Below are 72089 nucleotides of genomic sequence, written 5' to 3'. Positions count from 1 at the left end.
ATTAAGAAAAAATAGAATTGAAACAAAAGGAAGTACATAAAGTTAACATTTTTGGGGGCGGAAGTAGATGAACTGGCGGGTTGGAAGCCCACATAATTTTCTCTGGCCGCCACTAGCTCCTGGTTATAAAGGGGAACTTATTCCATAAATGGATGGATCATGATCCCCTTCTCTTCCCTATCAAGCTCTTCATCCACCTCATTAGTATCCCTAAGGTCGACCTCCTCCACCAACTTTCCATTCATAGTAGCTTTGAAGTAGCAAAGTTCACCAAGGTTAAATTATGTGTATAAGAAACAAACTTTGGATTTTTCCTTTTCAAAAGCTTGATCTCCAAAGAAACGCAAGCACATACGAGTTTCATCAAGCACTATTTGTAGCATCTCCACAGTTGAAGCATAAGTTTTAGATGCTTCCTTAAGGCTACCCACATTAGCCTCAATCTAAATTATCTTCTTACTTTGGTTTTTATAATTTTCCTCCAAGGTCTTCTTTTTCTCCAGAATATTCTCTTTAACCAGCTCCACCTTTTCCAAAACAGACTCACCATTTTTGTAATACCCCTCCACGGTAATTATCCTCTCATTAGATAATGCCAATATGGCTTTATCTAGGTCGTAAGTTTCCTTAGTTTTATAAAGCTCAAACTTCAACACATCCTCCTTATTTTTCGAAAAATTTGAATCTTTAAACACCCCCTATTCCCAACATGGTTCTCCTTATCAAACAAGTCTTAAGTAAATGGATCACTTCTATGGACCCATCTTCTTCGCCCATTCAACATCGCTAGAAGCATTAAGGTGGTCGTAGATGAAATCCAATCCATTAAAACTCTTCTCCCAAGAATGGAATTCTTCTTGACTGCCCACCCACCTTATGAAGAGCTACTAACACTAAGGGATTAAAATTAACTAATCTAGGGAATGAGTAATAACATGGAATAATAATTTAATTTTCTAGGTCAAATAAGAAGTACAAGGGAAAGTTCAAAATTAATCTCATTCTTAACATCTTTTAATTATTAATTTTACAAATTTTTATTTTTGTCATTCAATCATTCAAACAAAATCACAAAACTTTTTGTTAAACCATTTCAATATTAAATTCAATTTTAAAATCAATCCTTGTGTTCGATATTTAGGGGTACTCACAATGGTATTACTTGCAATGATGTTGTCAGATCCCTATTAGGTGCAAGTGTGGATCATATGTTACAATACCATAATTTTTTTTCAAAGTTTGAAATGTTTTAAACATCACGTATTTAAAGTCAAAATGAACAAAAACACAAATGAGAGTACGTCAAACATATAATAAATGAAAGATGGGGAATGGGATAATTAGGGTTTTGTTAATTGAATGGGAAAATCTTAAAATATAAAGTGGCAAGTTGTTAATTGAAAGAGAGGGAATATGAAAAAATAACATGGGAAAGTTAGGAAAAAAGACCAGGGGAGTGGAATTTTATGATATAGTTTATTTAATTTAGAAAATAGATTTAATTTGCGAGTGTAATGGTAATGCCACTAAAATAATTTTACAAAACCATCTGATAGAAGCACATCAGTTTATCATGTAGAACTAAATGGTAAACATATTTTAAAAATAAACCTCATACTACATTCTAATTGAAAGTTTACAAAGATGATGCATATCATTTTTTCTCTTTTAAGTCCCAAACTTTTTAATGTCTTTTATGAAAAGAATAAAAAAAACTCTATTTTCATATCGATTTGGGACGAATTTACATAACCTACAAAATTACCTCTACTAAACTTGAATATTTTTTTATAGTAAACACAATTGGAACATCCCTCTTTATATATTTAATAGGACACCTTACTTTATATATATATATATATATATATATATATATATATATATATATATATATATATATATATATATATATATAAAAAGTAAGGTGTTCTATTAAATCTATAATATAAAAAAAATGATGTCCTGAAAAAGATGATTTTACCCCATGTCCTTATGCCAACACCTATTCAATTTTGATAAGTTATTGTCTTTTTTTAATTTTAAGTTAGATTTTATTATTAATAAATTATGGTAATGGTTTTATCTAAGGGTTAAATTTCTTTTCTCTCATTTTTTCTCCTCTCATTTTCTTCACGTTCATTCTCTCTTTTCTCCAACATTTTTTCTTTCTCTCTTCTTTCTCATTGTTCTTTGTTTCTTTCTTATTTTCTTCTTCAAATTCAATCATTTTTTCATTGATTCATATATCATCTTTTTATCTTCATCAATTTTTTACAAAATTTGTTTCATAATCAAGGTGACCAAGAGGAAAGAGGAGTCACCCTTAATCAACTCAATGACAAAAACTCTCCTTGGAGAAGAACAAAGAAGTAGATCATGACTGAATTAAATCCTTCTTTACCGAATTACATAAAACCATCGTACCCAATAATTAAAAAGAATTCGATTCAAGATGATGAAGCAACAACGTTTGCAAAGTTCAAGGAAATGCTAGCTACTCTCCAGGTAAGTATTTTGTTCCATGAAATTTTAGAACTAATGCCTAAGTTTGCTAAGGTTATGAAGACATTACTAAAGGGGACGAAAGAGAAAGTGGTCAAGGAACATGTAAACATGACTGAAAAAGATGATGTCGTAATACCTCAATCCTTGCCACCAAAATTAAAAGACCCAGGTAAGTTTATTATTTCTTGTAATATCAATAGAATGAATATTATGCATGCTCTATGTGATCTTGGATCTAGCATAAATGTCATTCCACTAAAAATGGTTAAAGAATTGAAAGTGGGAGAGATCACACCGAGTAACATGACTCGCACTCTAGCTGACTCATTTGTTACTCAATCAGTTAGTATTTTACGTGATGTGTTAGTACATGTCGACAGATTAGTGTTTCCCATAGATTTTGTAGTGCTTGGTACAAAAGGAGATTCAGGAGGATTTGTTATTCTTTGACGACAATTCTTGGCAACCGGGAAAGCAAAGATTGATGTAGAAACCGGTGAACTTATCTTGAAGTTCAATAAAGAGAATGTGGGTTTCAAGGTGTATGACTAGACACCATATGTGGAGAATTTGAATACTTTCTACCATATGGAGGAAAAAGGTAGGAAAGGAGACAAAGGAATAAGAAGAAGTAAAGTCACTGGCGTGAGGGTATCTCTTGCACTTGATGTGTTTTAAGCATGGGACGTCAAGCTAATGACGAAAAAGAAGCGCTGGATGGGAGGCAACCTATCAAGTATAATCAGTTTTTGTTTCGCAGAATTTAATTTATTTTTATTCAAGACCATCCAAAAGAGGAATTAGTTCCTCAAGCATAACCTTCTGTGGTGATCTATGTTTGCTTTAATAAACAAGTTGGTAGTTGTGTTTTTTTTCAAGATTTGCAAGTTTAGTACTTTAGCATTGAACAAATGATCCAAAATAAACTTGATCATTACAATAGCAAATAGAAACTTTAAGGCGAAGGATGAAAAAAGAATCAACGAACTTGTAATCGACCTTCAGATACCTCATCTAGTAAGGTTTGAGCCAAATAACTTCCACTATCCACTTTTCTTTCTTTTAGAGTGTATTCATGCATTATTGTTTTATCTGGTTTGATCTATTTTTTATTAAGTTTATCTGGTTTGATCGACACACATTGAGGCAGTTTTTTGTTTATAACTTTGAGCCTTTTTAAACCACCTTGTCGTAATAGGTATATCCATTGCTAACCACTTTGAGCTTTAGTCTTTCTTTCGACGACGTAGCCTAAAATTCTTAGCCATATAACTTGAAAGATCTTTTCTTTCCACCCTCTCTTTGGAGTTAGGTAGAAGTATAGTTCCTAAAGTGTATGAAAAATATTAAGTTTGGGGTTGCTCTTGAAGGTGAGTAAAGTTTTAAGTTTGGGGTTGGGGTACTAGAGAATATTGGCCAAAATTTTCAAAATTTATGGGAAAAAAAGAAGGGGAAAGACACTTCTTCAAAAAAAAAGAGAAAGAAAAGAATGATAGTATAAGAAGGAAAAAATCTCTAATACCGTCAAGAAGGAACAAAGAGGTATGATGATAGAAGGAGACCTAGGCACCTAACTCCAAAGATTTAAACCTACTTTCCTAAAAATATCCTACCCAAACATAAGCAAAGTTACAACCTGAAAAGACCTATAATATGTGTGTGTTGTGATTTTTGTGATGAACTCTATTACAACATGACCAAGATAAGCATAATTGATTTTGCATGTTGATTGATAGATCACCTTATCCATTTAGTGAGTTAAAGTGAGTTGAGAGACATGTTGAGTACTCGTCAATGTTGAAGACGTTTTCTGAATTCACCGGATAGAAGTTGGAAGCTAGAACAATGGTCAGGTAAAAGAAATATTTAATTTGGTGATGTTCGATTGTTATTATGTGACTTGCTGTCTATTGAAATATGCAGCTGCATGCGAGTTACTTGAGCACAAACAACAATTCAAGTTTGGGGTTGTGATGACAGTTCGTCATTGCATAAATTTAGTCGAGAATTGGATAAAAATAAATGAAAGATGGGTCAAAATGAAGAAGAACGACCAAAGAATAAGGAACAAATAGCTAAGTGTGAAGATTGTGGACTTAGTGAAAATTTGAGTGAAAAGGGAGAAAAAAAGAGTACAGCTTCGAAAATAATCACATGCACCATCGTGCAGCATCGCGCATGTGATAGGGCCATAAAAGCTGCATATCGCGCGTGATGGTCCCTTTTTATGGGATTTTCTGACGCAATCTGGTCCATTCTAAAGCAAATAAAAGGGAATTTTCTACACTTTCACAAGGGTCACGATTTGGAGAGAGCAAAGCACGATTTTTACAACACCAGTGGTGATTTTTAGGGTATTTAAAGCCATTGGAGATCATTACTTCAAGGGAATTCATATGTTATTTTCATTTATCAATTGTGGTATTGTTATTTGAATTATGAGTAGCTAAACTCCTCTAGGTAATGTTGTGTTATGATGAACCTATTTCAATATTGTTGGATTCTATATTGATTTGACTTTGTATGAACCTTTTGATATATAATGTCATTCAATTGCGTATTGTTCTTAATGCTTTTTATGTGAGATACTCTTTTAATATGATTTTGGGTACACAAGAAATATTGACCATTAGTCTATGTGTTGGACGTAGGGAAATTATTGTACTTACGCTGGTTGAATAGGAATAGGAGACCCCGAGTAATGGCATAAGTAATTAACGTTCTATACATTGCCTAACTCTGTTTACACTAGCGGACTAGGGATAAAAAGCTATGAGTAGTGGTTAGTGAGTTATTTCGTGAGGGATCGGCTATAATGGTTTTGTTAATTCGTCGTGGGGTTATAGTGAAAAGATCATTCATACAAGGCATCAAACATCAACAATAGAGGAATATGGGATTCTAAAACACAATTTGGCCGCTTTCGTGATTGTATTTTATCACTTATTTACATTTCGCACTAAAACTCGCCCCCTACTAGTTTTTATACATTACACACATTTTGTCTTGCTTGAAGACAGTTTCTATGAATTCGATCTTTTTATTACTACGAAATTCTTGGTACACTTGCCGATAAGTCATTACTGACAGTTTCTTAATCAACTAGTTAAGGCATAAAACCATTTTTAGAGGTTTTTTTAGTTAAAAGTTTTTTTAAAATGTTTTAAGTATGTTTGTGGGTTGTCTTAGTATCTTAGAAGTTACTCTCCTACTTTCACAAGAATCTGGTACCCGGAGAGACACGACCATGCAAGCTTTCACACTTCTTATCTTTCACAAATCTGAGAATTTCAAGTTTCTTTGCCACATATGTCGGTCATATAAGCACATTAGTGGAATTCTGAATCTTTTACTTGATGAATCTTGAGATGTATTCAGTTTGGTCACCATCATCAGAGTTGTAAATTTGTTACCCCAACTTCAACAATCAATAATGTTGTCATCATCAAAAAAACTTCAGATGGTTGTTAGTAGGATCATCAACTTCATACCTACAAGCACATAGATACATATTCTCCCTTTTTTATGGCAACACATCTCTCATAGAGGTTGTGAAAGAGAACTAGGTAGATAAAATTTTGGAGTGGTTAAACAACCCCTCATATGAATAGAGAGTATACTCTACTCCCCTGAGAGTATACTTTACTCCTCTGAGAGTATACTTCTCCCCTTTTGGCATAATTAAAAAGAAGGGAAAAACAAACATAACACATAGATCATAAAATATCATATAGAGAAAAGGAAGAAGAAGGATGGAAAGAAGCACATATGCATACTAATCCATGCATGATTTATTTAATATTCCTAGTTCAGTTCTTATGAAAAATAAGTTATTTTTAGGAAGTGGTTTTGTAGAAATGACTGTGAGTGATGATGTCACAAATTCAAGTATGCATTCCTATTTTTTAACTCGATCACTAATAAATTGGTGTCTAACCTCAATGTGTTTAGCCTGAAGTAACGAGTTTTTAGTGAGGTTTATAGTGCTAGTGTGTTGCATCTTATCGAGATAGGTCCAAGATTAACACTGTAATCACTGAGTTGTTGTTTCATCTAGATAATCTAGGAGCAACAACTACATGTAATAACATATTTTACCTCAGATGTGGATAGTGCCACAAATAATCAATTATTTGTGCCCAATTTGGAAAGTTTGGATATAATGTATTTACCAGTCATTAAGGTATTATCATAATCAATTATGTAATTGATTTGACTCATCTAATCGATTAACTTCATGCTCTAATTGATTTTGAGGAGATGCTGAATTTCACTATGGGCTCAATGGTATCCATTAAGGCTCAATGATATTTCTTATGAAAAAAATGAAGAAACGAGTTATAACTTTGTTTTAAAGAAGGCAAAAGAGCAAGACTTTCCCCCTCGGTTGGAACCTTCTAATCAAGTAGAAATCCTATTTATTTTAATTTAAAATAAAAAATAAAAGGTATGTAACATTTTTTTTAATTGATCCATTTGTTTCCGTCGATTGAATATTGGTTGAACCTCCCAACCGGAGGAAAATCTTATTTATTTTAAATTTAAAAAAAAACTAAGTGCCCATTGCTTCGTTTCTAAAATGATTCAGTGTCTCAATTCGGGCAACCATACCTTCCATAATCCACATAACCACAACGACTCAACTACCGCTGGACCTTCACACTAGTCACCATTGCATCATGTCAGCACTCAAAGACCCCAAACACCTCAGGAAAATCGTGGGAGACCTCAAAGACAGACTAACGCACCTGAATGTGGAATATGGGGCATTTCAATCGGACGGGTCATTGGTATTTAATTTGAAATTTTTTGGTATTTTGGTATTTAATTTGAAGGGGGTTATTTTTGTATTTAATTTGAAAATTTGATTATTTTAGTATTTAAATTTAAAAAGGTGATTATTTTAAAAAAAAATCTCATTTTTTCACCTAGACTGCAAGTTTTAGTCAACAGAAAATGTAATTTATTTTTAATTTAAGAAAAAAATTATTGGTATTGGGTGTCAAACTCATGATCGATGCAACTTTTTCTCTTCAATTGGTAGTTTCAACATAAGCAAAAATTTTTTAATTTTTAATTTAAAAATAATTCAAAAACAGGATGCAAAATTTTAAAATCACATTGATCTTTTGTTCAATCATGATAAAAACTTTATTATATAATGTATTATTTGTTATATAGCATACTAAAAATTATATTATTCTGTTTAGTGTATAAACATAACGAACCAAGGATTAAAAAAATTATCCTATATTATCGATCATCAAATAGACCAAATACACAAAATTATCTTGTATTATTTTATTTGGGTAATGCTAACTTGTGCCCCAAAGGCACATGTTAAGAAACCCACAAATAAAAAATTTATTTTGGAAAAAGAAATAAAATTATTAATGATAAGTTTTTAATAAATTCAATATATATTTTTCAAAAATTTGTTTCTATATTCATCTCTTAACTTGTGCCCTTGGAACACAAGTTAGCATTACCCATTTTATTTTAGTATTGTTATATTCAATATTTATTATTTTGAAAATCAGACAGATCCTTAATGTACTAACAAAAGCTATTGTTATAGTAACATGTATTTTAAGAGACGGAGTATTAATGTTTTGTCAATTAAAAAAGTAATTTTTATCATTCTTTTTTACAAACAAAAAGCAATAAATCAACATAAATAATCAATGTCGAAGCCTATTGGCTTAAAAACAAATATATGCTGCATATACATCAATCAGTATAAAAGTAATTCTATAAAAATAAAAATAAAAACTAAAAATGAATAAGTGAAAGTGTTCCCAAATTCAAATCCACATTTATGCAATTGGATATTCTTTGAATCTATCAAAATTTGGCTGTATTACTCAGAATTGGCAAACATATATAATAAAATATGAAATATCTAATGAATGGAAAAATATTGAGACTTAGTTCTCATGTTACTCATTCATGAAATATATACAAGGGTTAGTTACTTGCATGTCAAGTAATTGAAAATAACTAATATTCTTAAAAAGTGGGAGAATAATCTAACTATCATAACAAAACAAAAAAAAGTAACTTTAACAAAATGATATTTAATACCCTCCCTTAAGTGGGAGCTCCCTTAAGTGGGAGCGTAGTAGTTTGACGTGTTCAGTTTGGATAGAATCAAGGAAAAAGATTGAGGATCGAGGGGCTTAGTGAGAATGTCTGGAAGTTGTGCAGAGTTAGGAATTCACAATCATTGAAATAGCTTAACAATGAGTTTTTCTCTCATGACATGAGAATCAGTTTTGTCCTTTCATAAAATATGGCATTGACAACGATATGACGAGCTGATTGGTTGTCACAATATAAAAGAACATGAGTAGTGAATGGAACATTGAAATCATTTAACAGATATGTCAACCATTGGTGTTCATAAATAACAGATGTGAGTGCTATGTATTCAACTTTAGATGAAGAGCGAGAAATCCTGTTTTTCTTTTTGGATTTCCAAGAGATAATGGAGTTCCTAGAAATATGCAGAACACCTACTATCAATGCATGAGGCCCATTCTGAATTACTGAAAGCCTCGAGGTGAAGGTTGGGAGTGGAGGAGAAGAACAATCCTTGAGATGGAGATTGTTTGATGTACCGAAGCACTTGATAAGAAGCTTGCAGGTGAATGATTGTTGGTGATGACATGAACTGATTGAGTTGCTGCACAGAAAAACTAAGATATGGTCGAGTGGTGTATAAATAAACTAAACTTCCAATGAGTTTCTTGTAGGTAGTAGGATCAGTGGAAGAGGATTCATCAGAAGTTGAATATTTATGAGATTTTATCATAGGTGTAAGAGCGGGTTTTCCCCTGAGGAGATTGGTGTCGTGAAGGAGTTCTAGAGCATATTTTCTTTGACAAATGGAAATTCTAAGTGAGTATCGAATCACCTTAATGCCTAAGAAAAATTGAAGATCTATAAGGTTTTTGATCTTGAATGTAACTTCAAGTTCATATTTCAACTTTTGTTTTTCTTCCAAGTCATTTCTAGAGAGAATCAAGTCATCAACATAGATAAGTAAAATAGTGTGATTGGGATCATTGATTTTAGTGAAGAGAGAATGGTTTGAACTAGATTGCTTGTACAGTAAGAAATCAAGGAAGGTAGATAACTTTGAAAACCTTTGTATACTGCCTAGTCTCAAGCCATACAATAATTTATGCAACTTGCAAACATGATCAGGGATAGGTGAAGTGAGGCCTGGAGGTGGTTTCATGTATACCTCCACCTCAAGGTCACCATGGAGGAACACATTAATCACATAAAGTTGAATGAGGTGTCAATGTTTTGAAGCAGCAATTGCTAAGAGAATTCCGACAATAATCATTTGTGAAACTTGATAGAAAGTGTCTATGTAATCAATTCCTTCCGTTTGTGTGTACCCCTTTGCATCCAATCAGGATTTGTATCTCTCTATAGAGCCATCATCATATCGTTTTATTTTGTACACCCATTTGCATCCTATTGCTCTCTTGCTTGGAGGTAAATGAGTCATGATCCAAGTGTTGTTAGCCCACAAGGCTTGTAATTCAGTGAGCATAGCTTGGTTCCAGCATTCATGTTGGGAGGCTTTTTTGAACGTAGTTGGTTCACTTTGAGATGTAATGGAGAGGAGGATGTAGTGATTTGAGGTAGGGGCAAGTGGGAGTTATTGAGATAAGGTTGAATGGGATAAGGTGTATGAATGTGTTTTGTATAAGTAGAAGAGATGAGGTTGTTAAAAACAAAATCTTCGAATCTCTTGGGTCTGTGTATGACTCTATTTGAGATTTTTGAAGTGATTAGGGGAGTGGAATTTTTGACATTTGACAAAGGATGATCATTGGTAGGTTGAGAAAAAAGTTAGATAGGTGTCATGGGTTGATGAGGTGTAGGAGTGATAGCTTGATGGGTAGTGTTTGTAGGGATTTATCATATATCAGAATTTATGACCTGAGGTTGAGTAGCCAGTGGATTTGTGAGTGGCTCAATTGAGTAATGAGGTGTGCCAAGGAAAGGGAGCTCATAATCATGGATTTTGGTAGGGGTGACAGAAGTAGTGTCATTGTGTGAAGTGAGAGGAAATAAGTCGTCATAAAATGAGATATTCCTAGATAAAAATATTTCTTTGGTGTGGATATGCATAACAATGTAGCCTTTATGCCTTGTTTGTAACCAAGTAAAACACCTTTTATGGCACGAGGATCAAGCTTTTCGCGGCCTTGGAGAATGGTTGGGGAAAAAAAGAGACATCCAAATACTTTGATGTTGTCATAAGTGGGAGGTGAACCATGGAGAAACTCTAAAGGAGAGTTGGAGCTGATGACAGGATATGGTAGTCTGTTGATGAGGAAAATTGCATGGTTGATGGCAAAGTTCCAAAAAGTCTTTGGTAAGTTGCATTGGAACATGAGATCCCTTATAACATTGAGAATGTGTCCATGTTTCCTTTTTGCAACAATATTTTTTCAAGGAGTCTCGATGCAAGTCCTTTGGTGAATGATGCCTTTCTCTTTGAAATAATTATCCATCAAGAATTCTTTGCCATTGCCAGTTCTAACTTGTTTGACATTCTAGCCAAAATGTGTGAGAGCCAAGCTAATGAATTGCATAATCAGAGCCTAGTCTCTGATTTGTTTTTCATTAGGAAGGCTCATGTGTGCCTGGTGTAGTCATCTACAATTGTCAAGAAATAAGAATGGCCATGGACAGATGAAGGTGTGGATGGACCCCAAACGTCTATGTGATTTAGTTTAAAAGAAGAGACAGTTTTAATTGTGCTTAATGGAAAATATAGTTTTGTTTGTTTTTCATAATGGCAACAATCATAGATAGCATTAGAATGATCAGAAATATCAGGAAATATTTGCTTTGTATATATTGATAAAATTGTGAGAAGGATGTCCAAGTCTATGGTGCCAAAGGCTAAACTTATGAGAGACATTATAATTACAAGATTTGAAAGTTACATAAATGTTTTGAGGAATAGAAACACAATAATCTTGTCTAAGTATATACAAGTTATTCTAAACTCTAGCAAGTCTAATCATCCTCAGTGAAGGTTGTTCCTGAATAGTGGAAGAGCAATGATCAAATATAACATTTCATATGTTATGAGAGGACAATTGACATGTAAAAATCAGGTTACAATTGAATTTAGGAACAAAAAGAACATTATACAATGTTAAATTTTCATTCAATTTGACAGTTCCAGATTTGGTAGAGATAATGTGGGACCATTAAGCAATTTTATGACAATAGGTTTAATAGAGTGATGAGGGTAAAAAAGATGGAATGAATGGTAAATGTGATATGTTGCACATGTGTCAATGATCCAGTCCTTACCTAAAGAACTTCTAGTATTATAAATATTAAGATAGTGCAAACCTGAGGAATATGTATGATTGATGTGTGAGTCAGATTTTCTCGATTCTTCACTTTTGCTCAGCACGGCTGCAAGCTTATTGTACATGTCAAGTGTGATTTCAACCTTGGTGTCTTGATCATTGGTTTGTATATGTTGGTCCTGATCTTCAGCAGAAATTTCCACATTGTTGGAGGAGCTAACTTTGTCCTTGAATCTGAATCTTGGTGGAAATTCATGTTTGAAATAGCATGCATCAAGTGTGTGACCTGTCTTGCCACATAAGGAACATACCTTGAAATTAGAGACGCCTCGGCCTTGAAAGTTGGGTCTACCACGACCTTTACCTTGTTTTTTGTTGGAATTTTCCATTGGCTTGTTGATTGTTGGTTTGGTAAAGAGGATCTTGGCAGGTTCAATGATGATGGTGGAGCCCAATTGTCTTTCTTGTTGCAAGACTGGGGAGAAAACCTTTGTGACAACGGGAAGAGGCTCAACCATGAGGATATTGCATTTCACTGTGAAATTCTCATTCAAACCTTTCGAGAAGCATATAACATATTTCATGTATCTTTTCTTTTTAACTGTGACACTTGCGCCACAAGTGCAACTGGGAAGAGGTAGCAGAGCTTTCAAATCTTCCCGTAGAGTTTTTAATTCATTGAAGTAGGCAATCGCAGTTTTGTCACCTTATTGAATTGAATGGATTTGTTTCAGTAAATCAGAGAGGCGAAAGTGATCACCTTTTGAGAAACGATTGGAAAGGTCTGTCCAAAGTTGTGTTGCATTGTCCATGTAGATTTTTCTTTGGGAAATGTCGGGGGATAATGATGCAGAAAGCCATGCAAGAACGATGTTATTGCAACGTTCTTAGGTGTCAAATAAAGGATCATCTTCACTCAGTGCGATGATATTTCCATTAATGAATTTGATCTTATTGCGGCTTAAAAGAGCTTGTTTCATGGATCGACTCTAAGATTCGTTATTGTTGTCTGAAAGTGACGGAGAAACAAGGACAAGGAGACTAAGATGCCTTAGTAGGTTTATAATAATCGTAAGTGTTTAGACTTGCCCACGGCGGTGAGAAGCCTATATGATTTTAGGAGTCGTGCTCACCTGAGGTGAGAGACTCTGAAGATGAATAGAGTGGTTAAATATAAGCTTCTGAGGGGGTGATAGATGTGAGTTAAGTGTGATGGCTTTAGAGGGTGTAATGATCTGTATGAATTAAGATTTGGCTAAGCGTTATGCTTAGGGTGTAATGAATTGTTCCTTCTCCCTTTGGGGGAGAGATATTCATAGAGGCCTTTTGGACCTAGGGTTTAGAGTTGGTGGGAGGTTATGCCCTAACTCTGTGACAAAGAAAAAATTAATCTTCCTAAAATCATGGAGGAAATTGTTTCCCCTTTGATTGGATCTTTGGATTAGATATCTTAACTTAAGTCCAATATGGAGTCATTTCCTCTCGCTAGGCTAGTAGATGTTATCCCGTGGCGACCATTTTTGAACTAATACGTTAGCCTATGGGCTACCAGATACTAGCCTTGAGGGACTCACCTCCTTCTTTAGACTAACAAGTGTTAGCCCGTAGACAACCACTCTTGGGCTAGCATGTGCTAACCCGTGGGCGACCAGGTATTAGCCTTGTTCTTTGGGTTCAAGCCCTTTTTCGATACCCTTTGTTAGAGTCCGACAAAATATAACACTACAATGATTGTTTATTTTTACTTGATAAGTTTTGGAACTCGTTCAAAATGAAATATGATGAATCTATAACACTTGATTAACTATATGGAATAGAAGGTGGAAATAGAAAGTGTGGTATATCCCAAATTTGTTTTCTTAGATGAAGATGAAGAAGACAATAGATGTAGTTTTGTCATAGAGAAGCAATAACGTTTTCTCTTTCGAGAATGATGAATGGTACGGATTGTTTGTTAAACAAATTGTCGTGGCTATGCTGGAAGTTTTAAAAGCAAAACAGTATTGCTTCATTAGTAATCTGTAGGTGTAATTGTTAAAGATTTATATTTAAAATTTTAAAGCTTATCTTTTAACAAGAGTATGGATTGCTTTGTTAAACAAGATGGCTATGATTTAACACTCTTGCTATGGATTGTTTTAGTAATCTGTTGTGTACACTTTTAAAACTCTACTAGTAATCTGTAGGTGTAGTTGTTAAAAAAAATTATTAAAGATTTTAAAGTTTATTTTTTTCATGAAACTTTTCTAGATTTAATTCAATTTTTTTGAATTTGACATGAATGTTGATGTAGTTATATACAAAAATATTATGGGTTGATTATTACATTAGACTATCTATCAATTTCCAATGATTAAAATTTTAAAAAAATAATAATAAAATTTATGGAGAATACTCAATAATATTGTCTCAAGCAAACTTTCATTTTATCAAGTCTTTCATGAAATGAAGAAAAAAATTATTCACATCAAAATAAGATGAGATAGATAGGTATATATCGTTGACACAAAATGAATGAACTCTAAATGAATTTCAACAAGTTTAAAAAATATGTAATATCAAATCAAAGAATCTCTTCTTTTCCTCCAGTCTCCAAAACTCTTGACACATTCCACCACCTACTTTCAAAACCTAAATGAAACCAAAAGAACAATGGAACAAACCTAAAAGAACTTAATAATTGAGTTCTCATGGCGAGTTCTTGTTGATCTGGTAACGGTACATAACCCTCTTCTTCTTGTTCGACGAGTTGTTAACTGTGAGAATAACCTTTCCTGCCTCATTGTTCTTGAATGTGTTCCTAATAGCTCCTTCTTGTGAACCTATCTTCTTCACTTTCGAAACAATGACTGTGTAAGAGCCTTCATCATTGGGAACAAATTCCTCTTTGTAACTTACCTCCCAACCCAAAACAGCTATGTCCCAGCACAGGGTGTTTCCAGCTTCCAATGCAGGTATCTCTATAGTTGCGGTCGATCCAGCCTTGAGAATCAGTTCAGAAACAGTTGCATCTTGGCCGAAGAATTCGGAATCATTTTCCCTCTTGAAACCGCCGTAGTTAACTGGGATCTCCTCGATTGGAATGTACCTTTTTGTGATGCAGAAAGTAAATAAGGTTATTAACATGTTGGGGTTGAAGTAGCCATTATTGAAGTTAAGGTTAATGGATTTTGAAGACTTACTTGATCAATGTTTCGGTGACCTTGGCGGGACGCGCCACCACGAATTTGCTCTTCGTTCTTTGAGTTAAGAATGGAGATAAAAGTGCATTGAGTGCATAATACCAGAATGGAACATTGATGAAAATCTACAATGAAGCAAACACAACAACATAAGCACCTTAAGCTTTGGGAACATATATCAAATACTAAGCATACCGACACTACTCAAACACGATAATGACATAAATACGGATCATCAGACACCAAGACATTGACATAAACACAGACATCAAGACATTGACATAAACACAGACATCAAACACCAGACATTGACATAGACAAAGACATCAGCCAAGAGACATTCACATAAACACAGACACATCAGACAAGAGACATTCACATAAACACAGACATCAGACACCAGACACGAAACATTGACATAAACACATACATCGGTGAGGTCATTATAAACATAGACAATGCTTAGAAAAAAGGGAAATTAAACAATGATGTGCAAAAAAACTTACATTTTTGGCCACCATTTCAGGGTAATTGTCCTGCAAAATTGAAACAATTTGATTTGTAGCAATTCTTATCTCTTTCTTGGAAGGACCGGGACAATTCTTAAGGTCATTGATTTGAAGCAAAGAAGAAACACCGCCTGGTTTCAAATCCAGCTTCTGAATCCACTTCTCAGTAACATAACACCTCCATCTCAAAAACTCTCTTCTCTTCTCTTCACTCCCAAAGCTCTTCTGATAAATCTCTTCACCTGCAAAAACTCCATAGATGTTGTAACACACAGAATGTCCTTCACGATCAACACCATTCATGTAAGCAGCAGACTCCAAATCAGAACCAAAATCTTCATCCAAAATAGAATCAATCTTCATCTCTTTCCTCCATTTGAGTGTCCTCTTCAACATCTCAAAAGCCTCATTCACCTTAAAATCTCTAGCCCTCAAAAACTTCAACAAAACCACATCAATTCCTTCATCTCCTTTGCTTGGCAAAAGTGACACACCCCACAAAGATAAATCTTTCTCCTCCTCCACTTCAACCCCTTTCTCATTCTCCCCCTCAACATTCTCTTCTTCCTTCACAACTTTCTCACCTTCTTCACCACCTTCTGGTAAAGCTTCAACCTTTTTAGTCTCTTCTTCTTCTTTTTTCTCAAAAAGAGTGTTCCCTAAAATCGCTTCCTCAACCTTAGACTTGAACTCAACCAAAGCCTTTTTCTCAAACTCTTTAAGATCTGAAAGAAAGTTGCTTTCTTCTTTATAAGAAGAGCATTTCTCAACTGCCTTTGCGGGTTTTGATTCATCCAATGTTTCCTTTGCTTCAACATCAAGAACATTACCTTCTTCAACAACAACCTCAACTTTCTGGGTGGTTTCTTCTTGAGCCATAGTTTCAGCAGTCATGTTTTTCTACTCACTGAAAACACAGCAAAAACAACAAAATAAGACCAAAAAATAAAACTTGTGACAAACCCAGAAACTTAAAAGTGAAAACAAACAAAAACAATAGAAAAAAAACACAAACAAAATTTATGACAGACAAACCTTTGAGGATTAGTAGTGTTGTTTGCGTTGTGTCGTGTGTTATGAAATGTGGTGTGGCTTGCGAAGGTTTATAATGTTGTTTGAAAGGAAAAAAGTGGGACCCAGAAACGGTCATATAACTGGATCCACCGATGAGGAGAGGAGAGCCGTTGGAGATTCTTTTTTACGAGGTTTTTGCTGTTCTGTATGACAGCATAATAGCATATTGTGGCGTGAAACAATGAATTTGGGTCCACCTGTATTACATTGTTTTCATAATCTTCTCTTATTTGTTTAATTTTTGGTTAAAAAATATGTATAATTTTAATTTATGCTTATTTTTAATCTAATTTATTCATTCTAAAATTTAAAAAATTATGAAATCTTATAAATACTACTAAATTAGTTTGGACCAGCACAAATCATATTGTTCAAAAAAAATTAAAATGTAATAATTTAATTGTAAATTCTTTGGTACATATGAATTTAAGTTGAGTATCCATATTAGTGTAATTTTTTTAAATTTTAATTTAATTTTAAATAAAATAAAAAATTATGTGGTATTGAATTATAATATTTGATTCATTGAGAGTACCGGTTTTTAATTAAATTCAAAGGTATTGGAGAATTTACTTAATTTAATTATAATAACTTAATTAAAATTAATAATAATAATCTTGTTAACCTTTTAATATATCATTATAAAATAAAATTTGATAATATATTTTTCTATAAGAAAAAAGTAATATGTCAAGGGAAAGAAAATAATGTATTATATTTCATCATAAAAATTTAATAATAAATCAGTTAATTGTACAATGGACATTTACCTATTTAATTATGATTTATAAAATAAATAAATTAATTAATTAAAAAACTTGAAAGGATTACTATGGGATGAGTAGATGGATAAAACATTGTTACATATATTCACATTATATAATAATCAACAGCAAAATTTGACTTGGAGGCCTATTAAAAAAAAAATTTATTTAAATAAAAATTGGTTGGGTTATTCTATAAAAAGTTTGGTTGGATTATTCTATAAAAAAAATTGGTTGGATTAGTGGTGTTTATTTTAGGTACTTCATAAGTGATAAGATGTTCGCAATTTGACTTGAATATGTTTTGAGAAAAAAATATATATAATCTAAAAATAAATTTATTTGTGATTCAATTCGATTTTGAATAATTATTTAAAAATTCAATTTGATTCCAATTTTATGTGATTTGATTTGAATAAATTTTTTGAATTTTAAAATGTGTGATGCAATATACGACATATACTATATTAAAAAATAATATTATAAAATAAGAATATTAATTATTGTTAAAATAAATAAAAATGATAAAATAAATAGTTATATTTAATTAATAAATAACATTAAAAAATAAATATCAATATAATAAATTAATGTAATATATATATATATATATATATATATATATATATATAATATATATATATATATATATATATATATATATATATATATATATATATATATATATATATATATATATATATATATATATATATATATATATATATATATATATATATATATATATATATATATATATATATATATCATAATGATTAACAATATAGTCTAGCTATCTCATATATTCTCGTTGTTGTACTAGTTGCATAATGTAATTTTTTTTTAAATAACCATCTTTTTTAATTTAAATTTTAAAATAATTTATTTTTTAAATTAATTATTAAAATAATCACTTTTCATTACTTATGCATCAGTTGAATTGACGCATCTAATTGGCAATCAAAGGAGACATCTGACTCATTGGCGTATGCATGCAACCATGCATGTGAAGGCGTCACATGCAATGACGCATACATATGAAGGCACCACATGCATTGGCGCATGTAGTCATGTGTGTGTGCATCTTAGACAATGACGGATGCATGTGTGTGTTGATATATAAATATAGAGTGTTTCTCCCATAACTTTTCACATAACTTCTTCCCCTCCTTCCATTTTCCTTCAATTTTCTTTTCTTTTAAAATGTATGAATATTCATATATTCACAAGAGAAATGTCTATTTAATTTTTTCAGTAGTGCAGCATCCGATAAAGATCTGTGATCAATGCATTTTGATGCACATTTTTCTACTATTATACTTATGCAACTCTATAATTTTTTCTATTATTTTTACTATTTTAGTGTGTTTTTATATTTAAGTTTATTTTTGCCTTTATTTTATTTTCGTACTTTATTTTCAGAATAAAGAGTTATTTGATACCTTTTTCTTATGTAGATCATAACTTGAGATATAGGAGTTGGATTAACGCGTCCTAAAATGCGTTGGAAAGCTAAGAGAAAGAACTACAAGTTTTATGTTGAAGTTAAAAGCAGATTCGGAATAAAGAATGGTTGAATAATTCGTTGAAGTTTCAGACTTAATTAAAATAGTTAGTTTGGGTCGGTTTTTGTAATTTTCGGGTCGGATCCCATAAGGGTCCGAATTTCCCTTTTATCATATTAGGTCTCTCACTGTTACATGAATCCTATTCTGACTTTTGATGATACAATATTGCTTAGAAGATTTCATGGAGAATTAAAGTTCACAAGGTTGATCTGCTGCAATCGGTTTCCGCCGATACTTTGAGGTTTCCTAATTTTCAATCAAATGTCTTTTCCCCTTCAATATTTTGTTCTATGTCTTGTATGCTTTATTCAAGTTCTATAGAATATGTGTTGATTAATTTGTATTGATATATGTTCCATAATCGAGTTTACTTAATTCGCGTGTGTTTAACCGGTTTGCTTTATTCGGAATTTGTTTACTTAATTCAGAAACTAGGAACACATATCATATATTAGTATCAATGTGCTTGTTATTGTTACTGTAATCGAAAAGGGGTTAGAATCCGCTTAGGGCATGAAAATTATATTAACCAATGATAAGTTAGGAAATCAAACCAGTAGATCAGCTTATTTCATAATCACTTTTTATAATCACTTTTTATAATCATATTTTATAATCAATTATTCTTAATCGAATCAAAAACCTCTATTTTGTTTTCTTATTTGGTTAATTTATCAAGAGTCTTTGCGATACGATACTCGAGTGTCGCTTTTCTAGACTACCGTTCTTAATTACTCGTTTTTGACACGTGCGCGACAGCGGATCAAATTGGCGCCGTTGTCGGGGACTCTTGTAGATTTTAACAATTATTATAGTCAAAGGTGTTATGTTTCAGTGTTCTTGCCCCAACGTTCTTGCGTTTTTGCCTTTTCATGTTTTAGCATTAAAAAAATTTGTTTTTTAAGAAAATCGTCTCAGATTATTCTGATTCTTTGTCGATTCATTAGGAAAAAATCAAGGATCGAAAGCCTCTATTTAGGGACATTGTCGGTATTTTCCTATTTTTTATGATTTTTTTCCTGTTTTGGTAGTTTTAGAAAATTCCGAAAAAAAATCTCAAAATTCTTAATTGTCTTTATTAGATTAATATTTATATTTTTGTATTTTTTTTCTTTTATTTTAATCGTTTTTTTTCATATTTCAATTGTTTTTGCTTAATAGGGATATTGTCGGTATTTTCCTCTTTGTTGTTGCATTGCTCAATTAGTTATTTGTTTTCTCATTGTTTGTTGATATTTTTTTCTTCTTCTTTTCTATTGAGTTTAACATGGCTGACCAAAGAACTCTGAGAGAACTTGTTGCCCCTGATGTTAATTATAATGCTTTGTGTATTGAATATCATGTTGCTGATGTACCTTTCAAATTGAAATATGGTTTAATACCCTTGTTGTCAAGGTTTAATGGTCTTGCAGGTGAGGATCCGCATATGCATCTAAAAGAATTTCAGGTTATGTGTTCTACACCATTGAGGCCTCAAGGAATTACTGAAGACCATGTCAATCTTAGAGCATTTTCATTCTCACTACACGGTGCTGCAAAAGATTGGTTATATTATCTTGAGCCAAATTCTATTACAAATTGAAATAATATGAAGAAAATATTCTTAGAAAGATTTTTATCTTCTTCAAAAGCTTCTTCAATCAGAAAATAAATATATGGTATTAGACAGGTTGACATGGAATCATTGATCGAATATTGGGAGAGATTCAAGTAGTTAGTGTCGAGTTGTCCTTACCACCAGATTTCTGAACAATTGCTAATACAATACTTTTATAAGGGATTGCTACTAATAGAAAGAAACATTTTAGACGCTGCTAGTGGTGGAGCACTTGTTGATAAGACTACAGTTGCTGCCAAATCTTTGATTGAGAACATCTCACTTAACTCCCAACAATTCACAACAAGGGATAATTTTATGGTCCAAGCAAAATGTGTGAATGAGATTCAGGTTTCTTCTTCCAACAAAGCTCTAGAAACTAGAGTTGATGAACTTACCTCTTTAGTGAAACAATTGATGTTACCCCTGCCACCACCACCACCACAGTACCCTCCCCAAGTAACCACCTTTACACCTTTCAGACCTTCACTTGAGGATCTTATCAAGGAAATGGTTGTAAATAGTCTCTAATTTCAGCAGTGAATAAATTATAGTATTCAGACTTTGCAAACACAAATTGGATAATTTGCCACTTCAATGAATGTCATGCAACAAGCTCAAGGATCAAACCAACTACGTACCCAAACAGTAGTTAATCCAAAAGGCCCTTATGTGAGTGCAATTTCCTTGAGATCCAAAAAAGTTACAGAACCATTCCCAGAAAAAAATAAAAAAATTATTAGTTTAAGACCTGAAAATAAACTTGAACATTCTATTGTTGTTGAGGCTGAAAAAAAGTATGTATCACCAATCCCTTTCCCATAAAGACTATTGAAAAATAAGAAGATTGACGAGGAAGAGCATTCTGTTTTTTAAATAGAGTTGCTTTCTAAAGTTGTTGATGAAGCTTATTCTTATTTGTTTTTAGCTGATTTTCCAACTTTTTCTAGTTTTGATGATATTTACTCATGTGATTGTTGTACTAACACTAACCTTTGTGTTGTTTGTGCTAAGATTGATGTTGCCTTGCAGGGTGACAATGTAAATGAAGTTGTTTATGTAGCTGAAGCTTTTGACATCCTGACTGCCCCAAACAACCATCCATTGAACAACCACCTTCTTTAGAGCTTAAACTACTTCCTGAGGATTCATATTATTCATCAAAGCATCAACTTAAGCAGAAACATAAGAAGGAAACTAGATGGACCTTGACTAACACTCGTGATATTAGCCCATCCATATGTATACATAGGATCTCACTTAAAGATGAAACAAAAGTAGTGAGGCAGCCCCGTAATCTTTGATTCTTGATATTGTGAAAAAGGAGATCACTTTCACATGCCCATTCAACACTTTTACTTATCTAAGATTCTTCTTTGATTCTAGAATACAAGGAGAATTCACTAATCAAAATTTCAAGGTCAATGGACAATATCCAAAGCTACTCCATGAGAACCCGACTTTGGAAGAAGAGACTGTAGAAGAGCTCTCTTTGGGAAAGGTTGCTTATGTGATCATTTATCCGCCTTGACTCCTCTGGTGTGTTCTTTCCTTTCTCTCACTCTCATTTTATATTTATGTTCTTTCATTGAGGACAATAATATGTTTTAAGTGTGGGGGAATGAACCATTTATTTATTTTGTTTTCATTGTTTTGTTTTCAGTTTTTCTCTGTTTTGGTTTTTGTTTGCTTTCTTAAATAATAAAAAAATTGCATGTTTTTCCTTTGGTTTTTGAGTTACAATTTTGAGTATTTTTCTTAGTTCTCTTGACTAAAGTCTTGTGGTATGATGTGAAAAATGTGTTATGCATTTTTAGTATGATAGGTAGGACTAAACTCTAAATTGTACATCATTTATGGTAGAACAATTAACATTGTGAGATTTTGAGCCTTTTAATGGATAACATTCAAAAATCCATCTCTTTTTTTTTCTTGTGTGATTTCACTCAAGTATGTTAGTCTCTAGAACTTGAATTGACTCATGTTGAAACATTTTGTTCACTTATACACATTGATATGGTAAAATGCAACTTATTGTTGTTTTGTTTATTTTTTTTAGCCATTAGCCAAAAAGCCAACCCTGAATAATATCATCCCTTGTTTGAAATCCCCTTGAATCTATTATCCTTTTTTTGTTTAAAACTCATTCCAAACCGAGAAGTGAAAAAACAATGTTATCACCTTATTCAAAGGGTTGAAAGAGTCTTGCTTGTAGTTGTGTGGGGTTGAATAGTTATGTTTGTAATATTTCAGTAGTTGGCAGAAAAAGAAAATAAAAAGAAAAAAAGAAAATAGAAAAAGAAAAAAATGAATTAAAAAAATAGAAGGATGTAAAGAAAATACATGTGAATACATACTCCTTCTGAAAAAGAAAATAAAAATAAAAAGAGAAAGGAGAAGAGAAAATAGAGGCTATAGAGTTGTAGAAGTGAATAAAATATTTTATAAATTCAACTCCCACAGTTTCTTTCAAGTCTCTTTTGTCTTTTTGAATTTTAGCCTAGTAACCTCTTAGGATTTATCTCACATTTACCTTGGCTACGTTACAATCAAATAAAAGTCCTTTTGATCATTGTGTGCATGTATTTTAATTGTGGATGTTAAAGTCTTTTCAAGCGTATGGTAGTACTAACTTTCATGTTGTACTTTGAGTGTAAACAGTTAACCTAAATACTTGAGAGTTGAGTGAATTTTATCCTGTGAGGATCTTACTGCTTTTGGATGTACTCTTTGGTAATTTATTTTTCTATTTTGAATGTCACAAGAAGTTGCTCATTAACACCATATTCTTTAAGCTTAGACTTATAATTTTGTTTGTACCTTGTATCTTAATAACCCTTGGAATTGCATGTTTTGTTTGTTCTTGTTTTTTCTGGTTTGAATTTTGAATTTATAATTTTGCTCAGAGTGTAAAAGTTCAAGTGTGGAGGAATTTGATCAGTGCATTTTGATGCACATTCTTCTACTATTATACTTAGGCAACTCTATAATTTATTCTATTATTTTTACTATTTTAGTGTGTTTTTATATTTAAGTTTATTTTTGCCTTCATTTTATTTTCGTACTTTATTTTCAGCATAAACCGTTATTTGATACATTGTCACTATTCATATCATAACTTGAGATATAGGAGTCGGATTGACACGTTCTAAAATGCGTTGGAAAGATAAGATAAATAACTACAAGTTTCATGTCGAAGTTAAAAGCAGATTCGGAATGAAGAAGGGTCGAATAATTCGTTGAAGTTACAGACTTAATTAAAATAGTTAGTTTAGGCCGGTTTTTGTGATTTTCGGGTCGGATCCCATAAGGACCCGAATTTCCCTTTTATCATATAAGGTCTTTCACTGCTACAGGAATCCTATTCTGATTTTTGATGATACAATATTTCTTAGAAGAATTCATGGAGAACTAAAGTTCACAAGGTAGATCGGCTGTAGTCGGTTTTCGCCGATACTTTGAGGTTTCCTAATTTTCAATCAAATGTCTTTTCCCTTTCAATATGTTGTTCTATATCTTGTATGCTTTATTCAAGTTCTATAGAATATGTGTTGATTAATTTTGATTGATATATGTTATATAATCGTGTTTACTTAATTCGCGTGTGTTTAACCTGTTTGCTTAATTCAGAATTTGTTTGCTTAATTCAGAAATTAGGAACACATATCATATATTAGTATCAATGCACTTGTTATTGTTACTGTAATCGAAAAAGGATTAGAATCCGCTTAGGGCATGAAAATTATATTAACCAATGATAAGTTAGGAAACCAAACCAGTAGATCAGCTTATTTCATAATCACTTTTTATAATCATTTTTATAATCACATTTTATAATCATTTATTCTTAATCGAATCAACCCCCTATTTTGTTTTCTTATTTGGTTAATTTATCAAGAGTCTTTGCGATACGATACTCGAGTATCGCTTCTCTAGACTACTGTTCTTAATTACTCATTTTTGACCCGTGTGCGACAGCGGATCAATCTGACTTTGGAATATAAAAACGTTTAAACATCTTAATAGGACCTTGAACCGTTGGTTAGATGAAGAAATTGCATAGGATGAAAGGATCAGAATAATTCAATGACTTGATTCCACGTTCAACCAAAATGGAGAAGTTCGTTTATGGAGGGATATTAAGCCTGACAAAGACGTTCACAGGATGAGGTATACTATGTACGAAATTTTTTGATGGTTGTAATCGTATAGCTATGTTGTTGTTATCGAATAATTATGTTGTTTATGTTTTGTATTTATTAGTGATAGTATTTTACTTTCGCATCACTCTTTATTTTTGGTTCCATAACGGAACAGTGGCGTCGTCTGTTGGAAAAGAATTTTGATTCTCGTGTTTTCTACGACTCTATATATTCGCGTTCAGTTTTTTGATGTGAGGTTTCTTCAACCTCTGAAAGGAGATCTCGCAAATCGAGCACAAAACTCAAATGCATTTGATCAATTCGATCTATACACCACTTAAAACTCATTGATTCTTTAGATCTTCAGATTTCTATATCTCTAATATATTTGATCCTTGGAAATGGCTAGATCTATAGCTACTCGTTCTTCCACCGCACGTGAAGTCGCTCTAGCAGCTACTGGCGTGACACAAAAAATTCGCAATAACGAAACATGACTCATCTTCCTTATGGTAAAATTAATCTCAATATTGAGCTTCCTATACTTCTAGATCTAATTTTTCCTCCTCTAGGAGCAAGAACTGCATAAGTGCCATAACTTGGAGTTCTACAACCTCTTCCTGTTGAGTAACCATAGATGTTACTTGGTTTCAACATTCTTGAAGCAAACCTATGCGCTCAAGGTGTGAATGAGTTACTCAACGACATTTACAACATCGTTCAACAACAGAACTTCAAGGCTATTGAGAAAAGGTTCTTTCATTTAGAATAAATCCTCTACTACGTTCATCCCTGAGCGAACATGATTTAAGAGGCCGTATCTAAAAAAATCATTCCATCGATCTGGAGCATACCGCTGCAAGGGGAAGCAAAATCCAGAAATTGAAAGACCGTTCAAAAGGAGGAAAGCACAATTCACCTCCCTAGAGCTCGGGTGGAGACCGAGGAAGTTATACTTCATCCCTGGATTGCGGAGAACATTAATTAACTAGGGTGCAACCTAAGCATTTCTTATGTGTCCAGATCTTAGAAACAAAGATGCAAAAGCCTCTCAAGCTTGGAGAATACAATGGAAAAAGAGACCCCGACGAGCACGTCCAACTTGACAATGACCGAATCAACTACCATTGTACTTATGAAGCTTCCAAATTCAAGCTACTAGCGTTAACACTGGTCAGACCAGCTAGACTGTGGTTCGATGGTCTCCCCGACGGTTGCATTGAATCATGGGCAGAATTTTGTGATCGACTCACCGCTTACTTTACTACCCAGAAGAGACAACCAGTTACTACATTTGGCTTAAGCATTGTCATGAAAGGAGGGAAGACGAACTTATAGTCATACATCGATCAATTCACTCGGGTTGCGGTAGATGTAGAAGGAACCAAGGTGGCCATCCAATGTTGGATCTTCGAAAATGGCCTCTTCTGTGATCATCATTTTCGCACCAAGCTGGGTGAGAGAAAGGTATTGACGTCTCAGGATATATTGAACCTAGCTCAGGCATACATAACGTTGGAAGAGAAACTGATTACTTGCTCCGACAACCTGGCCTCGACCACTAACACAAGTTCCAACCATCCTTCTGGGAAGGAATCCCATCGGCGGAAAGAAGACACTGACAAAGGGGATGTACGGTCTATACGACAAGTAAACACCTTTGAATATTTCCTGGGATAAGATTTACCAAGAGTGCTCTAACAATGAGTTCCATAAAGCATGAATCTTACCTCTTCTCCCTCTCCATATGTAAGCTCGGACAGATAAATTAAAGTGATGCCACTTTAATAGATGACACTGCCATAACACAAACAGTTGTGTCTAGCTTAATGATGTGATTGAAGAACTGATTAAGAAGGGACGATTGTCCGAGTACGTCAAAGGTGGCAAGTGAGACCGAGTAGAATGTCCAAAAACTAAGTCCCCTACAAAGGTTTTTGAAGTCGGTCCCAATAGCGAAAAAGGAGAAACCAGCAAGGGAGAACACCCATATACCGCTGCCATTAGCGGCGGTACAACCCGGGCAATTCTCCTTTTCAAAGGGACAGTCAAAAGTAAATTTATCGAGATGATGTCCCTCTACAACAACAAAGCACTACTACAAAATAGACCTTTCGTAACACCAATTTCACAACGGTTTTCCTGTTAACCATTAAATATTTCTTTATTGGTTTTTCTTTGTATTTACTAAAGGATATTTTACAACGGCTATAGGTGTCAATCGTAGTGAAAGGTACCTGGAGTGTGAAATGGTTCGGAACACAGCACCAACAATTTTCCATTTATTGTGATATAATGGGCTTGACCTTTTATATCACCGCGATTATTATAACCAACTGTGGTGTAAGTTGCAATCATTTCATCACGATTCATATTTTCAACTGTGGTGAAATATGTTATTTATTTATGTATAAGTGAAATTATCTCTCGCTTCAGTATATTACAACCGTCTATCTCAAAACAAAACCCTAACATCTCTTTTACTCGTCTATCTCAAAACAAAATCCTAACATGTCTCTCACTCGTCTCTCTTATATGGAAACCCCAAACATATTCATCTAACCCGTCTTCTTCGAAGTATTCCTTTGTTTTATCAAATCTTAGCAAATGGCTACTTTATAGGTCCGTCTTCATTATAGTTTATGTTACAAAATATGTATATCTGTTATTGTTTATGTTTCAATAGCTTGTTTCATAGTGTGTTGAATTTTTTGTTTCTTTTGACTTGTAGGTAGGGATGCTTGTTTAAATAACGAGGACGAAGCTAAGGTGAGCGTTGTGAACTTGTGTGAAAGATCCAGAATGACATCCATTCAAAATAGACATAAGTTTTCAACTCTAACTTCAACTTATCCTTATTTCATTGTGGATGCCATTATGGGACATGTAAGTTTCTGAAACATTCTTCGTGTAAGTTGTTTATGGTTTGTTGTTGATAAATGTTATTGATGAATGTTGTTGTTAATGTTTGTTTAAAAGATGAGTTTATTATATATTATGTGGTTTGAGTATTTTTCCAATTCCTTGTCGAATATATAACTTTTTAGATTGCATTAGAAAATTCCAATATGATAGATAAAGTTATATTAGAAAATAAGTACACATTCAATTCTTGACAAGAATTCTTTAATTTGTTATTTGCATATTGTTCTTTAATTGTTAGAACTTTATTTAATGAGTATAGATCTTCGACTGCCTCTCTCTCCATCTCTAATTTTGTTTGCAAAGTAAATAATATTTTGCAAAATGAACTAGAGGTGAAGGAAGAAGCGGTTTAAGATCTACGATCATTAAAAAAAGTTCTAATTGTTAAAGAGAAAAATGAGAATAAGGAGTTGAAGAACTCTTGTCAAGCATTGAATGTGAACTTGTTCTTCTAATATAACTTAATTTTCCATATTATAATATTCTAGATTAAATTAAAAGGTTATATGTTTAGTGAGCATTGGCGAAATAAATATTCCACATAATTTATAATAAACTCAATTGTATATATCACAATGGTTGTTTATACCAACCGTTATTAAATGTTATGCAATAAAGTATATCACAATGGTTGTTTAAATTAACTACTGTGGTAGGCCTTGTGCTACATAGCTTATAATCACAGTTTCACGATAATGGTGGAAAACATCATACATACAATCACATCTTATATCACAACGGTTGGTTCAACATGGTGGTATGTGATTGGTGTTTTCTGTAGTAGTGAAGGTAGTTCATCATTTAAGATCCCCAACCGACCTATGCTAGAGTTTCAAGACTCCGAGAAGGTTAGGGTAATTTCTAATGAATTGTTTCCCCTGGTAATTATGACCACCGTATGACAGTTTAATGTCTCTCAGATTTTGATGGACTAAAGAAGTTTGTGTGACATCCTCTATTCGTTGTTGTTTGAAAAAATGGTCATAGATAAAGGAAGCCTAATACCATACGACGGCTTAGATCTGCAAGCATTTAATAGGACCAACACTTGTCCTTAGGGATATGTAGAGCAGATGGTATCTATAGGAGAGGAAAGAGATATTTGATTGATCAACATTCGATTTATGTACATCCCATCCAAAAGCTTTAGATGACGAAGCTTTAAAAGAAAGATCTTTTTTTCTCTTTTTTCCTTTATCTTTCTTTGTGACTTTACTTCGCTATCCACAAGTCGTTACATCGCATCTCATGTACGCCAAGATTCCCAAACAATTTTGTGATGTCCAAAGTATTAAGATCGTTAGATTCTTTTATGGTGGTAACCTTCGGTTGTCATTCCCTACACATAGTCCTTAATATTTTGTTAGCACATATTTCTTAGAAACAGATTTTTCTAAGTTTTTTAGTTTGTTTATTAAATGGAGGAAACGAGTCTGCATTGATTCCACAGATTCTCTGGGTTCTATGCGGAAAATTTTGAACTCACCTGCTAACATGTTGATCTTAGAATCGTTGACACCATCAATTTTCTCATAAAGGGTTTGAATAGCGTCTCACGTAGCTTTTGCGCTTTTATGATGTGAAATGGAGTAGAATACTTTCACGCTTAAATCGGAGATAAGTATGTTCCTCGCTTTTAAATCATGTGAAGCATTTTTGGTTTCATCATGTGTCCAATTCTTTGGGTGTTTAACAGTGTTATCGTCGCCTTTTGGGATAAAGGGATTGTCGGCAACTGCTACCCATAGTTTTTGTCAACTGCTAGTAATGTACATATCTTTTTTTATTTCCAATAAGCATAATTTTAGCCTTTAAAAACCAATGCTCTATTATACGCTCTCTTTGGATCGTCGTCATCACCCATATTCCCAAACTTGTGAGTCGTTTATACCTGATCAAAAGACCGACTCTGAGGCCAATTGTTGAGTGAGAATATGGAGTAGATAAACTGTATAGATGGGGTGAATAGACCCTTTTACAAAAATTGATCAATTTTCAAAATGAAAAATAATTTTTTTGATGCGGACGCGAAAAATAGAAAACTTATGCTTGAATAGGAAATTAATCATGAATATCATGATAATCCATTTCGAAATAATAGAAACTCTAATTGAACATCACTCTATAAATAGGTTATGATCCTTAATATACTATACACAAGAAATTTATTTCTTCTCTCCATCTTAAGAGTTTGTCTCTTAACCTTCATAATTACCGTCAACATTAACTTTCTCAATGGTTCATGGTATTCCTGATATCAATTTGTAAATCCTTAAAATATATACATTTCTATAACTATTTGGCTTTTGCATTGAATTACATGTTATACTTTGTTAAATACATGAATTCGATTAACCGTATCGATTTAATTCTAACATAATATATTATATATTTAAAGAACAAAATCTTATTAATAATTATTTTTCATATTTTATATTTCACATCAGTTGAAAGAAATATATAATGCCACCACTATTTAAAAAATTTGGGTCTGTCCTTGACAGTGGTGTTCGTTCACTGCTAGTATTGTCGGCGGAAAAATTCCTGGTTAAAAATCATGTTTTGTGAATTGAGTAGAGACGTTGATGTTTGTGTTGCACTTGTGATAAATCAGTTTCAATGATCAAAGGTTCTATAATATGATAGACAATCAATTAATCATATATTTATTTATGATTAATAAATATATAAATATATATATATATATATATATATATTTTTATATATATATATATATATATATATATATATATATATATATATATATATATATATATATATATATATATATATATATATATATATATATATATATATATTGCATTTATCGCAATTTCTCTTTGTACATTTATTAGCGCCATCACCTTAATATTCCATAATTAAGATGTTTATTAATTTAATTAAGAAACACATAAACCAAAAGCCATAAAAATGGAGAAATAATAACTACACCTTTCAATTTATGTACAAGATGGTGTGTTACCTTTCTAAGTGAATTTACAATCTCTCATATTGCAAAGAAAAAATTACCTACCCCTTCAAGAGTATTGAACAATGATGCAAGATTAATAAAACCACTTGAACAAATAAAGTTAGTAGCTTTAGAAAATATCATTTTAAAGAAAGAAAGGATGAGTAGGTTTTATGACAAGAGTGAATTCCAATTAGAAGATTTAGGGTGTCTTTGAATTGATTTTTAAAAACTATATTTTAGTTCTCAAAAATTATAAACCTAAAAATTTATTTGATAAGACTTTATGTTATAGAGTTTTCAAAATTAATTTCAGTATTATGTTTTTAAAAACTAAAAAGTAAAAACATCTTTTAGATATTTTTATTTTCTATTCGGTTCTCAAAAATTATATATACTCGTTAAAAATTAAATGGCTTTATCTTTGCAAAACTCATATATAATATATTTATTTATGATTAATAAATAAATATATATATATATATATATATATATATATATATATATATATATATATATATATATATATATATATATATATATATATATATATATATATATATATATATATGAGAAAAAGAATATACAATGACAATGTAAAATATTTTTACATTGTCAATCAATGAGACCTGTGTATCACATCATATCACACTTTTATTTTTAAAATACTATTATGATTATATATGTATATATATTAATCATAAATAAATATTATATATGAGTTTTGCAAAGATAAAGTCATTTAACTTTTAACGAGTATACATATATATATATATATATATATATATATATATATATATATATATATATATATATATATATATATATATATATATATATATATATATATATATATATATATATATATATATATATATATATATATATATATATATATATATATATATATATATATATATATATATATATATATATATATATATATATGAGAAAATGGAATATGCATTGACAATATAGAATATTTTTACACTGACAATCAATGAGACCTGTATATTCCATCACATCACACTTTTATTTTTAAAATACTATTATGATTATATATATATATATATATATATATATATATATATATATATATATATATATATATATATATATATATATATATATATATATATATATATATATATATATATATATATATATATATTCAAATGATTAATAAAATCGAAAATAGAAGATCTTAAATATGATTGTTTATTAACTTATCTTATCCCATTGATAAAATTATATATAGCTTTGATTTGTATTTGAGTTATTTTACTATAAAACTTAAAAGATTAGATTTTAGGATCTTTAAGATATTCATTTTTAAAAAAAGTTAGAAATCAAAAATAATTTCTCCAAACAAGTTTGTAAGTTTTTTGTTTTTAAAACGGTTTTTAAAAACAGTGCTACCAAACGGATTTTATTCCATTAATTTTTTAAAAAATAATTTTTTAAAATTGATTTATAAAATCATTTTTAAAAATAGAAAATCAAAATTCAATCAAACGGATCCTTAGTATGGAAAACAATTTTATTAGTTGATAATAAAACTTAAAATTTGGATAAATGACCTTTGAATTGGGAAGGACCCTTATTGAAAAAGTATTTTCAAACAACCCACACTTAATTCAATATGTAGGTTCGAATGACCAATCTATATCTATAAAAAAAAGTATTTGAAATATTTTAAATTTATTATTCACAGTATAAAGATAAAATAAGATACAAATATAATTTAATGTCCAAATGGCCAAGTACATTGCATAACATATTTACAAAAGGGCAAGTGTTTAATGAACAAATCAAATAAGGGATTGAAAACCCTCCCAAGCTTGAACCTAATTCTTCTTAAAAGGGTATCAAGTCAGCTTCCTTCTCCAAAGAGAGGTATGCATGTAGAAACAATAACTTGGAAAATACTTAAATACAAAAATGTAATAATGGAAAATCTTTTGAAAATATATGAAACTATAACCCGACCGGACGGTCAATCGATTGGATAGAGAATCGGACTTGAATCCATCCTGTCAACCTTTAAAAATTGTTAGTGGATCAAAATCAAGGTAAAATCGAAAAAATCGTTTAAAACCGTTCAACTAAAAAATTGGAGTTGATTTTTTAAAACCGTCAGATTCAAATAAATACATCAAATTGATCAATTTTTTATTTTTCTGATAAAATTTAATATGTCAATATCAAAACTAAAAACATTCTTCAATCCCACAAAAAAATCATTATTTTTTTTACAACCATACAAATTTGTAATTTCTATAATTTTGTTATAGATTTTCTTTCAATCACATTACATCATCATCACGTTGTTTCTTTTAAACATAATCATAGTGTTCAATAATTTTATCTTATTTAATTTATGTATTCCTAATTATTTGAATTTTATTTTAACTGTTATATTTATCATTTTAATTTTGATCTGAATTAGTTTAACTTATTTTATTATAATTTTTTAATTATTTAAATTATTTTTAATTGAATATTAAAACTAAATCTATAACAATGTTGTATTATTGATATTATTATAATAAATTTATAATAGATTTTTAAAATATTTAATAAATAGTTCAATTGAAGGTTTAATAGATTGAACTAATTGAATCTTAAACCAAATGTTTTACCGATTAGATTTTCGGTCAGATCCTTTTGAAACATTGGTATCAAGTTAAATGGTTAAGACTTAGTGTGGTTTAAAAAACCATTTGACATGCTTCAGAAGGCTCGAAGGCGACAAAAAAAAATAATAAATATCTAAGATCTTCGCGTGCTTTGTTTTCTTTACCTTCTTGAAGATCAGGTAAATATCTCCGGTCATCCTTCATAACCACTTGAGAATTTTGGAACGCCATTGAAGATAAACAAAAAGAAGACATTTTTTAGAAAATTAAAGAGAAATTTTTAGGTCGATTCCAAGATGATGGTTCGCATATGAAGAAAATTTATAACAAAAAGAAGTTTGTTTTGTAATAATGTAAAATAAATTCAAAATATTTTCAAATAACTTCCTTTAATGAAACATTCCAAAAGGTTAAGTAAGTTAAGAAATTGTGTGTATACGAAGTGTCACTTCAACGTGTGTGACAGACCAATGCAAGTGCAATCATGATATTTGACAAAATGCATTGTAAATTTTGAAAATTCCAAAGATCCCATTAGTTTTACATAAGTGTTTTTAAAATTAAAATTATGAAATAAATGTGAGAATTAACCTTTTAGTGAGCATTTGTTGTATGTAAAATAGAAGTCCTAATTTTGAAGGGAGACTCTTAAGAGCTACATGGATTCAACAACACTCGAAGAATACAAAGGTTTCAAAACAGTTGAAGGCGTTATTAATTCCAAAAGCTAGCAAAATATTAAAGAGATGAAAATTTAGAAAGAAGTTTCATAACATTTAATTCGAAGCAATTTCTCGCCAAGTGACGCCCATTAAGCAAAGGAAATATTTTCTTGTTCTCTATATATTAGGCACGAGCTTCGTTATTTGACAAGTTTCATTTTCCATTCAAAAACTTATCTAATAAATACATATTACATATTCGTCCATACAAAGGATAACAATTTCAAACTTGATACAGTAAAGTGAATGATGTATAATTCTTCATACTTTTAGTACATATAAATAATATTTCAACTATTTTTCTTTTATTGCACTTTATTGCTTCAAGTTTCATTCTTCCAATTCCGGTATTTCTTTTGAGATACAAATAAGTTTTATATATTCGAACATTATGTAAGATGTTAAACTCGCAAGTATGTCAATTAAGATCTAACTCAAATATTAAATTGATATATTGAATTCATTTATTTAAAGTGAAACATTTGCGAACAATATATGTGCATAGTTACTTCTTAGAGAAACAAGTCTTAATGTAATGACTCTGAACCAATTTGTTCAGATTAGATGTGGAATTCTTAACACATTCCGATATGTTTAATTATTGGATTTGGTGAGTGTATATTAATGGTGGTAACTTGGGAGAGGAAGTCTGATAGGAGGTGGTAAAAAATATCTTAAACCATACTCTTATAGCATCTTTGAATTTGGACTTGACTTAACTTATTGCAACAAAAGTAACTTGTAAGATAAAGATTTCTCCCATTTATAAAGGTGTTGCTCAATATGTTAGACAAGTGACTTCAAGCACAAAATGAAATATAAATTGTGGTATTCAAAATTCATGATTAAATTTATGTCTTTGTTACTTAAAAGGGAAATTGTGTTAATATTAAGATTTAAGTGAAAAGTGGCGAAAAATAAAGGTAGTAAAACAAATGACAGAAAATAAAAAATAAGCGTAAGGGTTAGAGAGATGGCACAAATGATTTATCCAAGTTCGACCAAACGTTATCCTACTCCTGTCTCCAAGAGATCTTCTTGAAATTTTATCTATAAACTTAAGTTTTTACAGTTTATGTCCAGAAACCTTTGATACAAGTCGATGTAGAGATTTTACAAAGGCTTATCCTCAACCAAAATAAATTTTTTACCCGTGCTAAGCTACAAAACCGATTAAATATTTTCTAGGCTGATCTCAATAACCAAACTTAAAACTCTCAGGCTAACTTGTAGAACCAAACACAAATTTTAAGACTGGTTGATCTCAAGAATCAAACTCGATTTCCCAAGAATATCACACTCTTGAAAGTAGTAACAATGGAACGTAATGAGAAGGATAGCTTCCTCCTTTATATAGGAGAAGAATTGGATAAAATGAAACAATTCATGAGTCATTTAACTCATCTAATCAATTATATCCTAAGCCTAATCGATTAGATACCTCAAATAATCGATTATTTGTGTCCATTTTAAAAAAATTGGATAGAAAGCTATTACCAATCATTAAGATAATTTCATAATCGATTATTTAATAAATTTTGCTTCTTCTAATAAATTAGCTTTAGGGTCTAATCAATTAGATAGTTCAAATAAATTCTTTTAATGAAGTTGAAAGTTTCCTAATCAACTAGATAAGGCTTGAAAACATTTTTAGATGTTTTGTTAGTTAAAAAAAGTTTTTAAAAATTATTTAAGTGTGTGTGTGTGTGTGTGCGCGCGCGCATGTGTGTGTGTGCGTGCGTGCATATATGTGTGCGTGTATTTCCGCGTGTTAGTGTGCATGTGTGTGTGTGTGTGTGTGTGTGTGTGTGTGTGTGTGTGTGTGTGAGAGAGAGAGAGAGAGAGAGAGAGTTGGCTTAATAAATTAGGAATTTGGTCACTTCGTTGCAGATTGTTGGTCAAACAAGGAGAGGAAATCAGAAGAAGCGAATATAGCTAGAAGTTCTGATAATGAACATCTACTATTAATGGCTTCTGATTCTGATAGTGCGTCTCTAGAAGTCTGGTGGTATATAGACACTAGTTGTTCAAACCATCTTACTGGAAATAAGAAATGGTTGGTTGATTTTGACTCTGGGAAGAGGACCAAGATCAAATATGTCGATGATAAGTATTTGAATGCTGAAGGAATGGGGAATTTTAGAGTGATTCTGAATAATGGTAAATTTGTGTTAATTTAGAACATCTGGTATGTTCCTGGCATGAAGAGAAATCTGATGAGTGTAGGTCAATTAATTGAAAAGGGATTCTCAGTTACCATGAAGAGTAATCTTTTGAAGATGTATGATTGTAATTAGAAGTTGATTATGGAGTCATAACAAAGGAATTGAACATTCAAGGTGAATGTTAAAACTACAGACTCTTAATGCCTTAGCGCAACAAGTGTTGTGAAGGAAAATGAGTTGTGGCATAAAAGAATTGGTCATTTGAACTTCAGAAGCTTAGGGAATCTGAATTCAAAGAAACTGATACGTGGAATTCCTGAAATTAAGAAACCAGAAAAATCATGCAATGTGTGCATGAGAGGGAAGCAACCAAGACTATTATTTGCATCATAAGTAGCTCCAAGAGTAAAATATGTTTTAGGAGTAGTGCATTATGATGTGTGTGGACTGTCACACCCTGTTTTTTTATTAGATATTTTAATTGTTTGAATTATGGATTTTTATGATTTATTTTATGGTTGGGTGTTGGCGGAGTATGTATCCTTGAGTTAGGGGTATAGAGGGATGATAGAAGTAAGTAGAATAATTTAGAATTGTTTTGATAATTAAAAATAATGTTTTATTTATTTTAATGATATTAATTAGTGAAGATAGAAAAATTGGGCCAAATATGAGAAATTGAGAAAGTTAGTGGGAGGAAGGAATATGAGTGATTAAGTTTGGGTCAAGTTGGTGATTTGGAAAAGTTTACCCTAAAAATAAAAAGTTAAGAGGAGCCTAGGTTTAGGTAGATTTTCACAGTACGTGACATTTGAGAAAAAGGAGCAAAGAGGCAATAGGAAAGGTGATCAAGGGAAGAGAGTGAAGGTTTCAATTCAAAATTTTTGCAAGAAATTCAGGTAAGGATGGGAACTTGTTCCAATAGTAATGGGTATTGTAGAAGGGCAGAATAGAGGAACCTTTAACCTCATTAGGATTGGGTGTTTTGATTCATAATTTTGAATTTGGATGCTATGATGGTTGTTATATGATGATTATATGATGAATTTCGTGTCCCTTATATGTGTGTTTTTTCTGTTTTTATGATTGAACATATATCCACCATTGTTGCAATTTTGAAGGTTTTAATCATAATTTTAAAACTGTGATTAAATGATTTAATTGTGTTAAAACTCTAAATTAACTTTAGATCATTAGAGTATTGCATGAGTTTTAATTTTCTGAATATTTGACTTTTTACGGAATCGAAATCGGAGATCCGGAAGGCCTCCAACGATGAAAAACGCAGAAAATTATGCATTTTGTCTGTCACGATCGCGCTCAGCGCGGGAGCCTTTTTCTTATGTTTTTCGGTCGAAATCGTTTTGGCCATAACTTTTGATCCATAAGTCCAAATCGAGTGTCGTTTGAAGCGTTGGATATCTGAGATAGAGGGATATAACTTTGTTTCACCGATAACATAATTTTGGTGATTATTTAATGGATGTTTGTGGGGTTGAAGAAGATGAAAAATTATAATGGAAATTTTAGAAAAACAACAACTTTTTAGTAACATCTTCGTGCATGGTCTTGATCATAACTTTCAACTCGTGAATCATTTTGGGTTGGGGTTTGAAGCATTAGAAAGCTGACTCTCAGAGATATAATGTGATAGTGATAAGTGAATTGATTGAGTATTATTCCTATGCCTACTGAATTGGTGCCATTTGAAGCGTTAGAAAGTTAATGCTCACACCTACAACATGGTAATGATTGTTGAGATGTTTTAATAATATTAATATGCCTAATATGTTAATAAATGTATTGGTTTATATGTTTGGTTGATGAATCATTGCATTGTTATAATATCGTGGTGTGATGATTATGATGTTATGTCAATAATGTTAAGATGTTGATGAGTTACTGCTGTTTGTTGATATTATTCACGTGACAACATGAATTGGTTGTTGCATGATGAATGATGTGATGCATAAATGATGAGATGTATGTGGGGATCCTTTAAGTGAATCTTGTTGTGTTAATGCATGTTATTTGAGAGCCATGCATCTTGGTGTACGGGCTTCGGTCCAATTTTCGTGAGCCTCGATTCTATGATGATGGATCGGGTGCGAGTAGCTAATTCTTATTATGGGGGATTAGTGAATAGTTACCTATGTTGATGGTAACGAGTTTTGGTGAGCCTTGATCACATTGTGATGGATCAAGTGCGAGTAACTAATTCCTATTATGGGAGATTACTAAAGTGTTACCTATGGTGATGGTAGCGATTTTGGTGTGCTCTGGTTTCAAGAGGGAATCGATCTTATGGTGGGGATCATGGAGTGAGATGAACCTGAGTGTTCATATTTGGTACCATGTACATGTTGAGTCGGTGTTGAGTACATTGCATAAGTGTTGCATTTTCATTGGTTGTTGTTGATATGTTGTTGGATGAGATGTTGTTGCATATGATGTTAATGATTATTGAGATGTGGTTTTGTATGATGTTGATGATAATTGAGATTTTGTCGTGTATGATATTGATTATGATTTGGATGTAAGAATGTGATATATTGTTGTGCATGATTGTGTAGATGTTGTACTTTATTCTTCATTCTATATCGTTATTATTAAAATGAATTCTCACCTCTTCTGTTTGAATGTTGCCTTTACATGGGCATCGTACAGATACTCAAGAGTAGTATTGATGAAGTAAGTGGAAGGTATCTCTTGGATTACTTCTTTATTTTATCGCTTTTACTAGTGGTACCTTGCTAAGATCATGTAACATCGGGTTGGGTTAAACGCTTATTTTATTCCTTATGTTTGATTATGTTGAAGTCATAAGACTAATTTTATTGTTGAGAATTTTTAAGATGTTGAGTTGATTGATTATAACTCTCTTATTTTGTTATTACAATTGAAGTTGAGACTATATGTTATTACTTGCTTTATCTTCCATAATTGTGATGATAATTCCGATGCGATGATACTTTAAAATGGAAGTAAACGTGCGGTGACAAGTTATGAATGTCTTATTATATGAATATATAATACCGATCAGATGAGATGGATGTCGTGTAAACATCCCAGGTATGATTCAGATAAGTTGGATGTCGTGTAAACATCCTTATTATAAATATGTGTATTGAAATTTACTATTGAAACCCGTGTTACGGAGTATGTCATGTGTGTTATGAATGTGTGACACCCTACGTCATTTTATTTTATATTTAATTTATGCGATAAATTATGTGTGGGGTTTAGGGTGTTACATGGACCATTTCCAGAACCTTCACTAGGATGGAACAAATACTTTGTGTCATTTGTGGATGAGTTCAGAAGAATGAGATAGGTATCCCTTATAAAGTTAAAACATGAGGTGGTTGCTGAATTTAAGAAATTCAAAATCAAGGTTGAGAAAAAGAGTGGTCAGACTTTGAAGATTCTCATAACTGATGATGGAGGTGAGTACAACTCTACAGAGTTCAAGAATTATGTTAGGAAAATGTAATTGAGCATGAAGTTATTGCTCCATATACTCTTCAACACAATGGTCTTGCTGAAAGGAGAAACCGGACTTTATTTGATATGGCAAGGAGCATGTTGAAGGAGAAGAAGCTTCCGAACACTTTGTGGGGAGAAGCTATTGTCACTGCAGCATATGTGCTCAACAGGTGTCCAACCAAGAAGCTAAAGGAAATTGTTCCTTTTGAGAGGTGGACTGGAGATAAGCAGTGTGTGATTCATTTCAGAGTATTTGGTTATGTCTGTTATAAACACGTTCCAGTTTCTACTAGAAAGAAGTTGGATGATAGAAGCAAGGTGATGTTACTGGTGGAGTATCATAATACATGTGCTTATAAGCTTTATTATCCATTCACTAATAAGGTTGAAGTCAGCTGAGATGTTGTGAAAGAGTCAGAAGTATGGGATTGGAGCAAGTCTTAATCCAACTCTGGTGCAAAGTTAACTTCTAAAGATAATGATTCTGATTTTGAAGATGAGTCAGAGCCTGAAAATGATTTTGAGAGTGAGTCAGAATCAGAAGGAGAGATTGAATCTGAGGAAGAATTTAATTCTTATCCAGATTTTGATGGTGATTCAGATTCTGGTGGTAGTCCATATTCTGGGAATATTCCAGATTCTGAAGGTGGTCATGCTTATAAAGTCGGTACTTCTGGAGTTCTAGCATCTGATAATGTTTCAAAATCAGAATCTGAACAAGTTCAGAGGCCACAAAGAATCAGAAATATTCCAAGAAAGTTTGCAGAGTTTGACATGCTGCAAGATATTGAAGTAGATTCTGAAGGGGGAGTTATTCAGTGTGTCATCTTAGTAGACTTTGAACCCGTGAGTACGGAAGAAGCTCTCAAGAAGAAAGTCTGGTTGAAGCCATGAAAGAAGAACTTGATGCCATAGAGAGAAACAAGACTTGGAAGCTGACAAAATTTCTAAAGAACAAGAAAGCCATCAGCGTGAGATGGGTTTATAAGGTGAAGCTAAAGTCAGATGGATCAATTGGCAAACACAAAGCAAGGTTAATTGTGAGAGGTTTTCTGCATAAACTTGGGTTAAATTACTTTGAAGTGTTTTCACCTATAGCAAGACATGAAACAATCAGGCTGGTGATTGCGATAACTTCTAACGGGAATTGATCTCTGATGCATTTAGACGTGAAATATGCATTTCTGAATGGTCCATTAGAAGAAGAGGTTTATGTGTCACAACCTCTTGGATTTGAGAAAAAGAATCAGGAAGGGATGGTGTATAGATTACACAAAGCTTTATAAGGACTCAAGCAAACCCTTAAAGCTTGGAACCTGAAAATTGATTCATTTTTCAAGAAGTATGGATTTCATAAATGTGAGATGGAATATGGTGTCTATGTTCAGCATACTTCTGAAGGCAATATGATTCTGATGTGTTTGTATGTTGATGACATATTGCTAACAGAAAGTTGTGAATATGAGATAACTAAGTTCAAGAAGGAGATGATGAATGAGTTTGTGATGATTGATCTAGGAAATATGATTTATTTTTTAGGGATGGAGATTATATACTCTGAGAAAGGCATAATTTTACATCAGTCGAAATATAAACTTGAGCTTCTGAAGAGATTTGAGTTGCTGAATTGTAAAGTTGTTGTCACACCTGCTGATACAAATCAGAAATTGGATTCTGATTCTGATGGTGATGATGTAGATGCGACAATGTTCAAGCAGTTGGTAGGTTCTATGAGGTATTTGTGTAATACCAAACCTGATATTTATTATGCTGTTGGAATGGTGAGTAGGTTTATGAGTAAATCGAAATGGTCTCATTACTAAGCTGCTATCAGAATTTTGAGGTATATAAAGGAAACTCTAAAGTATGAAGTTTTGTTTCCTTCTGGTGCTGAAACTGACTCAGAACTTTTAAGTTACTCAGATTCTGATTGGTGTAGAGACAGAGTTGACAGAAGAAGTACTTCTGGATACTTGTTTAAGTTTCTGGGAAGTCATATTTCGTGGTGTTCCAAGAAGCAACCTGTTGTTGCTTTGTCAACCTGTGAAGCTGAATATATTGCAGGTGTTGTGACTGCATGTCAAGCTGTGTGGCTTCTAAATTTAATGCAGGATCTGAAGATCAAAGTAAACAAGTCTTTGAAGTTGATGATTGATTACAAGTCTGCAATCAATCTTGCCAAGAACCCATTGATGCATGAGAGAAGCAAGCATATTGAGACTAAGTACCACTTTTTGAGAAATCAGGTTCAGAATGGAGTGCTAGGAATTATGCACTGTAGCACGCAAAAGCAGTTGACAGATGTTATGACGAAGGCGATTAAGACTGATCAATTTCTCCGCTTGAGGGATGAAATTTGTGTTGTTAGTTTTGGTTAAGTTGAATATGAGTTAAGGGATGGTGTTAGAATTAATTCATTTTTAGAAACTTGTAGATAAAGTTTGTTAGAGGGTACTTTAGTATTTTCATTAAGTCTCACTTGTATTTAAGCAAGTGAGTGGTGTGAACAAATAATATCATTATTCTTTTTTTGCAGTCTGTATAGTATAGCAGAACAGTATGTGTGTGTTTGTTGTAACCATTTTAGAGTATTATAGGTTTCTTATTATTCTATTTTCTCTTTTATTTACATTGTCCATCTTTATCACTTTATGCACCAACGAATCCAACATTATATTTTTATTTTTATGAAAGACTAATGAAGTACAAGAACATTATAGTGACTATCTAACATTACTACTATGTTGGCATCTTAGGCAACACCACACAATAAATTTATTGAATTAAAAAGAACAAAAAAGAAAATGTAATAGATTAGGAGGACTAATCCAAAACCAAAAATAAGAAATAAAACTTAGTCAAACTTATAAGATGTCAAAGTCATACTATTTATATGGAAAATTTCAAGCATTTCACCGATGATCACCTAGGTTCACTAGACTAAAACCAGCAAATTTATTACTAACATGGTGATTACCTTTTTCATCTTGTGCAAAGCATCCCAGAATAGATAGAACTGAATTCAATTTCGCACAAATTAAATAGTTTTAATGCATAGAATCACATAAACTAATATAGTATCACGAACTTAAAATTCAATTTGAAAACAAAAATTGTAAATTATAATTCACTTTACAATATGAAATGTTAATATATTTTTAATATTATAGATTTTATTATTATTATTATTATCTTCTTCTTAATTCTTTTATATTTTCTTTTATATTTAAGTTTTTTAATTTATGTACGAAGAATAAAGTAACTTGGGACATAAATAAGTAATGTTAACTATTTTATTATTATAAATATAAAAATATTGACAATGTTTTAGAGAAAATCATAAAATACTAATAAAAGTATGATTTAATAATTATGATAATAAAAAGAAAAAAGAGAACAGAAAATGCAAATACATCTTATATAAAATGTGATAGGTTGAACTCTTGATATTAAGCCCCCCTGGCCTGCACCACACCTCCTGTCCACCGTCTATAATCTTAGAACGTGGTATCTTATGATTACCAAATATTTGCTCCTTTGTTTGACTTGGTCTCTCACCACCTAACGACAAAACATTACATGTGTCAGAGTTGTCCTATACTGTGTAAATGATATGGAATCGATTTGTTTAAGAGAACAGCGTTTCAATATTTTCAGACAGAGATTTATTACTGGTATTTCACACTGAATAATTGCACTTCCATGAATTATTAAATCAAATTAGTGTGGTACGAATATCATTCATGCATGATGCCTGTGATGGACAAAGATATGGGACATAGTCAACCATTCAAGCTGGAAAGGACCTGTGTTTATTGCTCCTTACTTTCTGAACTGTTCTATTTATTTCAAAATCCAAAATAATATTTACATTATATCACAACATAGGAAGAATCATTGAAATAATATGGTAAATAAATATATCATATAATAAAGTTTAGGAAGAGACTATAAAGGAGGGATTTAGACACCGGTTAGCTAAGGTGTTTATGAATGCGAGTTGATCCACGAATCCGCAGATCGAAACTAACCCAATTCATAATTTATCTGAACTCATTTATTTATGGGTATATTCAACCCAACCTATAATAATCGTATAATTTTAATTTGGATATTCGGTTTGAATTTTGCAATCCACATCCCCATTGATCTAACTCTTTGATATAGTTTTAGTAATTTCTTATTATTTTAAATAAAAATATATAATTAATATCACACTAATAAGGATACGTAGTTCTAAGATTAAATGTCATTTCTTATTTTCTTTTGTATTATTTTCAATTTATGTATTTTATAGAAATAGCGTGTCTTGTTGAATTTTATACTCTTATAAAATGTTATGTTGGATTGATAAAAAATTTATATATTATATGATGTGTTTCATTGAATTTAAATGTTATAAATGAGTATGATTGTATTGAGTTGTATTATATTTTTTTTAAAATCGACAAAATGAATCATAAAAATATATGTTTTATTTAAAATACAATCCGCGAATCCAATACAACTTAACTCATTAATGAACGATTCGGAATGATAAAAGTGTGGGTTGAACGACGGACCTAACTCATTAAATTTTGAACAAGTTAGATCAAATTCAATCCAACCCAATTCGTATCCATCCCTAATAAATATGGTAATTTTGAGATGAAAATTTGTATATTCAACTTCTTAAAGTTTAAAATTAATTAATTTTAATAAAAAGATTTTAGCTGCTTGGTGTAACGCCCCGATTTTTATTAAGTGTTATTACTATTATTTTTATAATGTTTGATTTATAATTACTTCGGTAAAATATTTTATTGTGTGTTAATATATTATTAGAGTTTAATTATAAGAATTGTGGTATAATAGCTATTGGGCCTAGTGGTGTATATAGTAATTAAGGGAGGTGTAACAATTAAGCCCATTAGTTAGTTTTTATTTAATTAAAACAAAGAATAGAAATAGAATAGAAATAGAAAGAAGGGAAATAGAAAGAAGTAGAGAGAAGGAGGAGAAAAGAGAAGAAAAGAGAGAAACGTTAGGGTTTGGAGGAGGAAGAAGAAATTGGAGAAGAAGAGCATCATCTTGATCAACCCAAGCTTGCTAGAACACTATAGAGTAACTCAATCATCATCTCTAAGGTAAGGGTGTGAGTTATCATTTCCTATAATTATGAAAATGATGGGTTTTATGTGGGTAATGGTTGTTAGAGGATATTGTTGGGTTTTGATGTTGTGATTGGATTCCTTGCTTTGAAAATGTTGTTTGTGTTCTTGGTGTAGTGTTGATTGTTTGTGATTATTGAACATGTATCAATTCTTTGCAAAATGTTAGGGTTAGGTTTAGAAGAATGATAAATAACATTGTGTGTTGTGTTGTTGTTGATGGTTTGGGGTTGATGTATGTTGTGAAAAATATGCTATTGTGTTGATGAATTAAAGTATGAGTAATTTCACAAATTGTGAATTTAGGAAGTGTTGGAAATTAATTGAATGATGTTTAGAATGATGAAATAAAAGTTAAATTATGGATTAGAATGGCTTTGTAATACTGAAAATATTGTAGTTCGTTGAAATCTGAGAATGAGACTTTTTACGGAATCGAAATCGAAGGTCCGGAAGGTATTTAACGGTCAAAAACGCATTTTCTATGTTTCCTGCTAAATTCGCGGCACCAGCTGAGTTGAAAACAGAATTTTTTTTTGTAAACTTCAAACAGTCATAACTTTTGAACCGTAACTCCGTTTTGGTCCCCGTTCAAAGCGTTGCGAAGCTTATGAAATTTTCTACATGTTGTTGATGTTTATAGGCCATTATAAGGGCTTATTTTAATAAGTGATTATTTTGGAAAAGTGATTAATAATTGATATAGTAGGAAGCCTATTTGATTAATGAGGAATACCACTTAACTATAGTGTGTAGGTGTGCGATGTAAATAAACATAGCATGAGGTTGAATTACCTAAGAGATTGTATGATGAAACAATTGATTATGATGAATATTCTCATTTGTTTTATATATAAACATATGTATGAATGTTGGTGAATATGATGTTGTGTGAATGCTTTTATGCATGTGAATGGCGACGTGGCCTAAATGGCAATAGCGGCGTGGGCTTCGGCCATTGTGATGAGTTATGTTGATGCGATGATGATTTTGGTGTATGTGTATCATTTATCATGGAGTCACATACATTTGCATAAGCGACGTGGCCTTTTGGCAAAAGCGAAGTGGGCATAAAGCCTTGGCCTTGATGGCAAAGCGACGAGTCGGTACCGCATAGCATTTGCATAGTTGAGTCACATATGTTGGTTATGTTTATTTCCACATTTTGTGATAATTGTTGTTATGTGACGGTTTATGAAGTGCGGTGATATTTTGCGATGATGCGATGAATCGTAATGTTTTATGATGGATTGATGAAATGTTAAAGTGATGAGATGCTATGATGTAACATTGATGTTGTGGATGATTATTGACTTTGTTTATGATTAAATACATAAGCATTCAAGTGAAGGATTGTGCGATGTGGTAACAATATTTCTAACTTTCCGAATTTACTTATATATTGCTTATCATTATCTTGATTATATGATTTGAGTATCTCACCCTTTTGTTGTTGGCCGTTACCTTTATATTGGTAACGTGCAGGTGCTCCGCGTTGAGAGGAGGATAGTGGTAGCACACTTTTGGCGTCATTGCTCTGATTAGGATTGTAACACTCACGGGTTAATGAACGTTTTTCATGATTTTGATAGTAATAATGCCCTTTTGTATATCATTGTATGTGATAGTTGTGATGGGCATTTGTTTGCTTGTTTTCTTTGAATGTGTAAATGTACGACTCGACTTAATTATCTAAATGATTTCCGTTGCGATTTTTTTTGTGTATTGCTGCTATATGGACTAGGTGAATCCATATACAGTGTTGTTTATTATTTAACAAGGACTAAGTGGATTCTTGCGCAATTGCCGTGTTGTGTAATTTGTTTAAGTGTTGATGAAATGATATATGTGATGCCTCAATTTTGTGTGAAAATTATTTACTCTGAATTTTAATTGAATTTACGACGGGTAGAATTGGGGTGTTACACTTGGTGCTCTTAGGATTTATTAGACCCTAAAACTAATATGTACGTGATGAATGAATGATAGATATAAAGCGAAATAACAAATGAACATCTAAAATTGGTGTTTAAAAGATGAGATTAATTAATATGCACCGTTAATATAAAAAGATTTACACTGTCGATTCATCATCATCACCCGTTTGCATTATTTTATAGGTTTTCAAAATAAAAGTCAAATTTATTTTAATATCAAATGTCTAAGATTAACTGACGGTGTAAAATCATTTTACACTGTCAGTGTATTTCAATTAAATCCTTAAAAGATATCACAGTCATTTTAAGGTGTATTTTTAGATTTTTGAAATTCGTGTAAATGTAATCTCTCCGTCATAATAAATATCTGATTTAAATTATACAGGGTTTTAATAAATATTTTATTTAAACTATAAGCGGTTTTTAAAAAATATTAGATATATTAATTTTAATAATAAAATTAATATTATTTATTAAATATTCTTATTAATTATAGTTAATGAAGTAATTGAATAGACTGAAAGTTCATAAATAAGAGAATATTAGTAAAAGAAATAATAAACATTAAAGAAATATTTATTTTAAAGAGAAAAAAAAGTATAAATGAGATTTTTTTGTAATATATATATATATATAAAAGCATAAAGAAGATAGAGATAGAGATGTTAATATATGGTGCCTAAAATGTTGTGTTTTAGATGCTTTTTGTCTCTATAAATATATGGATAATGCTAATAAAGAAACATTATTTTGAAAATCATGTACTTACATTAATTACTATGCACTATCTGTGTAAAAAGATGCACTTAGATTAATTATTATGCACTGTCAGTGTAAAAAAATTTATACTGTCGATTCATCACCATCACCCGTTTGCATTATTTTATAGATTTTTAAAATAAAAGTCAAATTTATTTCAATATCCAACATCTAAGATTAAGAGACGATATAAAATCCTTTACACTGTCAGTGTATTTCAATTAAATCCTAAAAATATATAATTAATTGTTTTTAACATTTTTTTCAATACAAATTTACTATAGTAGATTTTTTAACTTGTGTAAAATGTTAACTATAGAGAATTGCTTATTTAATCTTTTAATTTAATTAAAAGATAAATCATTCTCGGGACCTTGGAGTTTAAAATAATCACGCACAACACACACCAGCATTAAAGACTCCTTTAGTAATAAGGTTTTTGTATGAGCAATATATCTAACAATCCGTAATAAAAACAGATTCACAATTCAAAGAAAGTCTCAATTCAAAATTGAAACTTCAATTTGATAACCAATCAGTTGTATTTCTTAACATGTCACATTGAAACATGTAAATATCACTACTTCACTAATACTTAGTGTTATTTATATAGAATTAACCATCAATAACATTAACCGAGTTTTGCCCAATAGACCAAATTAACAGCTACGGTACATAATAAAGTTCAATCATTTGAGATTGAAGAGTCTGCAAAGAAGAAAAATCCTATACTATATACAAGGACACAAATGCATAACTTTAGTTTGTAACACTAACACCTATAAAAGGACAACTACATGATACAAATAATCAAGTCAAAATTATGATATTATACACTCAAATTTCACAACCAATGCTATGATGTTATTATTTACCACTCTTGATATTCATCCAGTACCTCAAAATGGAAACATTATAGTCATGTTTAGATGTGATAACTTCAATTCAACACCTACAAGTCGCCCCATATTAAGCCTGCCAAAAATGATTTGTGTGACTACTATCTCTTAGTATCATCTTTCACGTACTCAGTATCATCTTCCAAGTACTCGCCAGTTACCCTGCAAAAGTAAATTTGTAACAATCACAAACAACTAACAGGCTTGATTGTTTCAAAAAATTGAAAAATATTTAACACATCACTCATACAGTGATCATAAAATGAAACGTATTCTACAAAACCATAAATGAATACATGCAGAACAATAATCAAGGACAAGAGTCTCCATACCTGTTATACAACAAAACCGCTTCACCTATTGTCCCTGCAACCTTATTCCGTACCTTTCGAACACAAACCTGAAACAACGACGAGTCAGGAAAAGCATATAATTTTTTAATAAATTAAAATGATAAATGATCACCGAAATATAAGCATTGATGTTGCAAACACTTGCCTTCACTTGATCAACAGGCCCAACCTCAGGATCCCGGTTACGATGGATGACAATTCCATTGTCGCACTTATTTATAAAGTGTGCACTTCCACTTATATCATAAAGATTAGGAGGACTCCCAGTCCAATTGTACAGCTATCAGATGAGAAGCAAGAACATCAAGATAACAAATTTTTAAAAGTAATACAGCAATAGATAAACTAAAATTGTATTTACCAACCTGTCTGGGATGTGCTACAAACCAAACATGACATCCATGATGTTGGGCAAAACGTTTGATTAAGGTAAGCATCTGGCTCACATATTCAGTTTCCGTCCTGCAAGTTGTTGATGCGATAAAATTTTCTATAAATATGCAATATATTGAATTAAGACTTAAAAAATACTCTTAACATAACAAAAAAAGTCAGCATAAAAAAGTAAGGATTGATTAGGCATTGTATTGATTAGTTTGGCCACATCTTAATTAATATGGGATCTCAACAAAGTATAATAGAGACATATTTAACAAGCTTGATTTATATATCATTGTGCATCTGCTTGAAGGGGAGAATTGGTGTAAGAGAAGATAATCCTTATTTCTTATCCCTGCGATTTGGGAGTTATACTTCATTAGGGATTTCAATTTTAATGAAAGTTGAATTGTAATCCTTTTATACAAATTCATAGGAGCTGAGAGAAACCCTTCGACAATTTTAAGTATTCTTCTGAGGAGTATCTATGACATAACAAAAGCAAAATAAATCTAAGTTAAGAATGAACTCTGTAAAGAGAATTACTGGTGTGGAGATCGTTGATGATCAAGCTCGTTATAAGGATCAATTACAAGTCCACGCACCCCATGTCTTAATACCGCTGCTTTTGCAAGGTCAAGAACCCATTTTATATTTGGAAGAGCATCATCTTCACACCTAGTTTGAACAATCAAGTAGTGCAGCACTAAAATCATCAGTATGAGTTAGATTTAAAACTCGAAAGTGCAAGTTTAATCAAATGAATTGCCAAAAGGTAATAGATAGTCTCAATAAGCATTGCTTAATTAATGCAATAAATTCTGACACGGCCTACTTTTAAGTCACAATATCAATCAATTTTTTTGAAAGATAAGAGGGAAAAAAGGACACGTGTCTGATAAATATTAAATCAACTTTACAAATGTAAAAATGATAATACCAATCAAGCTGAAAATGAATGGGGGGTAAAGCAACACAGACATGAATAGATGACTAAATTATCTGTCAGTGTAGTCAGAAAACGTTAAAATATGATACAGCACTACCATCAGTTGAGCTACTTGTGATGGACATACCTTATAAGATGAAAAGTATCATTTAACCAGATCTTGCCTTGTTCATATTCCTCCAAACTCATCCGTTCAACATCTTCAGCGTAGCTATTTTAGAATAAACAAACACAACAATTGCAATTAAAGAGCAGACAAATACTCCTTGATATAAGGGTCTTGGTACAACAAAAGTACACTTGCAAGGTTATGATTAGAAATTGGAGGATAGCAATAAACACTAAATAGTAGTTCACCATAACTTATAAGAGAAAACTCAAACAACTATTTTACTAGGTTAGAGGGACCTAAAGAAATTTTTCTTGGGAGTAAGAAAACCTCCTTTTGATAGATAGGAGTAGACATCCAGCACTCAAAATCTAAGACAATAACAAAACAAAATATGAAGAAAAAAAGAAGTCTCGACAAAAATAATGAGTGATAATATAGTAAAAGTCATACAGTTCAAATCTTACCGATCATTAAAGAAAGGCTTCCTCACATGTTTCTCCAAAAGCTTTCGAGCATGTTCTCTAACCTACAGGCAGTAAAAAAGAATCAAAACAAAAGCACAAAATCCAACAAATACATGAGAGGCAATAATTCAAAAATAACTGTAACCAGAGTCATTCTTTGATTGCATAACAATATAGAATAACTAAACAAACAGTGAAAGACAATTCTAATTTAACTCTGTTCAACCTACAACAACTGACAGTAAATCAGAATCTTAAAGAATACAAGTAGCCAATCAACACTGGAACAGTAATCCAATACACTCAACATTCTCTGTTGAAGGTCAGTTGTTACAGATCAAACTATGGAATACATACATAAGATATATATGGGTATGTATGATATATGCTATATGACAAGACTTCCGCCAAAAACAAGCTAAGAGAATAAAGAATATTTTAGAAAAAAAACAGATGACAGAGGTTTCTGGTACGTCTGGAAATTTGAAAAATAGACAACCCTAAAATTAAATCTTTCTTGCAAACAGTCATTTGAGCTTCAAGTGTGAGTAAAGCACAAGCACAAGCACGCTGTTCCTTGTTGTGATGTTGTTTTGTAGTCAAAGAATGTGGGTGGCAGTTAACAATCTTGACCACATGATGCAAGAGGTTTTTGTTCTATGTTAAGGAACCAGTTCAGATAGAAGCTTTGGTAATTACTAATTAGACTTAGGTTTAGCATTTTTTATTTATTTATCTCTTCTAACATGTCGTAAGAACAGATATATTCTTTGGGGCATATATCCATGGAAACAATTATGTACTTGCCTCCAGCCATTCTGATGCACCTAACCCCACAACATCCTTTTATCATTTCGTTAGTATGAAGAAGCATATCAGAAACAAATAATTTAAAAGTTGGCCAAAAACTATCTACTGACCTTGTTCTCCATGGAACAGAGTGCAAATTTCCAGCCAGCAATTTTATTAAGATTGCAAAGAAGAGCATCAATCCACTCACTCTTCCCTGAATTGGGAATTCCAGTTACAATGGTCAGTTCTCCTGGTACAACCTGGTGAAAGTAATTTAATTAGAAAAAAAACAATATTTCCAGAATAATTTTGATAAAATCATTCAAAACTCAAATGGATCAAATTATTCCATCGTACTCTTAAAACTACCAAGAATTTCTCCTCATATATAAATAAAGAGAACATCCCATTATTTAACCCTAATGGGCCAACTCACTAATAATCTATCTAACCCTACTTAGCCACCTCACTAATAATCATTTTCACCTTTCTTTCACAAACTCACTATGTACCTAGAAAACTTATGTGCTAACTGTGTCTTTGAAATTGAGTCCACCTTCTCATCCCGGATCCTATCAGTATTTAGAAGCATAATAAAAGTAGGAGTTCTGGCCGGTAATAATAAGCTAAAAGTTTTAGTTGGAAAAAATATAGGAAGATATGCAAAAGAAAATGGTAATGACATAGTAGTTAGTCATTTTATTAAAGATAGAAGCAAAAAAATAATGAGAACGTCACTCATTATCCTACTTTTCATTTAGTAAATAATAGTTTGAAGCTCTATAGCGTGCATTTAAGTTAGCATTACACAAACATAAAATGTAAGATTCTGAACCAATATAGAATCTAATCAGAATTGAAATTAAAATTCAGTGTTCACTTCCAACTACAATTTATAACATTACTATGATAGTAAGGAGCTGTGGAAATTAAATTAACAGCCCTTACATTGTATAAACCATTCAGATTATTCCAGCCAGTTGAGAGACCGATGTCATATCCCAAAGTTCGATGATAGTATGCATCAAGCTCATCAAAGTAATCTCTAAAGTTAAACAATCCACGTATAGGGTATAATTCTGCATTCTCAATCGCTTCCTTCAATGCATTGGGGCCCAAATACATGAGAACCTGCAAATATATTATAAGATTGCTACGGTTGTCAAAAAGCAAAATTACAAACAAACATCTTCAAATGGCATGCATCAGAAATGAAAACGTATAAGCCTAATTCTAACTTCAAGTCTGCATTCCCATGTTTCAGACATCCATCCTATCTACTAATATAATCCTCCACATTAACAAGCCAAGTAAATAATAAATTCACAAACCCTGCGTGAACAATTGAAAACACAAAGCAGGTAAAGAAGAGTAACCAACACAATTCTGTATGTTACATTCATCTTCATTGTCAGTTGATATTGTACTTTGTATAAAGTCTAAACTCTAGAAAAAAGTTCCATGTGCCTTTTCATTTTTATATTTTGGGGATTTCATATCTGTGGGGTGGGAGTTCAGAGGAAAGGTGTGGGTAAAGTAGAACTTGCGCAATCATGCTAAGATCTAACCTCATTTGCATCTTTGCAATCATCAAGCTTCCCTTTTTTAGGCCACCGTACACGCCAGCATCTGCAAATAAACAAAACAGAAATGTTACTAGTCATTAGAACAGTATAATCAACAGAGAATGATAAACTTACATAAAGGGGGGATTAATTCCTCCCATCAATAAAAATAAATGAATAAACTAATGACATAGAATAGTGGAAGCATCCTATCATATAACCATGAATCAAAAGAATGCCAAAATTAGACAATCCGACAATCATCTTAGTATAAAAGATTTATAGGGGCAGCCTTTATCTTAAAAAGCAATTATTGGAACTAAACACACAAGCAACTCGAAAGTAGTTCATCTCTACAAAAATGAAAACTAATCCTGAAACAAAGGAATCATCTGCTAATGAAAGCATAAATACAAGGATGGCCTAAAATAGTTATAAGAAAATTTATGGAAGTAGTTATATCAAGATGTAAACATGCTAACTTTTCTTTCCCGATGCGGCGTGCAAGCTCCTCGGCCAAGGCTTGACCAGGTGGATCCCCATCAGTGGCAATGATAATGCGAGATGCCTACCAATATAAACATAGAGAGAAAATGAGAGATGTTTATAAAAAACTGTTTTTACCGATACATACAAAAGAGTGGAATAACAACAACTGCAGACCTGCTTTAGTTCATCTTTGCAGTTCCACAGATACTGATACTTCGTGTCCTAGCTTTACAGAATTATCATTATGACAAGAGCATCAGATTTTAACATCGCACAACAGATCACAGTATAGTTAAACGAGGTGTAAGTGGAAAATAGGAAAATGTTATTGAATTTAAATTTATATAAATGTGTGTCCAGCATGTTGAGCATAAAAAAGACCTTATCCGCAGGTGGCAATTCTTTTGAAGAGACTGATGGAGGTGCGCCGTCAGGAACACTAACACAATTTCGGAAGCCAGCTTCTTCCATTGCCAGCTTGTCCATTTCACCTTCAACCTAAAGTACCCAGTCAAAATACTAAGAATAAAACAAAACTTCAACTTTATAATTTGTGCAGCAGACGGAATGCATACAATGATAACATCACTTTCTCCAACTATGTCATCCAGTCCATAAAAGATCTTTTCAGTGTCTGATTCCTGAAAGAAGAAAAAAGAATGAGGGGAAAGAGATGTAAAAAGGTTGTAAAACAGACGATAATGAGTATAGACAATATGACAATATCTTCAAGCATAATAAAGTTAAACAACATAAATTATGGGATCGAATATTTGAGTGCGATTAAGATTAAAGTCTCACATGTTAACAAAACAGTTTGGTTTTATATCAAATGAGATCATCAATGGAAATAATATACATTAAGTGAAATTTGATGGAGAGGTACCAGAGGAAACAAAAATATTCAATGGTTTTCTTTGATTTGAAAAGGGCATATGATAAAGTGCCAACAAAAGACATGTAGGCTCTAGGTAAAAAGGGAGTTCTTGTTGCTTATCAAGGATGTGTGTGGCAGGGCTAAAACTAAAATTGCAATATTCAATCAAGCTGTGAAGGGCTTTTCAATGAATATGCACACAAATAGTCAACTGAGCCCTTATCTTTTCATGGATTTAGACACATGCTTATTGAACATATCCAGTAGCCGTTGCTAACATAATGTAGTCCTCAAAAGAGAATTGATGAAAGGAATAATGTGTAACTAGAGTTGTGAAGGGAATATTTTGAATCATATGCTCGTCTTCAATAAAGTACAAATAAAATAGATATACAAATTTTAATTCATCTTTTTTACGGTAATTAAATGTTACGTATTAACTTTGATACTAAATTCAATTGCGGACAGTATCAGCAATTGCTTATACCTGCCAAAATTTCTTGTTGATGTCTCGGTATTTGCAACTAATAAGCGCTCCATTACGGCGATAGGGGAATGCAATGGCAATCTACAAAATAAATGTTGCGAAAACAATTATAAAACTGGTGAGTCACTCATAAAGTAAAAGAGTGAGCATAAGATGAGTATATTTAAAATCTTCAATGTCTCATCTCCGTTAAATAGAAATCTGGGAAAATTAATGCTTGGTGGATCAATAAAACCACATATTTTTCAAATGAATACTAAATGGTGAAGTCCTTATTGTTTAATATTGGCATTTTATCAGCTTGAAGGTGGTACAACCAGTATCAGTCATATTACCAAATTCAAAATTATTACACATCTGTCATGGTTAGTAAAACAAATGTTGAATGTTTGTTCTTAGATACCTCTTTCAACAAATAAATCAACTAATCAAAAATAAGGAATATAGAGGAACTAATCAAACATGGAAGAGATACATGTCTATATAAAGAATATTATATTCTTAATTTGATTATCATCAATCAACTAATCAACTAATCAAAAATAAGGAATATAGAGGAACTAATAAAACATGAAAGATAGATGTTCATATAAAGAATATTATATTCTTAATTTGGGTATCATCAATCATATGTACAATTTATTTTGACTTGATAACGGTACCAGCCTAGATCACTAACTGGATTACTGTCATCTTAAAAAGTAACTTTCTATGCAACTTAAATAAAGCATAAATTTTAGTAGTTAAATGCACCTGATCATCCTTATATTTTTTCTGCTTGACACCATTTCTCTTCAGAGTCTTATTTGAAATCAAGCGCTCTGAAAAATATCCAACCAGCTGAAATAGGGCAAACAGAGTTGTATTCACTACATTGCTTGAAATGAACGAATAAATTATCAAATTTATTACAATTAAAATTAAAACTCTACATGATGAGCATAAAATATATAAAGCAAGATACATCAGATATCAACTTTATTCAGTAAATGCTTGTCTGAAAGTGAGCAAATGGCCCACAGATTTGAGTTTGCTATTTTAGTAATGCATTTTCAAGTCTGCATGTATCCAAAACAAACTGGTCACAACTAAATACAAACGACTGATCACCAAAAGAAACTTAATAAAATATTTCTAAGTCATCCACAAGGAGGATGGGTGTTAGTCCCCTTGAAAAGAAACCTTTATTTCTTGTAAAAGAATCATACATCCAGATGTATGAAATAAGATGAGAGTATTGAGCAAATGCAACAGATTTTTCTCATGACATGAGCAATATCTTACCCACGGAGCAATGGCAGAGCATATCCATAGTTTTGAAGAAAAAAAACATTGGACAAAATAAAGTATGGTGAAATCTAATACCTCGGCACAAAGTGGTTCAAGTTGCAAGTCGTCCTCCTTAATTTCTCTTTTTTTCTTAGCTGGGATAAATTGAGTCATTGTTGTAGAATATGGATTTCTACCAGCAAAGGCCTACAACAGAAGGGTAAAACTTGAAGTGACTAAGACTGAGACATCCCATTGTATTAAACAGACCGTGCAAAATTGTTTTAAAAAACAAAATATCTAACCTGGGTGCTGCCTTTCCAACCACACTTTGCACGAAAACACTTCCATGCAGCGGACCCCCTAAGCTCAAAAATTCAGTTATTAAAACAAAGTGGAATCAAGATCACTAACTAATAGAACTAGATAAGTAGAAGAAAAAAGGTAAGTAAGATACCCGTCTGGTGCAATGATAACGGCAAAGGTTCTTTCTCCCGTGTCACCGCCTTGGCACTAACAAAAAATAATATTAAAAGGTACGTACAAGAATGAAAACAGATAACATGTTTGAATTGCATCGCAATGTATGAAATGGGATCCATGCAGCGAGACTCATTCCAAAGGGTTGTTTGTAATTTGTACGAAAACAATCAAGCCTTATCCCACTAAGTGGGGTCGGCTACATGGATCAACTTTAACCATAATGTTCTATCCATAACCATGCTTCTATCTAAAACGTTAATCTCGAGATCTTTCTTAATGACTTCTCTTATAGTCTTTCTAGGTCTTCCTCGTCATCTAGTTGTTTGACTTCTCTCCATCTTATATACTCTTCTTACCACATAATCTACCGGTGTTCTCTCTACATGCTCAAACCACTTAAGTATATTTTCCATCATCTTCTCTTACTATAGGTGTGTTACCCCAACACTCTCTCTAATATTTTCATTTCTAATCCTATTCTTTCTAATCTATCATTTGTAATTTGTAATAAATAAAAAATAATAATAAATAAAAAATAATAATACACAGTCTTCAAACCAAAATTCAGGGACTGTCATTTTGACAACATAATCCACTCCCTCTACTCAATTCTCAATCTTTATGTCAATAAATAAACTAAAGCATGCTACAATTTTGTCTTTAGATCAAAAAATTCAAACCAGAGCTTCTTGTTAAAAAATCATTTTTGAAAGGAAACCATATTCAATTTTGCTATGCAAGCATAAGTCTCCCATGATAATGCAAATACACAAAACGGTTTTATTAGTTACAGCTTTACAACCAAAAAAAAACACTACCCCGTTACAATTTCTATTTGAAAAGCTTATAATGTCTAAAAAAGCATTCAACTTTCCAGAGAACAACTAAAAAAATAGAAACAGGGCAATGATGAAAGAAAAAAACCTCAGGACAAAGCAAGTGATTAAATTGTTGGCCAGGAACACAAATTTCAGCATCCATTCCAATAACTTCCAACTTCCTCTTCAAAGCATCAATATTCGCATCCAATACATTCTCATCCAAATAAACTACTCCAAATAAATAAAAAACAATAAAAATTCAGTAAAAATAACATAGTGAACATTCAAAATTGTTCTGTTCTATGAACCTTATTACCTGGTTTAGTAGCCTTAACGATAGAAGTAGCATGGTAGCCATTGATTTTAAGCGGCGTCGGAGGGTATTTGGAAGTGCTCTTTGAACAATAAACGGTGAAAAAACCTCTTTTAGGTTGAAAACGGCGAAAGAGGGGTTTATTGAGGTTTGAAAATGGAGTGGAATTGGAGAGGGTTTGAGTGTTCATAGTGGAGAGCTTTGAAGGGAAGGTTAGTAATGGAGTTACAGCGTGAGGATAGCGAAAACGCATGTTCTGTGAAATGCAGAAGAATGAAGAATTCAAAGAAGAAAATGCTAGTGTAGTGAAGAGGGTGCCATGAAAAGGTGCAAGCGTGAAAGGGGGAAAAAGAAAGGGTTTATGTTGAGGACAAAAACCTTGAGAGAAATGATTCGGTGTTTTCTGTTCTATAGTGCTATATTAATCAAAAGTATGTAAGAACCGTTAGATATAATGTAAAAACATGACATAAATATTTATTGTTGGAACATAAAAGAATACATAATAAATATTTCAATTAATCTCATTAAATATATACACAAATACATGGCAGTTATATGTTTCATTGATTAATATTTAGAAAAACATGCAACAAATTTGTCACGGATCAGAAAAAAAAAATTAAATCGATAATTAAAACCAAATTAAATTGAAATAAAATTGATTTTTTTTTTTCGATTTTCAAATCGAATCTACTTTTCTACTTTTAATATATAAAAGTTAATTACCACCATAATTACTTAATTACCCTAATTACAATCCATAATACAGCTACTTTCATGTTCCTATAAGTAATTTCATACTAAACTCTATTTATACTACTAAAAAATATTACCGTTATTTTATTGTTGTTGCAATCTTATCATTCCAAAATGAAATCAATATTCTGAAATCAAATTAATTATTATGGTAGTTTTTTTGTCAAATATTATCGTTACTTGATTTTCTTTAAATGACAAAATGAATATTTAATTGTATAATTATATGTTATTAAATTATAACTTTAAAATTAAAAATAACTATTTAATATAGTTGATTAATATTAATTGAATAATTTAATATTTGAAATACATATTCCTCACAATATTTTAACTATTTTATATTTCAACTATTAATATTTAATATACTATTTAATATTTCAATTATTAATATTTAATAAACTATTTTATTGTTAACTGATAGATAAAATAGTAATATTTGAAATACGCATTTCTCATAACATTATTAATATACTATTTAATATTTCAGTTATAAATATTATATATACTATTTTATTATTAACTTATTCAACAATTCAACTATTTAATACATATTTATCATAATATCATTAAATATTGATTAAATACTTAATAAACTGATTAATAGTTGAAATATTAAATAATTGAAATATTTTATAAACTAATTAGTTTATAAATGAAATGAATTATTAATAGTTGATGTATTAAATAATTGAAATATTTTAGAAACTTATGAATTAATAAAGTAAATAATTTAAATATTAATAGTTGAAATATTAAATAATTGAAATACTTTATAAGATTTTTATTTAATAAACTAAATAATTTAAACATTAATAGTTGAAATATTAAATAATTGAAATACTTTATAAGCTTTTTATTTAATAAACTAAATAATTTAAATATTAGTAGTTGAAATATTAAATAATTGAAATATTTTATAAAATTATTTTTTAATAAAATAAATCATTTAAATATTAATACTTGAAAAATTAAATAACTTTAATATTTTATAAATTTATTATTTAATAAAATAAATAATTTGTATATTATTTGTTGAAAAATTATATAACTTAATAATTTTGTATACTTATTATTTAATAAACTAAATAATTTAATACTAATAGTTGAGATATTAAATATTATAAATATTAAAAGTTGAAAATATTTAAGCAACTAAGTTCAAATAAAATTATTTGAAATATTAAATACTTTAAATGTTACACAAAGAATAAATATTGCTTGGTGGAGATTTGCCCTCTATCTAAATAGTAAGTATAGGGTTTGAAACCCTTATAGGATCAATTTTTGAAACTTTTTACTTTTCTAATTTGATCCTCAAATAATTAAATAATTATTATTATTCTATGTGGATTTCATTAAAAATAAATAATTAAAACAAAAAATCTGCCAGATAAACGACTTTTCCGACATCAACTTTTTTGTAACGGAAAAGTGACTTTAAGGACTAAAACCAAACAAAATTTAACATATAAGCACTCAGACAAAACTGTATACAGTAAATAAAATTATAGAATAACATCTTAAAATTCTATTCTATTTGATTATTCATTTACTTATTACTAATTTATTTATTATATAAAAATATATCAAATAAAATTTTAAATATATGTTGTGTCATTAGCATTTATTTCAACTTTTGATTTATTATTGATTTTTTATTTCAATGAATTTTTCTTTAAATATTTATGATCATGAAGAAATTAGACTATATTTTTATTTATTGTAAACAGTTTTATTGTTTTTTATTTTAATACATTTTTATTATAATTCGGTATACAGAATGTACGTATTTACTATAATTATTCTGTTGAAAGGATAAAATATGTTAGTGCAAAGATAACAGCGGTATAAGATTCAATATGTCAGCGTGTTATTGCAAAATTACATCTATGTAAAATTCAATTAATAATAGATTGACATTGGAATGACCCTATATTATTGTTCATAATAAGTAACGATTTTAATTTATAGAGTTTGGATCTCAATTAAATCAAATCAAATCAAATAATAAATATACTATTTAAATTTTAAAAATATTCTTATCATATATGGCGGGTAAATATCAATAATAATAATAATAATAATAATAATTAATTGGTAGGTAAATTAACAATAATATTAAATTACTCAATTAATATTAATCAACTATATTAAATAGTTATTTTTAATTTAAAGTTATAATTTAATAACATATAATTATACAATCAAAACGATGTTATATATGTGTAACATCAAAGGTTGGATCCTTTTCAGCATTTTGCCACACACCTCTATCAAATTTATATACTCTTTTTTTTCCAGGTTATTAGGTTTGTAATTTTATAGTCATCTAAATTTGCAGTTACATTAATTTTTGAATTTTTTTTCCAGTGAAAATGAGTAGAAAAGTTGATTCTGTGAAAGACATCAATGACTCAAAAGAAACTTGGCGTCTTGCTGTTCGAATAATGGATGTTTGGAGTGTTGTGAATAATAAGGGTATTGAACATTTGGAGATGATTGTTATGGATTCCTTGGTAAATTGCTTTTCTTTTTTTAAGTATAGATTTTTGTATGATAGTTAGTAATTACAACAAAATACTTTTTTGTATAACATATAAAAAGAAGATTATTTTTATTTTGTTAGGGTGATCGGATTCAGGTCCTTATTCGTCATGACCATTTACTGAAATGGAAAGAGGTCATTAAGGAGAATATGACCTGCATTATAAACAATGGCAGTGTCTATAACAATGATTTTCAGTGGAAGGTATGTGATCATTCAAAAAAAATTGTGTTTCTTGGTGGTACCACAATGAAGGCAATCGAACTTCAAAATATTCCACCTAAAGGATATTTCTTTAAAGATTTTGGTGAGATACTTCAAGGCAAATGCAAAACCGATAGACTGGAAGGTAATTTAAATTCTATTATAACTTATATAACTTATATATTTGCAAATACATTCAATAATGAACCTTACTTTAATGTAGATACTATTGGTGCTGTTAGTGAGATAAACCATATCCAATCCAACACTCCGGGAAAGAAAGTTGTTGTTTCTGTTGTGCTGAAAGATTTGAAGTAATGCGCATTGTTTTCATAACTTATGTGTTTGATAAATTTATATATTTTGCATCACTGAATCCCATCATATAATATTGTTTATTTATATGGTAAAATAGGGGTAATTGCATAAATTGCAATTTATGAGAAATCTATTGATCAAAATTTTTGGCTTACTACAATGATCCTAAAAACAATTGAGCTATTGTAATTCTGCTCACTCATGCAATGGTAAAAGATGGCCAAGGTATTACACTATCAGACTTTATAAATACATAGCTGATTTGTATTTTTCATTATACGTTCAATAATTTTTATATTAATTATACAATTTACAGTGTCAAATGCATGGAGTGGTTCCAAATTGTTGATAAATGAAGACATCCCTTACTAAATAAATATATTTTTATTTCTTATGTCCAAAATCTCAATGATAAATGGAATGTTTATTCATAACATTAACAATGGAATGTTTATTATATATCAATATATCAATAAATTGTAAAAATATTTTTGTATTATATTTTTTGATTATTTCCTTAATATAGTATACAAAAAAATTAAGCAAATTATATTACTATAAATTAATAATGTTTTACTTTATTATGTCCCAAACTGGAAAAAGTTATTTGTGGAAATTTTTTGAACCCATTTATTGATCATTTAACATCCATTACATTAAAAAAAACTCTTATGCAATAAATTTGTGTACGTTGATCCAATTATATATATATATATATATATATATATATATATATATATATATATATATATATATATATATATATATATATATAAACAAAAAAATATATTATATTTTAATTTTTTTAAAATAAATTATTGCACTTGCGCGACCCGTGCGAACGCACGGGTCCTTTACTAGTTGAAATAATGAAAATTGATGTGATTTAATTCGGTTTTCAGTTTTAGTTTTTAGGAACCCTCAAATCGATGAATTGAACTAATGAATATAATTACTCTCTAAATCTTTTATTTCATCCATCATTAAACTTAAATTTTGTATCGGTCTAATCATTTTTCATCTTTGTTTACATTTCCTTGCTTTCAACAAAACATACATCTAGAGCCGAACTCAAAAATATATAAAGTAGAAAGCATAAGTCACAAAAACTTGTTGTCACTAAACTATTGGTCTTGCTGCCGCCATAACTATTTCTTTCTCTATTATCGTTTTGATATGGTATGATCGCATTCTTTGTGTTTAAGTTTTATTCGTTATTTTTCATATTCTTTTTTACGTTTTATGTTTCTTCTTCAAAATTCCTTCTAGTTTTGTTACAACATAACTTTTATGTGTGTTTGAGGTTAGAAACATGTTAATTAATGTGTGTTTTATTGTGTTCTATTGGTTAAGTTTTTAAATCTCTTTCCAACATTTTGATGTCAAGTGTCAACTTTTATATTCGATAATGAACTTATTTTTGAATGCAATGAAAAACATGTCAGTGTTCGGTATGGATTGAGATAAACTTGTAATTTATTTGAAAAAATAGAGTATGAAATAAAAATTACATGAAATGTATTATTCTAAAAAATAATATCATAAAATATATCAAAAAAACCACGATAGCGGAGAACATACTGATGAATATAATGTTTGAAAAAATAACATTGTAAACCGATCAACCGAACCAAAGTAAATTAAACCAAACCGGTAGAGATATCATCAATTCAGACCTTTTTTTGACCAAAAATCAATCAAAATCAAACTGATTACACCCTTAACAATAAATATACATGATAAATTTTATCTTGGAAAATCATGAGATAAGACTGTCATTGCCCCCGATAAATACAAGAAATATATACATGATATATTCTTTATTGAGTTTTTTACCTTTGTCAATTTTGAGATAAATATGGGAAGGATAACTACATTCTATTTTAATGGTGTATGGGTACTTACTTTTATTGTGTACTTGAATGTTGTTGTATTTAATTAGTTTTCTTAAGCATTGTGTGTCCTGATTTAGAAGATGATTTGGAAGGTGGGTGTTAATTTTTGCATTGTCATTTTGCCTAAAGAATACTCAAACAGGGAGTGCATGTGAGCTACGTTTATACTACAACACTCTCTTAGACGTCCGTAGACATGCAATGTCTAAGAGTGCATGCGAGTTACGTCATATTACACACTCTCTTTAGACAATATATATACTCTGATATAGTATGATGTGTGATGATCAAACAGACACAATTTCCATTCGAACCTCCAAACCATATTTGAAACACATTAACCTCGATTACCACATTAGGGTTTCCACAATGTTTATCACATGTTTACTTTGATTGTCACATTAGGGCTCCACATTAGTTCTTACCGGATCTTCAACATAATTGACACATTAAGGATTCACATTTGTTATTTTCAAACCTTCAACATAATTACCACTTTAGGGCTTAATAGTGGTTCTTATCAAACCTTCAACATAATTGCCACATTAGGACTTCACATTGGCTTTTATCCAACCTTCAACATAATCGCCACATAAGGGTTTCACAATTTACCACACATCTACTTTGATTTTCCACGTTAGGCTTCAGAGGTATTTTATCAAAATATTGGACTCATGTCCTAAGAGTGTTCTCACAATCATTCATCACTCACATCATATTCATAACAAGTATTTTATAAAAATATTTGACTCATTTCCTAAGGTCCACTTAACAATTATTCATTATTCACAGTGTGACTCATACATATAAATATCATGAAACTTTTACCCCAAGATAGGTCTTTGCATTTGATTTCTAACGCATCTTACCGCACCTCAATTTGAGTTTCTAAACTAAGTTATAAATTTTTTAAAATCCCCAAACATGTAATCACATACTGAACTATCTGTAACCATGTCACGAACTAGAAGTAACCACATACATAACTAACAGTAACCCCATACTAAATTAGTAGTAACCACATGCTAAACTAGCAGTAATCACATACTAAACTATTAGTAACCACATACTGAACTAGGATTACCCACATACTGAACTAATAGTAACCACATGTTGAACCATCAATAACCACATACTGAACTAGTAGTAACCACATGTTGAACTACTAATAATCACTTGCTAAACTATCAGTAACCACTTATTGAACTATCAATAACCACATATTGAACTAGCAGTAACCATATGTTGAAGTATCAATAACTACTTATTGAACTATCATTAACCACATATTGAACTATCATTAACAACTTACTGAAAATGGAATTACACATCTAATAGTAATCACACATGTAACACCCTTCTACCCCAAACGACATATTTAAATAGATTATCAGAGTACAACATGTAGAAGAGTTTACATTTCTTAAAACATAACACTTATCGCATCACAACATAAATCATATTATTTATTTTATTAAAACTTCGCAGCGGACAACAACATAAATATTATAAAAATGTTTCAACATTATCTCAACAAATTAGTCATCATAAACAACGTAAATAATAATAATAATTTAGCTATCGAATCCCATAATCCCCGGTGTCACATGACCAGAGCATTTGACTCGACTCTGTAGAATAACTCTACACTTATTCTTCGAACCTCAACAATAGCTACTCCACTTTATCTGCACATTGCTCATCATAGATGAACATAAACACATGCAGAAGGGGTGAGAATTACATTATTAAATAATAATATAACGACAGAAATATAAACATAAATATATTTCACATATGCCAACACAATTCATCATAATCATCATAATCCATAAACTCATGATCATCAACAACACAACACATCAAATGCAATGCACACACCCATGCATGACTCAACACGACTCGGTATACCCATTTTGTGACCAACTACAGGATCACCACTCCCAGATTCATCACCATAGAATCCGAGTTCCCCGTAAGGAACCAAGCCTCTCAACAAGCCCGGAGTCAACAACATCATTGGAACTCAGTCCGTTCATCACTAGGCATCGGCCTTTCATGAATGCATGCACACCAAGCATTCATCATAATCAACATAGCAACAACAGCATCATATAGTCATGTTATCATCATCATTAACACATTCTATCATAAAAGCATATCACATCATGCCACATAATCAAACACAGTATTATCACACTCTACTAATATCTATACTACTCAAAGCAACGGGAATTGATCCCTCGTATATTATGCATCAGCTAAGTTACCTCGCTCAGCCTAAACAACCGAAACTGCACAACAACAGCTAGTAAAGACCACAAGTCTGCCCATACGCGTATTGCCTACGCTCATACGCGTATTGCCCACGCCTGACCAAATCCATACGCGTATCGCCCATGTCCATACGCGTATGCTACGCGTATCACATTCCCATACGCGTACCACCAGAGACCAAACCACGTTCAAAACATCATCTTCCTCATCCATACGCGTATTGCCTAGTGCCATACGCGTACCATCAGTCTCATACGCGTATTGCCTAGTGCCATACGCGTATGATCAGAGACCAAGTTTCCAGATCTGCAATGGCTTTCCCTGCTACGAGATCTATCCAAATTCATCCTTAAACAGTCCAAATCTCGCACAAACTCACTCATATCATCTAATACAATTAGTCTCCTATTCGATTTCACAAATCCTAACATCATTGCATATAATTTCTACGAATTCCTTCGATTAAAATCCCAATTTCGTTCATCTAACATTTCACCATTTTCAGCATATTATTAGTTAATAAGGTTCAGACCCCTTACCTCTTTGGATTGAAGGAAGCTCTGAGCAATCTTTGGTCTTTTCCTCTTCCTTCTCTTTCTCTTCAGCGCTTCTCCCTTTTCTGACTCTGAGGCAAAAATACGTGAAAATGAAAACCTTCAGTTATCTCCTTTGGCCTCTTTTACCCAATTCCACTTTTACCCTTCCACTCTTCATATTCCAATTATATTATTTATTTAATTATTATTAAAACAAATAATATCTATAATAATAATAATAATCCAATAATTCAACTTTATTTAATTAAATTAACAAAATACTATTAACTCAATTAAATAATTCTCTTATTTTAATCGGGGTGTTACAACTCTCCCCCACTTTAGAAGTTTTCGTCCTCGAAAACATACCTCAAGCAAATAGAGCCGGATACGACTCCTTCATCTGATCTTCGCGCTCCCAAGTCAAGCTCTCACCAGCTGGACCTCCCCAAACAACTCTCACTAGAGCAATCTTCTTACCTCTCAGGGTCTTCTCTTCTCGGTCATCTATCCGAATTGGCAACACCTCAACGGTCAAATTATCCCTCACCTGGATATCATCCAACTGAACAACATGCGAAGGATCCGCAACATACTTTCTTAACTGAGATACATGAAACACATCATGCAGATTAGAAAGCGACGGCGGTAAAGCTATCCGATACGCCACTTCCCCAACCCTCTTCAAAATCTGATACGGACCCACAAACCTCGGAGTAAGCTTCTTAGACTTTAAAGCTCTACCCACACCTGTCGTCGGAGTAACTCTCAAGAACACATGATCTCCCTCTTGGAACTCAAGTGCTTTTCTCCTCTTGTCATGATAACTCTTCTGACGACTCTGAGAAATCTTCATTTTCTCTTGAATCATCTTAACCCTTTCAGTCGTCTGCTGTACAATCTCAGGTCCGAGTACAACACTCTCACCTGATTCATACCAACACAATGGAGTTCTACACCTCCTACCATACAATGCTTCATATGGAGCCATACCGATACTAGCATGAAAACTATTATTATAAGTAAACTCCACCAACGGCAAATAACTATCCCAAGAACCACTCTGCTCCAACACACAAGCTCTCAACAAATCCTCCAAGGATTGGATAGTTCTTTCAGTCTGACCATCAGTCTGAGGATGATAGGCTGAACTCAACCTCAACTTAGTCCCCAACGCTTTCTGCAAACTTTCCCAAAATCTAGAAGTAAATCTGGGATCTCTATCAGACACAATACTGGATGGAATACCATGCAGCCTCACTATCTCCTCAATATACAACTCTGCCAACTTCTCTAAAGAGTGATTAATCTTCATCGGCAAGAAATGCGCCGACTTAGTCAATCGATCCACAATCACCCAAATAGAATCATTACCTTTCACCGTCCTCGGCAATCCCGTCACAAAATCCATGGAAATGCTATCCCACTTCCATTCAGGAATCTTCAAAGGTTGCATCATACCTGCCGGTTTCTGATGTTCGATCTTTGACTTCTGACAGGTCAAACAGGCATACACAAACTTAGCAACATCTCTTTTCATACCAGCCCACCAAAACAACTTCTTCAAATCTTGATACATTTTAGTTGCACCCGGATGGATACTCAATCCACTCCTATGGCCCTCTTCAAGAATACTCTTTTTCAATTCAGACACCTCAGGAACACAAACTCTACCTTTAAATCGCAGGATGCCATTCTCATCAATCTCAAAATTACCACCATTACCCTGGTTAACCATAGTAATATGATCAACTAGAGCGACATCAACTTGCTGACCATTCCGAATATCTTCCAGAATTCCACTAGTCAGCTTCAGCATACCCAACTTTACACTATCAGCGGAAACTTCACAACCCAAACTCATATCACGGAACTGTTCAATTAACTCAAGTTCCCGAACCATCATCATAGACATATGTAGAGACTTTCTACTCAGTGCATCTGCAACTACATTAGCCTTACCGGGATGATAACTCAATTCAAAGTCAAAATCCTTCAGTAATTCTAACCACCTTCTCTGCCTCATATTTAACTCTTTCTGATCAAACAGATACTTCAGACTCTTGTGATCACTGAACACTTCGAATCTGGAACCATACAGATAATGCCTCCACATTTTCAGCACAAATACAACAGCTGCAAGTTCTAGATCATGCGTAGGATAATTCCTCTCATGAACCCTCAACTGTCTAGAAGCATAAGCTACAACTTTACCATTCTGCATCAAAACACCACCAAGACCCATCAAAGAAGCATCACAATAAACAACGAAGGACTCACCAGGATTAGGCAAGATCAACACTGGAGCACTGGTCAACCGCTTCTTCAACTCAACAAAACTCGCTTCACAAGCTGCATCCCACACATACACTTGACCCTTCTTAGTCAACTGCGTCAACGGCAATGCCAACTTAGAGAAGCCCTCAATAAATCTGCGATAATAACCAGCCAACCCCAGAAAACTGCGTATCTCAGTAGCAGACTTCGGAGTCTCCCACTGTAATACGGCATCAACTTTAGCAGGATCAACGGAAATTCCACCACTCGAAATCACATGGCCAAGGAAACTCACTTCCTTCAACCAGAACTCACATTTAGATAACTTTGCATATAACTTCTTTTCTCTTAACACCTGCAAGACAAGTCTCAGATGTCCTGCATGCTCTTCTTCAGTCTTAGAATATATCAATATATCATCTATGAACACCACAACAAAAGTATCAAGGTACGGATGAAATATGCGATTCATATATTCCATAAACACACCTGGAGCATTAGATACACCGAACGGCATCACAGTGTATTCATAATGACCATACCTCGTACGGAAAGCAGTCTTCGCAATATCATCTGACTTCACTCTGATCTGATGATAACCCGACCGCAAATCAATCTTACTGAAAACATGAGCTCCAACCAACTGGTCCATCAAATCATCAATCCTCGGCAATGGATACCGATTCTTGATAGTCACCTTATTCAACTGCCGATAATCGACACACAACCTCATCGTACCTTCTTTCTTCTTCACTAACAATACTGGTGCACCCCAAGGAGAAACACTTGGACGCACAAACTTCTTCTCAAGCAATTCTTCAAGTTGCTTCTTCAATTCAACTAATTCAGTTGCCGACATTCTATAAGGAGACATCGACACCGGACTCGTACCTGGTACTAAGTCAATGGCAAATTCGACTTCACGTTCTGGAGGTAAATCACTTACATCCTCCGGAAACACATCCTGAAATTCACAGACAACAGGCAATTCTACACTCACCACTTTCTTATCCGTTTGCAGAGACGCAAATAAGGCGAATATCTGAGCTTCATCTTTCACAAATTCCCCCACCTGCCTAGCAGATAGAAATCTTGCCTCATCATTCTCACCAACTTCAGAAAACCGCACCGTCTTCATATAGCAGTTGATAAACACACCATAGAATTCTAGCCAATTCATTCCCAGAATAATATCAATTTGGTGCAAGGGTAAGCACACCAAATCAACCACGAACTCTCTCTCAAAGATCGTCAAATGACAACCTCGACAGACAACAGAAGTCTTCACCGAACCATTAGCAGGAGTATCTATCACCATACTTCCGCCTAGGGACGACATACTCACACCAATCCTAGTCGCACACTCATACGAAATAAACGAATGGGTAGCACCAGTGTCAACAATAGCAAGCAATTCAACATTATTAATCAAGCAAGTACCTTTAATCAGATTATCTTCTTTAGGAGCTTCTGTCCCACTCAGAGCAAACACCCTACCAGTAGTATGAGCTGCAGTAGCCGCCTTCTTCGGTTTCGAGCACTGCGAACTGATATGGCCTTTCTCGCCACAATTAAAACATGTCGGACCGGCATCCTTACATTCAGTAACTCTATGACCAGCCTGACCGCATCGGAAACATCTCAGCACTTTCTTGGTACAGCTATCAGCACGGTGGCCTGGCTCGCCACACTTGAAACATTTACCAGCTATGGGAGATCCTCCCCCACTTGGCTTCTTCTCATCTGCCACCTTCTGCTTACCTTTACCATTCGGAGATGCATAAGGACTGCCACGATCCCTATTCTTCTTCTCACTAAGACTCTTGTAATGAGCAGTCCTAGCCTTGCTATCTTCATCAAATATCCTGCACTTATTAACCAGTGTAGGAAACCTACGAATCTCCTGGTAACCAATACCTTGTTTGATTTCGGGACGCAACCCGTTCTCAAACTTGACACACTTGGATTCCTCAGCATCAGCATTATTGTAATGAGGACAATACTGCACCAGCTCCTCAAACTTCGAAGCGTAATCAGCAACAGACATGTTACCCTGTTTCAGTTCTAGAAATTCCATCTCCTTCTTACATCGCACATCAGCAGGAAAATATTTCTCCAGAAAGGCCGTCTTGAACCTTTCCCAAGTCATCTCAGCACCTGGTACTGCAATTCTCTGGCGAGTGTTATCCCACCAGTTTTCAGCCTCCTCAGATAACATATGCGTACCAAACTGCACCTTCTGTGCTTCAGTACACGTCATCACCCGGAAAATCTTCTCAATTTCCTTCAGCCAAATCTGAGCACCATCTGGATCATAGCGCCCTTTGAATGTAGGAGGGTTATTCTTCAGAAACCTTCCCAAATTCCTAAACTCGTCGACCGGCGGATTCTGCTGCGCCTGCATAGCCTGCGCCATAGCAGTCAAAGCCTCAGCAATCGCACGGTCATTTTCTCCAGCCATACTCTGCACAACACAACCACAACCGTTAAATATCGACAGTGTCATTTACACTAATCGACCAACAGGGAAAACCTCACATTATGACTCGACTGGACTGACCATGCTCTGATACCACTAATGTAACACCCTTCTACCCCAAACGACATATTTAAATAGATTATCAGAGTACAACATGTAGAAGAGTTTACATTTCTTAAAACATAACACTTATCGCATCACAACATAAATCATATTATTTATTTTATTAAAACTTCGCAGCGGACAACAACATAAATATTATAAAAATGTTTCAACATTATCTCAACAAATTAGTCATCATAAACAACGTAAATAATAATAATAATTTAGCTATCGAATCCCATAATCCCCGGTGTCACATGACCAGAGCATTTGACTCGACTCTGTAGAATAACTCTACACTTATTCTTCGAACCTCAACAATAGCTACTCCACTTTATCTGCACATTGCTCATCATAGATGAACATAAACACATGCAGAAGGGGTGAGAATTACATTATTAAATAATAATATAACGACAGAAATATAAACATAAATATATTTCACATATGCCAACACAATTCATCATAATCATCATAATCCATAAACTCATGATCATCAACAACACAACACATCAAATGCAATGCACACACCCATGCATGACTCAACACGACTCGGTATACCCATTTTGTGACCAACTACAGGATCACCACTCCCAGATTCATCACCATAGAATCCGAGTTCCCCGTAAGGAACCAAGCCTCTCAACAAGCCCGGAGTCAACAACATCATTGGAACTCAGTCCGTTCATCACTAGGCATCGGCCTTTCATGAATGCATGCACACCAAGCATTCATCATAATCAACATAGCAACAACAGCATCATATAGTCATGTTATCATCATCATTAACACATTCTATCATAAAAGCATATCACATCATGCCACATAATCAAACACAGTATTATCACACTCTACTAATATCTATACTACTCAAAGCAACGGGAATTGATCCCTCGTATATTATGCATCAGCTAAGTTACCTCGCTCAGCCTAAACAACCGAAACTGCACAACAACAGCTAGTAAAGACCACAAGTCTGCCCATACGCGTATTGC

The 72089-nt window shown here is 32.1% G+C and overlaps 2 protein-coding genes and 1 long non-coding RNA gene across 3 annotated transcripts; 1 reads left to right on the top strand and 2 right to left on the bottom strand.

The window, feature by feature from the left end:
* Positions 1-14369: 14369 nt before the first annotated feature.
* On the bottom strand, positions 14370-16758 carry LOC127074870 (patellin-4). Its single transcript, XM_051016280.1, has 4 exons — positions 16585-16758; positions 15547-16456; positions 15041-15165; positions 14370-14946 (listed from the first exon to the last, which is right to left on the bottom strand). The coding sequence occupies exons 2-4, from the start codon at positions 16441-16443 to the stop codon at positions 14547-14549; spliced, it is 1422 nt and encodes a 473-aa protein (XP_050872237.1). The 5' UTR covers positions 16444-16456; positions 16585-16758; the 3' UTR covers positions 14370-14546.
* A 27801-nt stretch (positions 16759-44559) lies between these two features.
* On the top strand, positions 44560-46466 carry LOC127074865 (uncharacterized). The gene is made up of 2 exons (XR_007786124.1): positions 44560-44728; positions 46238-46466. It is a non-coding gene; the product is annotated as an uncharacterized LOC127074865 (long non-coding RNA).
* A 1543-nt stretch (positions 46467-48009) lies between these two features.
* On the bottom strand, positions 48010-58089 carry LOC127074859 (twinkle homolog protein, chloroplastic/mitochondrial). Its single transcript, XM_051016260.1, has 21 exons — positions 57703-58089; positions 57490-57614; positions 56540-56595; positions 56388-56445; positions 56179-56289; positions 55567-55653; positions 54814-54894; positions 54025-54090; positions 53831-53947; positions 53624-53671; positions 53443-53528; positions 52964-53024; positions 52344-52526; positions 51524-51655; positions 50604-50665; positions 50155-50238; positions 49625-49756; positions 49066-49162; positions 48846-48980; positions 48680-48747; positions 48010-48509 (listed from the first exon to the last, which is right to left on the bottom strand). Exons 1-21 carry the CDS (start codon positions 57950-57952, stop codon positions 48449-48451), a joined length of 2100 nt encoding a protein of 699 aa, XP_050872217.1. The 5' UTR covers positions 57953-58089; the 3' UTR covers positions 48010-48448.
* Positions 58090-72089: the final 14000 nt, after the last annotated feature.

This window comes from Lathyrus oleraceus, chromosome 1, assembly GCF_024323335.1.
Source record: "Lathyrus oleraceus cultivar Zhongwan6 chromosome 1, CAAS_Psat_ZW6_1.0, whole genome shotgun sequence".
Taxonomy (NCBI): domain Eukaryota; kingdom Viridiplantae; phylum Streptophyta; class Magnoliopsida; order Fabales; family Fabaceae; genus Lathyrus; species Lathyrus oleraceus.
The sequence above is the reverse complement of the archived record's forward strand: the minus strand, read 5'-3'. Positions and strand labels throughout refer to the sequence as shown.

Coding starts and splice junctions, on each gene's coding strand:
- LOC127074870 (XM_051016280.1), bottom strand. CDS start 16,443: ATGACTGCTGAAACTATGGCTCAAGAAGAAACCACCCAGAAAGTTGAG. Junction 15,166..15,546: donor CTGAAATGGTGGCCAAAAAT/GTAAGTTTTTTT, acceptor GCTTCATTGTAG/ATTTTCATCAATGTTCCATT. Junction 14,947..15,040: donor GTCACCGAAACATTGATCAA/GTAAGTCTTCAA, acceptor CATCACAAAAAG/GTACATTCCAATCGAGGAGA.
- LOC127074859 (XM_051016260.1), bottom strand. CDS start 57,952: ATGCGTTTTCGCTATCCTCACGCTGTAACTCCATTACTAACCTTCCCT. Junction 55,654..56,178: donor TTGAACCACTTTGTGCCGAG/GTATTAGATTTC, acceptor GCCCTATTTCAG/CTGGTTGGATATTTTTCAGA. Junction 48,981..49,065: donor TTGTAGCACATCCCAGACAG/GTTGGTAAATAC, acceptor CTCATCTGATAG/CTGTACAATTGGACTGGGAG.